Source organism: Vespula vulgaris, chromosome 4 (assembly GCF_905475345.1).
Source record: "Vespula vulgaris chromosome 4, iyVesVulg1.1, whole genome shotgun sequence".
Taxonomy (NCBI): Eukaryota; Metazoa; Arthropoda; class Insecta; order Hymenoptera; family Vespidae; genus Vespula; species Vespula vulgaris.
The window spans coordinates 3,049,813-3,118,602 of NC_066589.1; the positions used below are offsets into that span (position 1 = coordinate 3,049,813).

General features: G+C 30.8%; 3 protein-coding genes across 3 annotated transcripts; 2 read left to right on the forward strand and 1 right to left on the reverse strand.

The window, feature by feature from the left end:
- The first annotated feature begins 2,349 nt into the window (after positions 1 to 2,349).
- Positions 2,350 to 8,135, forward strand: LOC127063136 (probable aconitate hydratase, mitochondrial). Its single transcript, XM_050992507.1, has 9 exons — positions 2,350 to 2,515; positions 3,886 to 4,040; positions 4,136 to 4,302; positions 4,460 to 5,215; positions 5,300 to 5,502; positions 5,914 to 6,202; positions 6,470 to 6,743; positions 6,831 to 7,179; positions 7,270 to 8,135. The coding sequence occupies exons 1-9, from the start codon at positions 2,483 to 2,485 to the stop codon at positions 7,408 to 7,410; spliced, it is 2,367 nt and encodes a 788-aa protein (XP_050848464.1). The 5' UTR covers positions 2,350 to 2,482; the 3' UTR covers positions 7,411 to 8,135.
- Positions 8,136 to 8,284: 149 nt separating this feature from the next.
- LOC127063146 (B9 domain-containing protein 1) lies at positions 8,285 to 14,134 on the forward strand. The gene is made up of 5 exons (XM_050992523.1): positions 8,285 to 8,983; positions 9,210 to 9,321; positions 9,797 to 9,905; positions 10,227 to 10,345; positions 10,695 to 14,134. Exons 1-5 carry the CDS (start codon positions 8,858 to 8,860, stop codon positions 10,796 to 10,798), a joined length of 570 nt encoding a protein of 189 aa, XP_050848480.1. The 5' UTR covers positions 8,285 to 8,857; the 3' UTR covers positions 10,799 to 14,134.
- Positions 13,128 to 34,627, reverse strand: LOC127063139 (trehalase-like). The gene is made up of 10 exons (XM_050992511.1): positions 33,891 to 34,627; positions 23,889 to 24,005; positions 22,812 to 23,113; positions 22,391 to 22,569; positions 21,661 to 21,842; positions 20,693 to 20,942; positions 20,372 to 20,612; positions 20,087 to 20,286; positions 14,752 to 14,948; positions 13,128 to 14,246 (listed from the first exon to the last, which is right to left on the reverse strand). The coding sequence occupies exons 1-9, from the start codon at positions 33,989 to 33,991 to the stop codon at positions 14,757 to 14,759; spliced, it is 1,764 nt and encodes a 587-aa protein (XP_050848468.1). The 5' UTR covers positions 33,992 to 34,627; the 3' UTR covers positions 13,128 to 14,246; positions 14,752 to 14,756.
- Between the last annotated feature and the right edge of the window lie 34,163 nt (positions 34,628 to 68,790).

Genomic DNA, 68,790 nt, shown 5'->3' on the forward strand with positions numbered 1-68,790 from the left:
ATTTAGAATATGTAATAGATAAATCGTGAAATCGTGAAAGAACCTCGAGAGAAGATAAAAATAAACTGCTGAAGTATAATTCGTCAATGAAAATACATCGTACGTGTTTGACTTATCGATAGGTCTCATTAATTTAAGGGATCGTTAATTGAATATTACCAAGACAAAAGGTATTCTCTCGGTCGGTCGAATAAGGTTCGAAAATGAAAGCAAATGTCTGAAGAACAAGAAACAGGATCACAACGAAAAAAAGTATGTCGAAACGTACAGTGGTCCACCCACAACGAGTTAATCATGTCAAGGACCAATCGGGCCTTCTCTTTTTCCACTCGTGCATCGAGAGTATATACATATCCTCTTAAAACCCTACAGATGTGAAAAACACGATTGATCTTATTCAGTACTTGGACCAATTATCGGCTTCGCGGCAAACAACTCGTTCGAATCACGACGATCAACAAAAGGCATTATCGGCACTTTACGTTGAGTGTCGAGAGATTCGAAATCTCTCTCTTTTTTTCTCTCTCTTTTTAATACTGAAGTTATAAAGTCGAGTACCAGGTAACGTTGGGTTGGTAAGTACCACTCCGACGATATGGGTATTACATTTGCATAATAATTAGTGAATCATTGATTAAGATTAATTTTTTTTCCTTTTTTCTTTCATAAAATAAATTGTTTATTTCTTATATTTTCATCACGATATACGATCATCCCATTAAATCGTAACTTCGGTTCGGTCCATAAGTTTTTCTGCAACGATCGTGGAGGATTTAATAATCTAAGATCGTAAATATATGACGCATACATAAACATATAAACGTTCAAGAGAAATTGAGCAACGCGATGCCTGTATCAAATTGAGGAATATTATCAAAATATACGGCGAACGTGGCAGTTAGCTTAGAGAAACGGAATGTCACGTGAAAGAGGATTTCGCAATCGCGTAACTTGGGTGGATATAACAATGATCGATGTTCGATCTGTAAGTAACGTTTAAACCGCTTGAACGTGCCCTCGGGATCACTACGGACGGTGTTTTGCCTTACGGCTTAGCGACATATAACTTCAACTACAATTTTTAAGGTTTGAGGCAGGGTTGAGAAATTCGAGCGGATAAAATGGGATTGCCTGAAAAAATGGATAAAGAAAAGTGATCGATGTTCAAAGATTATCTTTTACATAATGTTGAAATTTTATGCACATAGATAAGGAAAAAGAAATATTTATTCCAGGAACCTTGACGCAAACAAATCCGACGACTTCTTCGCTATGTTCATGTGCTTCATAGCGAATCGGGAATATCTCAATGGCAATTCTTATGACGAGACATTAATAATACATAAATTTCAATGACGTCGATATTATCGTCACCTTAAATGCTATCTACTGATCTCTTTTGCGGTAGGTTACAACGGCTTGTAGTTTCGCTTTTTGAGTTCGATCGTTATCGGAAAGGATCAGAATCGTTCACGATGACCCGCAAACCTTCTATGGGGATCAAAAGATAACCGGGTTTGTTTGTCTCACCGCCATTTTAGCCACACCCCGAAACTCAACTTTTCTCTCTTGCCTTTCTCTTCTCTCTCTCTTTCTCTCTCTTTTTCTTTCTCTCATTTTTTGTGATCACAAAGAAATGATATCGATATCGTCGTGAAATCGAAGATTATAAAAATCGGAAAACCTCGTAAATTATTCTCAAAACCGATCTCGTAAAAGAGATTTGATTCGTACGTAAGGATAAAGATGAGGAAAATATTCTTTCCCTTTCTTTTCTAGAAACAGTCTATTCGGTGAGAAAAGTATGTTCTACGACAGGAGTTGGGAAATGTTAAGAGAAAGAAAGAAAGAGAAGGGAGTAAAAGTTGTTACGATGATTCACGTTTCGATCAAGGACTATGCAGAAAGGTGAAAAAGAAAATGGAAATAAGGGTGGACAGGTTTCTCAATAAACTTTAAAGTATTCACATCGCTAATCATTATTTATTTTATTTAAAATATTCTACGATATCTATTGAGATTGATTCTATCCAAAAGTGGTACAAGTATCATACGCGTGATTTAAAGCAACGATACGAAAAATTTTTATTTTGATAAATTTGATAAGGGCGTTTATAAAAGCTTCATTTATCTACTAACGGTAAAGTACATATATAATCTTATCGTCGATAAAATAGTATAACTATTAAAATTCACTGTAAACAAGATTTTGTAGATCAATTGTCGATAAGATAGGACTGCGATAAAGAGATTGGTTTCCGAAGATGTCGCTACTAAATAATTCTAATTACTTGATTTTGATGGCGCAAGCGCGAAGTTTCCTACACTTTGATAAGACCAAACAGTATCTCGCTCTCTCAGTTCTCTAGTGGCCGGTTTGAGAAGGACTGCTACCAGAGAAAAATTTAGTTGTTTGCAAATCTTTTCATTAGCGCTTGCGCTCCACATTTAGAACGAGAATTTGCGTCGCTAACGACTAACAATGTCGTATTGCACGCGAATTATTACTGCACAGGTATGCCTCGCATTTTTAATTTACAATCACTAGCAAACAAAGAAGAACTTTGTAAAAGTATTATCGGTTCAATGACGAGTTAACGAACAAGTTCGCATGAGAATATTCTATTAATGAGCTTCTCGAACTTGTTCTCTTGACCTCTTTCTTTCAGGAGGTCATTAGTGATGCCAAAATAGTATTAAATGTTAAACTAAAGATGACCAATATGAACGATAAATCGAAGTTCTTCGCGAATAATTTTCCATATTGATCCGATTATATTTTTCTTTCATTTATATACGTTTCTTCTATTTATTGAGTTTTCTTATATTAATACTTGAAGTGATTATTTAATTGTAAAGTAAAATAGAACGTTTGAAGAACGAAAACAGAAGAATATCGTTCTGTCATGTGACACTGTCACAATATACTTTAATTGATTCTTAATTTCGTGATTATATTCTTAGCTGACAAGTTAAATACATCCTTTTTGTGTATTATGAACGTAATTCTTATGTTATTCTTTTCGTTATGCAGATTAATTATCTTTCTCTGCACAAAAATTATTCGAGAATACAATTTATCTTATTCGAAGACTCATTATATAATCGAGATATAAAAGTCGTATGCATATACATATTATACCCTCGCTATATTTCTAGGTTATAATTTCGAACATTTTATAGTGTATCGTTCATTGGCGCGTTATATGAATGAGACTTTTCCTTTCTCACTTCGAGAAACGTTTGCGGAATATAACGCAAGTTTCTTATGTAATACGATTTCACGAGAGATAAAACTTTATTAGATATTCTTCAATGGCGCATCGATCTAAATAAAGATACATTATTATAATTAAATATAATTTAAACCAACTGATGCAATTTTTATTATAATAATAGTTATCTATAAGTTGTGGAATTTCTTTCTCTTATTGTTATCTTTAGTAAATCATTTTGTTTGATATCTCTTACAGGAAATTGCATCATTAGTATATTTTTCTGAAGTATAGATAAAACAATAATTACAATAATTAATTAATTTTATGTTTAAGACTATCTTTAAAAATATGTAACACCATGCATAATAGTTTTGCATTATGAGAATTTTGACATTGTATATTTGATGTAGTCCTATCTATTAATAGCATAATAGACAATATAGCAGGCATATAAGAATTCCTACATATCAAAAGATGTTGTAACGTGGATGTTGACAGTGAGATTGATACAGTGTATTCATACTGATTGAATTTTTTTCTCTATTCGTATCGTAATAGAATATCATATTTCATATGCATGTTTATTCTCAAGTGCATGCAAAATCCTTCGACGTTTATTAAGTGTAACTATGTTGCAATTGCTAATAGAAATGTATTCATTTTCTAGAAATTCGCTATCTTTGCGACAGACATCCAACAAAGATGCTTCAGTGCAAGTCCTTTAAGCTTTGGTGCTGCCAAAGTAGCTATGTCAAAATTCGACAAGACAAGCTACTTACCATATGAAAAATTAGAAGACACTCTCAAGATCGTTAAAAAAAGGTAAAGATTAATTTTCAATTTGATTTAATATTCAGATATGTCATTTTTCGTAAAATATAATTTCTTTCTTTAATAATAATTAAACATCATTACAGATTAAACCGGCCATTAACATTATCTGAAAAAATATTATACTCTCATCTTGATGAGCCAGATAAGCAAGACATTGTGCGTGGTACAAGTTATCTTAGATTACGTCCAGATCGTGTTGCAATGCAAGATGCTACTGCACAGATGGCTATGTTGCAGTTTATTAGTTCTGGTAAATTTTATTATCAGTTTATAGATGATGGTTTTATTTACTTTAATTAAGCGAAAGGTTATTAGATGAGTGTTATATAATACTCAAATTCAGAATATAGACTTTTAGCATTTAATAATCTTTTAGTTTAAACTATTTTAACATTTATTTTGTATAGGTTTACCAAAAGTAGCAGTCCCGTCGACCATTCATTGTGATCACTTAATCGAAGCTCAGACTGGTGGTGTAGAAGATTTGAAACGAGCAAAGGATCTCAACAAAGAGGTCTACAACTTCTTAAAAACGGCTGGTGCTAAATATGGAGTTGGTTTTTGGAATCCTGGTTCGGGTATCATTCATCAGATTATCTTGGAGAATTATGCCTTTCCTGGGCTTTTAATGATCGGTACTGATTCTCATACACCAAATGGAGGTGGTCTGGGATGCCTATGTATAGGCGTGGGTGGTGCCGATGCTGTTGATGTAATGGCAAATATACCATGGGAATTGAAATGTCCTAAGGTTATTGGAGTTAAATTGACAGGGAATTTAAAGGGATGGACCAGCCCAAAGGATATTATCTTAAAAGTAGCTGGTATCCTCACTGTTAAAGGAGGTACGGGTGCCATCGTCGAATACTTCGGACCTGGTGTTGACAGTATCAGCTGTACTGGAATGGCTACAATTTGTAACATGGGTGCCGAGATTGGTGCTACTACGTCTGTATTCCCCTATAATTACCGTATGCAAGATTATCTCAAAGCAACGGGTCGTGGTGAAATAGCCAGTGAAGCCGATAAATATAAAGAAAAGCTTTTGACTGCTGATTCAGGCGCTAATTACGATCAGATTGTCGAATTGGATCTTAACACCTTAGAACCTCATGTTAATGGACCGTTTACACCTGATCTTGCTCATCCTATTTCTAAATTGGGTATTCATTATATATTTTGTGCTTTAATTCGTTTGTGTTTAATATAAATATATAGAGTTCTCGTTTGACATAATTTTGTTTCAGGGAGTACTGCTAAACAGAATGGTTGGCCTAATGAAATCAAAGTTGGTCTTATTGGCTCCTGCACAAACAGTTCGTACGAAGATATGGGTCGTTGCGCTAATATCGCTAAACAAGCTTTAAAACACGGGTTGAAAGCAAAATCTGCATTCAATGTCACACCAGGATCCGAACAAATTCGTGCTACAATAGAACGCGATGGAATTGTAAGCTATTTTTCGACTAACGTTACAAATCGTTACTCAATCAGTATTTTAAAATTAGTCTTGTTACCAATTATCAAATCTCTTTAAGAAAGATTACTACTCGTTTAAATGAAATTTTAATTCCAATATTATGATGAAGCACTTGAATGTGGTTTGTTACATTCTTAAAAATTGATCCCTAAAACCAACAAAAAAATTTTTGTCATTTTAATATTCTTTTTATAACATGTGTTGTGTGTACATTTCTGAATCAGTGCCAAATATCGATACATATATATGTATATTCACTTACTTTGTTATCTTTAATTATGTGACTTGCGCCAGTTCTTAATCTGGATCAAATGAATGTAATCAAAAAAAAAAAAAGAATGACGAGACAGAGACATTTTTATAATTTTCGTTTCGTTTTAGGCAAAAATTCTTCGAGATTTTGGTGGCACCGTACTCGCTAATGCTTGCGGACCTTGCATTGGACAATGGGACCGCAAGGACATTAAAAAAGGGGATAAGAACACTATAGTTACATCTTACAATCGTAATTTTACAGGACGTAATGATGCTAATCCTGCAACTCATGCATTTGTTACAAGTCCAGAACTCGTCACTGCCCTGTCTATCGCTGGTAGATTAGACTTTAATCCCGTGAAAGATAAATTGAAAGGAAAAGATGGCAAAGAATTTCTTTTGGATGATCCTTTCGGTCAGTTACATATATTTATCGATTTTCTACGTAATTATTTAAGCGAATATTAAATAACGTGTCAATTCATCAAGTAATACAACTCATTGTATTACAAGCTTCATACATCAGCAAAAAACTTCTATTGTCTGTATAACAAGCGAACGCTGGTATTGACAGAATTGTCGCTTATCTCTAAATGCTTAATTTATAATTAATTAATAATTTCTTGATAAGTCGCTAAGTAACTAATCTTTTGATGCATTAACGCTTAATCTTAATATACAGGCGATGAACTTCCCAGCCGTGGATTTGACCCTGGCTTAGACACATATGATGCACCTCCCTCAGATGGTAGCAAAGTAAAAGTTGATGTAGATGTAAAAAGTCAAAGATTACAACTACTAGAACCATTTGACAAATGGGATGGTAAAGATCTTTCAGAGATGACAATTCTTATTAAAGTGAAAGGAAAATGCACCACTGATCATATTTCGGCAGCTGGACCTTGGCTAAAATATCGTGGTCATTTGGACAACATTTCCAACAATATGTTCATTGGGTTAGCATTATGTTTATATGATAAAAATGATAATTTATCAATTATATTCGCCAAGCTTATATTATTATTATTATTTTCAATTCTCAGGGCTGTCAACTCGGAAAACGGTGAAATGAATAAAATAAAAAATCAATTAACGGGTGAATGGGGTGCAGTGCCTGATGTAGCAAGGCATTATAAGAAAAACGGAGTTAAATGGGTCGCTGTGGGCGATGAGAACTACGGTGAGGGATCTTCTCGTGAACACGCTGCTCTTGAACCACGCCATTTAGGAGGTCGCGCTATTATCGTAAAAAGTTTCGCACGTATCCACGAAACGAATTTGAAAAAACAGGGATTACTGCCTTTAACATTTGCGAATCCAAGCGATTACGATAAAATACAACCTACAGATAAAGTCAGTCTTCTCGGTCTGAAGGATTTAGCTCCTGGCAAGGTAAACTATACATTGATAAAATAAAATGATAAAAGATGTTTCGTACATTAATCAACAATAACTAAACATGACGTTCTTTTATTCTTGCAGCCTGTGAAAGCCGAGATCAAACACCAAGATGGAAAAGTCGATGTGATTAGTTTAAATCACACAATGAACGAACAACAAATAGATTGGTTTAAAGCTGGTTCCGCTTTGAACCGTATGAAAGAAATTGCTGCGGGAAAATAAAATCATTATTTTCTTCTAAGAAAAAGCGGATATAAAGCGTCAAGTGGAGAAACGTACATAATTTTAACTAGTTACGGGTAGATCGTTTGTAAGCCGCTCGAAAACTGTTCAAATCTGCAACATTGTTAATCTTCATAGATTTACTCTCATTCGGACAAATGTACGCGATGATCACGCAACATTTCAACTTCATTAATGTAGAAATGCACAACTTAATTGTTACTTCCATTTCCAGGATACTTTAAAGCTTAAAATGAATTATCAATTAATCTGGTCCATAGATTTTAAGTAACAAATGTATTTATAGAATTTCATTTTGGGGGGGGGGGGGGTAGGAAGATCAATAGAATGCCGATCTTTTTTTTCATAGTCATTTCGTGCGTCGGAGTTCTCTGCTTCTCGTCGGGTAAAGAATAGTTTTAATAACGTTAGTTAATGGAATGCAATTTTGATGTGCCAATAGATTTATTTTAAATCGTGTCATGGTAGATCGTATACGTCATGATAGATAGGGGTTGTTCGAGTTGGCGATATTAGAATTTCTCTTTATCCGACATGTTACTATGTACATATTCACAAAGACGTAGTTCTATTGTTCATGTAAAAACTTTTAAGTACGAATTATATAAATTATATGGTTATCGACTGACTTAAAAAAAACAAAAAAATATGTAAAGTTGCTGTCAACGATGAGAGGACAAATAAAATACTCGACATCATTCTAAGTCGATGATTTTATTTGATTATGATTCATCCATATCTAATTTTAATATACTTTTATAAATCGTTTCATGCGAAATCGATATCAGTTTTTGAAGTAACAATTTTTCATCTAAATTCAAGTTTTCATCTAAAATCAAATATGTTATAGTTTTTAGTCTCAAATAAATGTATATAAACGGATTTTTCAAAATATTTCCGATTATCGTGGTTATAGCTGTTAGAATACACAGAATATTGCACCTAATGCACATCTCTTTTAATAGTTATATTTTTATAAACAATCTTCCTTTTTTTTTGTACAAAAATTGCATGTTGTACATGCAAAGTACTAAAACTCTGAAAAGATTTGAAAAAATTACAATATATTCCTTGAATTTTTCTTTTATGGTACAGGTTTTATATTATATTATATGAGATATATGATTTTTAACAAAAGTAGAAGGTTACTTAAAAAGAAAATGATCGATTTCGCATGGCATGACCTACATATTTAACGACGCAATCTTTTAAATTTGGCGCGGTGCATATATGTACATTACATAATCTCATATACCCATTATTACTACTGCGCATGCGCGTATCCCATAACAACGAATTCCGCTACATATGAAACATACGATGCGTGTTAATCCATAAGGATAGAAGTGATCAGAGTGGCCGTTCGTTTTATTAAGTAGATTATAATTGTGACACAAAGAAAAATATTATTCCAGTTTATAAAATAATGTCAATGGAAGGGCAGTTTTTTTTATCTGTTACAGGCTCAATTGAATATGCAGAATTCTACAATGCCGATAATGCATATTGCAAGTACGGGTTTCATTTCGGATCCGAATGGAGCGTTGTGGCAGTTAGTATACCATTTGTATTTTATTCAAATTCAATTCAAACTTAGTTTGTTACGAAGCGAAACAAATATCAGAATAGAATTACTGTAGAAAAATATACACATATACACACACACGCGCGAAGGTATCGTTCGAATATCGATAACAGCAGATCTCGATTTACTACCATTCAAAATACTTGTTCTTCGAATTCCACAACTTCGCTATAAACAAATTTTGTTATTCCAGGGAATCGAAGAGGGTCTGACACAAATGTGCAAACGCAGTAATGATCCTAGAAATCTTATTGTTTGGAACTTCCCATTGGAAATTACGTTCAAAAGTACAAATCCACATGGATGTAAGTAAAATCGATATATAGTGTTATTCATAAATGTATGTCAATATCTTAGAGGATTAATCTACACATTAATATAAGTAAAGAATATGTTATATGAACATACGTTCTATATATATTAATTTTCGAGTTATGAATGATTAAAGAAAATGTTTGAAATGTTAATGTGTGGGAAAGAATTATGGGAGATCATATTTTCTTTTATTTTAGTTAAATAAGATTATTTATTATAATTTTTTATGGAATGATTCTCGGATATTACTATGTCCCTAACATCAGGTTAAATTTATGGTTTATGCACGATGATGCTGTATCAAATGAATATCTGATACCTATGATTTATTATTAAACATCATTCGATACGGTATAATTTGCGAATCACTAACCTGTAGCGTATATCGAGGCATCTATACAAATATATATCTGATTTCAAACGGTATTGGTATAAATTTAAAAAATTATTGATGTATGTTTGCAGGGCCACAGCTGATAATGTCTATTTACGGATTAGATATGTTCGATCATGATGTTATTGAAGGTTACGGTGTATGTCATCTGCCTCTTACAACGGGACATCATGAAAAAAAGTAAATTACATTTATTTTGGAAGCTATCCTTTTAAAATTAATTCATTAATTAGGAAATGAAATTTTTATGAGAAACTATATTGTTATCGTCAACAAGTTAGTGGATAATAATTTACAAATTGAATTTAATCTATCATAGATCAATGTGAAAGATAAAAATATATTTTTATTACGTGCCAAGATATCGCATATATTTGTAGCAATTTTAGAATAGAATTACATTGGTCGCGTTAATTGTCCGCACGGCGACTGTTGGTAATTAAAAACGCCATAATATCGTTATATTCTTATGACCTCATTTTTCTGTAATTCTATTTACAGAGTTTTCATTTATGTTCCCCAATCGTCTTCCACGTTGCAACAATTTGCCGCTTGGTTGACAGGAAGAAGACCTGAGTTAATTGATCCAGCTATATTGGCCAGTGGTGGTGGACGAGAATGTGAGTACATTTTTAATTTATGTTACATAATTTAAATAACAAATATAAATAACTTTCGTGCAGCGGTTGCAAATAAATACGATATGTCTGGTATGAGACAATCGACAAAATGTTAGATCGTTAGTCGTACAAAAAATTCGAAAAGACAACGTTACGGATAATTATTTAACAAAAATCTGTATTTCAAGTGAAAGGGAAGAGATAAAAAAGAGAGAGATCCCGAATAAAAGTTTATTTAATAGCAATGTTATTTACATAGTGTATTAACAAACGTATAAGAATTTTTATTCGAGTAAGAGACAAGCGATAGATCGATCGCAAACTTGACAAATATTTTTGATTATTACAGTGACTCGCATGAAGGTTCAAGGACACGTTACCCTGACGTTCAACGTCGTACTGAAAGATTTTCTGAAGCTGGGCTATAACAATGGAGAAAATAAGGGAAAATAAGCATTATTTTTTTTTTTCGTTTCACTTCTCTTTTCAAAGACAATGTCTTTTTTATTTATTTATTTATTTTTTTTTATTGTTTTATTACTACATTTTTCTCTATTAACGCGTCTCATCTGATATTTCCATTTCGTTTCATTTCATTTTTCTCGTCATAAATTTTTATTAAATTCTACTTGTACACTTATTATAATATTTGTTACGCTTTGATCTGTCTATACGTTCGTACTAAATGAAACGCTATATCTTTGTGCCTTTCTATCGTTATTTTCTTATTGTTAGACTTTGATCTTTCTCATGAATGTGACTTTCTAATAACTTTCAGTTAAATTTAATCATCTCGATTTTTATTGAAAAATATAACTGTTTCTGCACGGTTTAATTCGTTTGAATAAAAGGAACGGATCATTAATTCCATCAAAAGAGATCAAAATTCCATGATTGGTTATGAAAATAGTAGCTACAGCGATGTTAACAGAGAAATAGGATTAAATAATGAAATATAGTGATCTCTCGTTATTCCGGTGAAGGTATAGCGGCACGTAATCATGCAAAATTTCTTCATTAATATTCATATACTTAAGTAAAACATAAGTGGTTATGGTACTTTAACGTTACACTTATAGCTTCCTAAAAAAGTTTTTAAGGCAAAACGACCTGGTTATTGTTGTATATCACAATGACATTTTGACAAAAGTAGAAACTGCCATGATAGCGTAGTGGAATTAAAGGAGATTATCATTGAGGTTGTAGGAAACTAGGGAATTACTCTCATGGGACATTTGTTATCTCATCTCTCAATGTTTACGTACCATTGTGTTTACCGTTATCTTTACGTTTACATATGGGTATAATGGATATGAATAAGGAGTATGAGATGTGAAAAAGATAAACGTTCATTAAAGTTTATTGTGATTCATTATTAAGTCATATAGCATTAGAGGAATTCTAGGTTTTCTGGTTCTATTTTTTTCGTGGCTTTAATAAATTGAATACCGTGGGTATCACTGCCGATCGACACTCTGTTTTCTTTTTTGTGCTTTTATTTAAAACGTTATTAACATTTTTTTTTTAACGATAATTACAAGATTACAAGTTTGCTTTTTAGTAAAAATAAAGTCTAATGCAAAAATATGACAATAAATTCTCTTGTACATTTTATCTATTAAGAAGTTATGAGAGGTATTAGATGCATATATCAATTTGTGCAAGATAAATACTCAGCGATTTTATATAGAAAGAATCGAATATAGAAATAACGATTGAACGACTAACAAGGAATATACATTTAATAAGCAAAAAAATGATACGCAAAGATATCGTATTCGACTTTTTTCATGATTTATCGTACTGCACAAGTAACTGCTTATATTTTATATAACGATCTTCGTTTATATATTATCTTCTACGATGGAACGTCAATTTTTTTTTCATTTATCAGCAGATAAAAGAGTTGACTCAAGTTAATTGCTATAATATTTTTTGCAAAAGACTCGAATCTTCGTGCAAAGTTTGCAAAAATTTGACATTCAAATTTCCATTTTAGTTACGATTTCAAAGGTTGAAATCGACGATACTTTGATGTATCTCACGAACGTACACATGTACGTATGTACGTACATAAGTATATATATATATATGTGTGTGTATGATTCGTGATCAACTAAAATGAATAAGTTTTCCATTTCGCGATTTCGTTCTTCTCAAAGGCGACATTGTAATAAATTCGGATAGAGAGCGTAGTAACAGAAACTATTCGCTTTTCGAACTGCGAGAAACGTAACGTATAACGTTGTGACCAAAGAAGCGAATATTGTTAATGAGGAAAATAGATTGAGTCAAGTTTAAAAAACGAAAAAATATTACTTAGCCCTAATTGTAGATAATGTAGAATTTATTATTAATCGGTAGTTACAGTAGTTATGTATATAGTTTTAGTATTAGTCTTAATATTAGTTTTAGTATTCAGTCGTATATCGAATATCAATATTTTCAACGAAATCTACTGTCAGATAACGCAAAGAAAAAAATAAGAATAATAGATTTGTTCGATATTTCTTTAATTTAATTTTAATTAGGATATTTTCTTTGCAATCACTAAAACGATTATTTTCTAATATTGCAAGCGTATTTTTATAGCCATTCAAAAGGTAAAGTAAAGATCATTACGAAAGTTACTAGAATATACGTACGTGTAAGGAAATAAAATATCATGGTATCGTACATACCTTAGCATCATCGTTTACCATAACTTTGACGATTTAGTTATACATAAAAATTTATGGCTTATATTTCTATTTAGTAGAAAGTCATGTGGGCAATGTGTGTGTTATAGTGAAATAAATTATCTTTTATTTTCACATGCATGCAATTACAATGAATATATTATTATATGTAATATACATATGTACATATATTGTATAATTTTCAGGTCACAGTTTACATAGTATGCGAATATTTTCCAAGTTTTATACGTTACTAACGTAAAGAAGATAGATCCGAAAGATCGATAGAAATCTATGTTAAAGCGATTAGATCGTTCCTTATAATAATTGATTGGAAAGATTTAATTTTGGTCGATAGGAAAGCGATTATCCGTTCATAACGCCGTAGTAATTATATGTATCTGTAGATATATATACATATATATATATATTGTTTTTAGTTAAAATAGCCCTTAAATGTCAACTTAAGAAATAATTTTAGCCGGAGATTTGCTGCCAGCGCCATTCTCCATACGGAACGATCTTATCGTAGAGAAATTACCATAATCTTTTATTGTTTATAAGCATTAAATTATTTATTAGGACTATATCTTTACATAACAATACTGACTCAGTTATAACAATCGAGATAACGCAGATTACGTAATTCGTTCGCACCTTCGAAGAAAGTTTAAATTTCTTTCGACATATCGTTTCTCTCTTGGGACGTTTTTCTCTAACCAAGCTTGGAGACTAAGTTTCGTCGATTCGACGAAAGTTCTTAAATAAAAAAAGTCTATATATAGTAACGTTCCAGCGATTCTATATGATAACTAACACGAAAATTCAATAAATAATCCGTCGAACGATTAACACTTATCTCGGCATTTATATACATACGTGCACGCGTGGGTGTATATTAACAATACATATATAACAGAACTTTGCATTCCGAAATGTACTCGATATGTCTCTTAACAATCCTAATTTTTTTGCAGTTTCAATAAGAATATCTCTCTATCGTGTTAACTTTGATATCTTTTTTGCTATAATTATAATTAATATTATTCGGGAAAAGTATTGAATAGTTATATAAATTTTTTTCCCTTTTTTATTTTATGGTTTTTTTTTTTTTTTAAAGACTATAGAATACGTTTAAATGCGATTTGGTAACTTCGCTCCCCTATTTCGCTTATGGACTAGATTCATTGGCAAAATCACGTTTGGCACAGCATCCAGTCGTTCTGCAAAGAAATTTAACGATATTATTATCGTTAGAGTTTCGAAAGTACATCTATCTTATGCTTCGCGAATATATAAATTTATATATCTTATCTTATATTTTCATCGTCTACAAAAAGAATCGTTCAAGAATAACTAGAGTTCGTATTGTTCGCATAAAAAAAAAAGCAGGTCGGGAACATTTAGAAAGATAACTCGCACGTAAATCTCACGTACATCGATAATTACTTTCAAGATAAAAAGAGAAAAAGAGAATGGATCGTGATCGGAAAGAGAGATTCGAATTTATTAAAATAAAGAATACTTTAGAACGACGTTGTTTATCTTACATAAATTTTGTTTTAATATCACGCCTGCGGTGCGATTATTCTTTACAAAATTTCATTTTCTTTGGTATACTTCAATTTAATGAATTTTCATATATTCAAATTGTTTTTAATAATTTGAATCAACGTTATAAAATATTTTTGATCTTTTCGCCCTTGGGCATATTAGCTTTATATTTACCTTCATTATTCAACGTTGTTGTGATCGTACATATTGTTGTTAAGGTCACCTGGTTTATTATTACTAATACTGTTGTTCAATTTTATCTGGTAGAATGTTTTCAAGAATTCAAAAACAACGCCATTCGTCCATCCAAAGCCTTCTTGAACGTTGTATTCGCCACCACCGCCTCCTTTACCTGGCGAAGTAGCATCGTACTGCAAGCAAAGCGTAAATATAATAAATAATTAGATATCGTAAGCCCAAAGCAAATTCAACTGATTGAATTTAATAATTAAGACGAACTTGAGACATTGCCACGATGCTATGTCGCCCGGAATATTTCTACAGAGGACCTCTTCTCATGACATGCTCCCTATTTACTCGTTTAATTTCATATTGAAGGAAAGCCGAATAAACCGTGCCTATCATGATTGACGTTTGAATACTAATCTTTGTAAATTCTAAAAGAGAAAGGCAGAGAGAGAGAGAGAGAGAGGTACTCGGTCATAATAAATTCCATGAATCTTTTGCTTTAAGGTATTTGTATTCTATGTTATTCTGTATTATCAGAAAGAGAGATGTATTAAAATATTAAAAAGTATTATATTAAATATTATATTAATATTGATATCTTTGATTATAGCAAAACAATGCCATCGGGATTAAATGTATAAACAGTAAAATGTTTCGAAAACATTTTGAATTTTATTTCTTAATGGAGAATGTCATTATAAGAGATGAAACGGAAAAGGAAGAAAAATATGAAGGTATAAGGAAAGAAGTTCGTAAGAATTTGGTCTTATTTTTATTACGATCTCAGTTCGTAGGTCAAAAGACTTGAAATGGCAGGACGGATGATTTCGCGGCTTTGTTGAAAATGTCGACTTAAAATTTTTAATCTAGCACACGAATGGAACACTAACTTGACTTTATATCCAACGTAATACTCGGACTTATTCGTACTTTTCTCGTTGACGAGTCGAGGCGATGACACGCCTCGTAAAAAACGTCGAGAAACGTCAATTCGCACATTCGAATATTCATTTTCCATAGACAACCGAGATTTTTCATTTCAAAGTTAATTCGCAGAGATCGCGATGCTTTTTCTTTCTCTTTTTCTGTCTATCTTATTTCAATCTATCTATCTATCTGTCTATCTTATTTTAATATTTATATTTGATTATTCGAGTTCATTTGACGAGAGAAAGTAATTATTATTTTATAATTAAACTTCAGTTTATTCAAATTTGACAGTGATATTATAAATCTTCTGAAAACACCCACAGAAATATATATATATATATATATATATATATATATATATATATATATATACACACGGAAAGTAAAAATAGATAATGTAAGTACATTAAATGGTTCATTTTGTATGAATACAAACGGAAAGCTTTTCCCAATTTATTAGTTAAAGCGCTTTCGAATTGCTAAAATCGGTTACATCGAGACATGTATAATGGCTATTGAAAGTGACGGATTTCCAAATAAAAAAAAAAAAAAAATAATAAAAAAAAAGAAAATGGAAAAGACTAGCATTTTTACGATTGTAAAAATTCTTCTCGTTTTGCTGTGTCGACAATTTTACGATGGTAGTATCGTGCGATATTGGTGCTTTATTCTTCGATGAATTTCCCAGGAAATGGAAAATGGCCGGTTTCGATAGATCAACCTTTCAGTATTCTTTTCGTTCGTTCAATCGAACAAACGATTCAGCATTTTAACGCGAGAGATTGTAAATTCCTTCGCGTTCGGATACACCTCTCCGTATTTCACTCGTAGAGGAGAACTTGACATTTTAAAACGAAGATCACGGGGCTTTGAAAACATTCAAAGATTTGAGTTTACACAATGTTTTATTATTCACGTCGAATAGACATCAAATTTTCCTATTTTTTTTACGTCTTCGATCGTGTTCTATTCCTTTTTCTCTTCACTTTTTTTTTTTTATAATATAATTTGAATTTAAACAGTCCTGTTTTAATTAATTATTTTTACTTTATTTAATTTTATCCTTAATTATAATTTATTGTTTGATATTTCTTTATCTCTCTTTCTTTTTCATTGTAAAAACATTATTTATATGTCACCATCAAATTTTCCCTCTCGTTAGCATACTTGAGATATTTTCAACGAAACAACGCGACCACTTAGGATAAACGGCACAACAGATCTTTAAATATAATATAATACAAATTCAAAAAGATCCTTAAAAAATACAAAAAAAATTCAATGTTACTTTAGCATTGTTACCTTTGATCCTTTTCACCCAATGTTTTCTACAAATGCAAAAACGATTTACACTACTCTTGAAGTCTTTTCTCGTTTAACGATATTATCCTTATCACTGATAAAATCCGGACGCTTTCAAATTCAACGGAAAAAACTTTGCTTGTTAGAAGACGAAAATTGTTAGAGATTCAGCCGCGGATAATGTTCTCCCAGCAATTTCTGACAATGGAGAAAATCGGAGGATCATTTAATAATTCGTTGTGCCTTCTGACTCCGAAAATCCTTGCTTTTTTTTCGAGGAAAAGAGATAGATTATTTATTTTGCCAGATAACATTCCGTTCGATTGAAATGATGGATCGTTCGCGTTTCTTACTGAATCAAACTTGGAGATAGAAAAAAAGTAGTTAGATTACAGGAATATAAAAAAAAAAGAATGAAAAGAAAGACACAAAGAGAAAGAGAGAGGGATAGAGAGAAAGGTTGAAGTCTTGTGATTCCGATAGAAATAAAAATTTATTTTACGATGAAAAATGAAGTCCCTTTCATCAGTCTCCCTTTGAAAACCCATCGTTCGTTACGTAATCAGTAAAAGATGAATGATTTATCTCCTGTCAAAACCTACAAGTATATGTATATAATTTTCTCTTTTCTTTGCTTTCATTAAAATTCAAAGAAGAACTGTGGCACGTGAAATTCAAACGAACTTTGAAAAATTCTTACGTATAAACGTGAGAATAAAGACTTCTCTCTCTCTCTCTCTCTCTCTCTCTCTCTCTCTCTCTCTCTCTCTCTCTCTCTCTCTCTCTCTCTCTCTCATACAAGCACATGCAAATATATTTTGATTATCCTTCTTTGTGATTCGATACGAAAACATTAATTAAATCGTTGATGTTAACTTCTCAATCGTTAACTTCTCAACGCGATTGATTTTCTTCTTCGTCTTATCGCAACGTCTTTCTTATCGATTGTCTTATCTTTTCATTCTTTCTTATATTCTTTTCTTTCTCCTTTCATCAAACTTTTGAATGTGCAATCCTTCTTCATCCGTGAATTCTGATTCAAGCTACTATCAATCTTCATTCTTCGCTTTTTAATAAACCGAATGAAAGTTTTTTGCGTTAAAAATAAGCTGTGAAAAATGTAATTACTTTGCGAGAAATTATGTTAGAATTTGGAAACATTTCTACATGGAATGAAAAGTCGTGATAATAATAAAAGCGAAACAACCCGATTGAAAATTTTAATACATTTTTCGGTATGCGTGGGCGTGTATATTATTATTATCGCCTTAATATTCATTCCAGGTCGTTTGCATTTTATTCGCGTTCTCGTTACGGATATATTAAAGCTCAGCGAATCATAAGAGAGCCGTCTTAGTTTCACGTTTCTTTACAGTTAGCCGTGTATTTAGTATATAGTGTATTTATAATAGGCATTAAAAGTATTTTTACATCTTTTAAAAGCGAATAATTTATTAAGTATAAACGAACTGTTTTGAAATTGTGAATAGGTATAGGAAAATTTTAACATTTAAAAATTATCATTGTGACAATATTAACAAATTAATCCTTAATAAATAAATAAATAAAGCATTATTTTGTGAATGTAGATCTTGTATGCAAAAGAAATACTTTCGATTTTGACAATAAGACTTTACGAAGTAATATTTCTGAATCTAGATATTTAAAATTTTAGGATATCGCGTTCGTTAAAAAAAAAAAAAAATAAATAAATAAATAAAAAATAAAAAAATAAAAAGGAAAAGAATTGGAATAAAAATTCAGCTTTAAAAAGTGTAAAAATAAAATACTTTTAACAGTCGCCGTAACTCGAAGAATATTGATTTTCATTCGGTTATTGAGTTGGTTATGGCACAGAAGGAAACATTTTCTTTTAGTATCCTTTGTATCGTATCGATAAGCCGTATTTTTCCTGTACGTAACCATCCTACAAAGAGCGTCGTTTTGGAATCAAGCTTGTCTTGTTTTATACCTTTACGTCTTTTCCCGTTCATCGAATTTACCGAGAACGCGGCGTTTCCGTCTTGGGACTCGAAAATCGACTTGGCGAACTTTTTGATCGTATCATCAAAACTTTCATCGATAAAAGTAATATTCCTATTCGGTAAGCCTTACGGAATATCTTTTCCCATTTGAGAACTTGTTCGTCCGATGGAGATGGAGACTGGTACGTACCCGTGTACGCATATATAGGTACATACGTATTACATATTTATATACAAGATCTACTGAGCGAGAGTTGTGTCGAGAGTTGCGATAAATTGAATTAGAAGTTTAAGGGACATTCCTAAAAGGAATTATCGACTTATTTGCTCTGAATATAATCGAAACGGAGAGAGTATAGGAATCTTTCGTATTTTGTACAATTTGGAGGAGATAAAGAAAAATGTGTGAGGGATAAAGAAGGGGATTCGTATTGTATGCTACTCCTGTGTCGTCTTGAGTTCGATCTTTTACAACACAATCATTCTTAGCGTTTTTCCTTAAGGTATCGTGACGTTATCCCAGCATTAGTTGACCCAAGAACAAAGCTGGATTTACGAAGAATCGGGTTCCATCGCGAATAAATCAGAGGACTCATAATATTATCCTTCGAAATATCTTATCATCGAAGAACCGAGTTAACACGAGTTAAGGAACGAAAGAGAGAAAATAGTATGACGATATCGACCCTCCAACGTTTATACAAACTTCATCATCTAATCTGATTGATTAAAAATTCCTTCTCTGTAAATCCCGAAAACAGCGCTTTTAACGCTTCGTATCCTCTTATTCATTCCACTTGTTATTTTAAGAGTTTTCGGAACAGTGAGCACTCTAATTAGCAAGGTCGACCAAGTTAACATCTTCTTTATATTTCAAAGTATATTATTAAAATTTACGACGAAATATTTCGACTTGATGGGAAAAAAATAATTAAAAAAGAAACAGGGATAGATCTATTAAAGTTCAAGCTGTCATATCGAGTAATTTGTGTAAAAAAATTGCTGAAGATTAGCTATTCCCTCGACTTTACATAGATTACTTAAGAATTGTTCGTATTAAAATATTAGAAGGTGTATTCAAATATCCCAATAAAATAACTTACCTTCTCGAACATCTTTCCAGTAGCTTCATAGCCAATATAATTTGATTCGAGCCACTCACGGGCAAAGTCCGCGCTAAATTGAACAGCTTCTGTAACGTGAGTTCGATATAATCCTTGGATCATTATTGATTGTAAGGGTGGCCACGCGTTAGGGAAGTCCCATTGTTCGCCAGTTTGATTCAGAGATGTTGGAGTTCCGCCTGTATAGACGATGAAACAAGTCGATTACGTACTATGTATTAATTTTAATACGATGATGGGTAGTAAATTCTAGATGAAACTTACCAAAGTACGAATTAATTTTCATTTTCTTCAAATAAGATACAGCATCAAGTGCGATCTCCCTGGTTTTACTAGTATCGTAACTTAGTGTGTATAAAGGTGTCAGGTTGGTAGGATAAAAGGATGTTCTATGACGTTGATTCTTCATGTCGTAATCCATCCAAATTTTAAATTCATCGTTCCACAAGACTTCGTTGATACCTTCTTGAAATTGATTTGCTATCCTTAAATAATATGGGATTTTCTACGAAACGATTATCGTAACAGTTATTATGTTTAAATCATAAAGAGGTTTTTCGATCATACGGATAAGCGCAAACTTACTTTTATGTTATTCAGTTCGGTGTGAAATTCGATAAGAATACGAGCATTTCTTTGAAGAAAACTATTCAAATCAACTGGTATAATGTTCTTCGTATTGATATCGATCAAACTATTTGATTCTTTTCCTTCTGGTCCGATGAACCATCTTCCTGAAAAGTCCCAACCGCTTTCAGCGCCGGCTTTCAAATCGTTGTACAAGGAACGTTTCTTATCAACATCCGACAATTTTTGTGCCAATTTGTAGTCTTCCCTGAAATTAGTAAGTCATTTATTAATGAGATAAGTTGGTATTATCGTGATCTTCAAAAAAAAAAAAAAAAATCGTTATTTTACGCTAATAAAATCCTGATTGAGGCTTGAAGAATAATTGTCTTTTCGGAATAAGTAAAATACGTTCATCTATTTTTCATTTATTCAAAACGAATGTTTCGAGATATTAAAAATTATCTTCTCTTGCAAAAGGAATTTCTTTTTATAATCGACTAGGTAAATGAATTTTTTTCAAGCTATCGTGTACGGTAGATTTATTACGGTAGGAGAAGAATATTCCACTTTTATAATTTCTCAATTAAGTTGGAGCGGATCAAATGTATTTGTACAGTTATCAATTGATTTTGTGGTTTTTATTACATTGTGAAACGTTTTGAAGCTCAACGAGATTCTTAATGTTTCGATGAATAACGAAAGTATAAAAAATTCCAATGGAACTTTATAATATTTTAATTAATCTACGGATTCTCTTTTTCTTTTTTGTTTGCATTATGTAAGTTATTAATTCAAAATTCAAATTAAATTTTGTATACATTGTATCTTTAACATTATTCAACAATATACGTAGTTATATCGATTTTTATAAACATCATTTTAAATTTTATTTTATTATTAATAATATTAAATCGACATCTATTGAAAGGAACCGAATATGTTGGATCTGCATCGAAACACAAAGCATCTAAATTTTAATGTACCTGTAACTTTCTGGACGTGGTCCTTCGCTGTGAACAACGTAATGGGCCATCTTATAAGTTTTCCCATTTCTCTTCACATCGACCATCTTGTATTTCATCCAGTAATCGAACTCTTTGTCTAAGGTCCCAATAATTTTATTCAAGAATTCGTAATCTTGCGTATATTCCAAATATAACTTGACCTGTAACGAAAAATAGACAAGAGGAACGATTAGAATGTTAAGGAAGAATACAAAGAAGAAAGTTTAAACTTTTTCGAAATCTCGATAGCAAGTTCGCGAAAATGTAATATTCGTGATATTAATGGTTGAAAATAAACGATTTTCACTCAGGTTACGTTAAGAGTATATCCTACTTGAAGATATTCGACAAGTTCATCCTCCTTCTAAGTTTGACAAATATTTTCCGTAAGAGCAAAGGGCAAAGAAAAGGGAGGGAGAGAGAGAGAGAGAGAGAGAGAGAGAGAGAGAGAGAATGAGATGAAGTATAGTGAACGAAGAAGAAGAGAAAATCAATGAGAACTTACGGAAAGTATTTCTTCCAGAAAAATTTTTTATCTTGAAATTATTTTATTTTTTAATTGATATCGTAATTCATCATACACGGCTTTTAAATATTTAGAATATTTAAACAAGAATCAATATAAAATCAAATTATAAATATAGATATAGGTTCTTATTGCAATAATTATTTAATGATGTGAAATCGTTTAAGGAGTATTAAGACTTACCATGGGAATTAACAATGGTGGATGACTTCTCATGAGATAATACACACGACCGCCATTTGGTATGAATCCAAATCTATCGACCATCGATAAAAAGTTGTTTATCATTCCTTTGACAGTATTGTTCATTCCGCATATCAATAATCCTTCGATCACCCAATAACTGTCCCAGTAGTAAAACTCTGTTAAAAAATTATTTCTGATATTACAAATATCCTTGAATCGATTCTTTTTTGTCAAAATTTATATCTCACGCAATATTATTTTTAAATGTTCCGTGAATGCATTAAAATAGTATTTAAAATGTAAGACATAAAGTGCAAGTCAATGTATCTCATAATGACAATTATGAGATTGTTAAATTTACTCGTTACATTATCGGATTAAATAGTCATTAGATAAGTTTTTTTTTTTCTTTTTTTACCTTTGAATCGACCACCCGGTATTATGAATGCATTATCCACGTAAATGATACTATGCCTGTCTGGATGTTCAGTCACTATTGGTTTTATCTTCCTCGCCAATTTCTTCCATATTCCGTTCAATTCCTTCGCCCACTTCCGTAGATTAGAATCCTCGATAGTCTTCAAAAACGGCGGATCTTCTTGCCAATCCGGTAACGTGTAGTTATCGAGCTCATCTTCCGCCGAGAAATTATCAAGGACGAATTGAGCGACTTGAGAACGATTCGGCTGGTTATTTGTTTTCTCCATTAATTTATTGAAGCTGAAATATAGTTACTTTGTGTTAAATGCTTATTATATCGTATTTATCTTCACTGCATTATCTTCAAAATCGATAAAACGTTTCGTCAGTTAATTATGAAATTATGGTGGAATGTAAAAGTTAAATTGCTATGAGAGTTGTGTAACTTAAGAATCGTTATACTGAATAATATGCGATTGACGTAACAAGAAAAAAGGAACTGACATAATTGCACAGCTGATACTATTTATTCATCTGACGTGAGTTAATTATCAGTGGGCATCCATTAGGCGTGTAATTGTCATACATTTAATCAACTTATTAACGTATTAATGATCAATTTGTGAATTTCTTTTCTTTTCTCTTTGAATTTTCTTTTTTACTACATGGGACAAAGTCGTTTGGAAATTTTCATTTCGAGCATTATATAGATCTTCTCCCGTAAAATGTTTCACAGTTTACGGCGGTCTAAGGTAAAATTAGAATATCTTTTAGACGAGACATTTTGTCCCTCGTAGAACGCGAATTTTTACGTTTGCACTATTTTGCGACAATAAGAAGCAGCTGGTCGAAACACGTGTATCTTCGAGATCGTATGAAAATACTAATGTCGATTGTTCGAAGGAAAATTTAAATCCTTTTCGATAATGATTTTGGAAAAATTTATCTCGTAGAATAATAAATCTAATTTTTATTACAATAAAAAATACCAACGTTCGATTAGAAAAAGAAAAAGTATATTTATTAGTAATTGATATAAACAAAAATAGAATTTTCGATCGATGAAGTTACTTACTTGGCAAGTGTATCTTCCGGTTCGTTCTTTTGACTCAAATCGACGTAGGTTTTACTGTCATTGAAAATATCCGCCAATTGTACGATTTTTAAAACGTTTCCTTGACAATAGACCTGGCTGTAAATTGAAAGAAAAAACAAAAATTATGTATACAAATGGATTACCGTCTTTTGCTTTTTGATCGATTTTCATCGGCACGAAATCACTTTTTTTCTGAAGTCTTATCAGTATGAAACGGGACGTGATTTCAATATGGTAACTATCGGAGAGTGGAAAAATGTCACATTTCTAGGACAGCTGAGGGAATAAACATGTGATTTGAGAATATTTTTAATAAGATGTCAAATAAAAGAGAACGAGAAAGCTTATTACTTTTTTGGGAGAAACGGAAAAGATACGATCATACTTTCTGATATGTATTAAGATAGGAGGCGGATCGAAAAGTTTAAATTTGATTTAAAATAAATGGAAAAACATACTTCGTTCGAGGGTCCGAACTAAATTAGAATCTTTATGTGTCTCGTTTTTACAATTTTTATTTGTCGCTATTTACTTTGCATTACGGAGACACTGGTTTTGGAGATACCGTTTAAATTTTCGTTTACTCTATGAACATACTTTTAAGTTGTCGAGGATATGAGCCGTAATAAAAGTGATCCTCGAACAGACTTAAAGAATCTTATGACATGAGACTTTGAGAAGGAAAATAGGATAGAAAAAAAAAGATTTTTCTGTTTTACCGTTGACGAACTAAACGAAGTAACCAATCAAAGCTTTCAAGTGCCTTGGGAATTATCCTCGGACTAATCCACCTTCTTGGATCTTTTTCGTTGGAGAAACTTCGTTTTATCGTAAAAAATGTAATTTCTGACATACATTCAGAAGCGCGATCTCTTTTTCTTCTTCTATTTCTAATACTTTCTAAGAGTATTAAGAGAACTAAAGTAAAAGAATTTCGAGAGTGTTTCGAATGCTAATATATATATATGTATGTATGTATGTATGTATGTATATGTATATAACAATGCTACAATAAAATAGATCGAAACGAAGAGCATCGAATTTTATTGAATTTATTTCAAGAGTCAGATGCTCGATAAACTTTTTGAAATCAATGTAAAATAATCTATAAAAGATATAATTCCTGATTCGAGAGTTAGTTAAAAAATTTTGATAGTCAAAGTTGATTACAAAAGAAAAAACTAATAAGATATCATTTCATATTCCTTTGTCATAAAATAGTCGGTATAAATCCAACCGGACGGAATAGCTAGCGTTCTTAGGCGAGAAATAAATTTTCTTTCGTTATCCTTCTTTCGTTCTATTTCTCTTCTCCTTCAACTTTTATTTTTTAGCCCATGGCGATGAAAAAAAAAATGGTTGATGATATCAACCTCGGCATCGTTCCATCGAGTTTATGTTCGTCTTGATGAGGAAAGAAAAAAAACGAAAAAGACAGAAAATAAGAAAGAAAAGAAAAAGAGAAAAAAAAAGAAAAGTAAAAATAGAAAAAAGGAAAGAATGGCGAAATCTCGCGGTACGTTTACCTGTCATCCTCAGCCATGAGATTTCTATTACTAACCACCACTATTGCTACGATTCGTTTTATACCTTTCTAAAAGTCCTACCAACGAAGATCCGTTGAGATTTCTACTGTACAATGGCATTGATGGCGCGCGAAAATCGTGTCAGACGGATGCGACGTTAAAGGATGCTTTTTTCTACTCGACGCATAAGATAAATCATAGTTTCGAGTGATCCAGTCTCTTTTCTTTTTCTTTTTTTTGTGTAAAGCGTGTCCTGTATGCGCGTATGTGTGTGTGTCTATGTACATATATTAATTATAAGTATATTTATTTAATGAATTCATATTCACTTTAATAAAAAAATTAATTAGAAAATTCTCGTGCGATGATACGAAATAATATGTAAAAGATTTCAGAAATTTTTGTTTTTAATAACTTGGAGTCGTAAAAGTGGTTTTGCGATGCATAAATTACGTTTTACAACGAACGAAGTTGTATTATTTATTATAGTTCATTTTATAGTTCTCTGCCCTTCTGCTTTATACCCATATATAATTTTCTAAAATTAACCTCCTATTTTTATTTAAATATCATATTTTATCAACCTTATCGAGTAAAATTATAAACGCTACTTTCATTTAATATAATGTAACGATATCGTTAGCAATATTGGACAGCGTAAAAATTTTAACGATAAAATGCACGTTCGCTGTCCATGTACATAGGTATTATCGAAGTGTTACATCAAATGCAAATAAAGTCCGATTGCCCATGATTTCTTTAACAAATAACGTTCGTTTCATTCGATAATCGAAAAATGTCAACATACGTATCGATCTACTTTGCTTCCCTTCTTTGTAGTCTCCGTATACAGCAAACTGAGTTTGCGTATTTCGTATCATCTAAATGTTTTCTTTAGATAAAAACTACATTGTAAAAATTTATAATTATCATATTCCGGTAAAATATTTCACAGTTAGAGTCAACATTTCATAATTTGACTCTTGGATTCAATCAATTTGTTACTCTGAAACTATTTTATATCATCAAAAGCAACGGAAATATTTCAAGTGTTCCAAGTTAAAAAGTTGACATCCTGTGTATACATATATTTGTACATATGTATACGATATAACTATAATGCATTTAATGATAACCGGCACACTTATCAACAGTCCTTGATTTAAGAATTTTTCCAACAGTTGACGTCGGTCGCGAGGAACAAACATAAATAAAAAACATGTCGATCGAAAACCAATTTTTCCTCTTTCTTCTCTCGGGTATCCAAATAAAGCGTAGATATATCTTCCTTGGATAAATTTGATTTGGTTGATCGAGTGAGATCGGGTAACGCGTCGGACACGAAAAGAAACATTATTAAGAGAGAGATTAAATGTTTACAAATATTAGGAGAAAAAAATTGATTGATCAGTGCATGTCGAAATTAAAATTGTTCAAATTCTATGATTCGAGTTAGTGCGACATAATGTCTCTTCACCGACGATGTATCGACATCTTCGTTCGAGATTGAACTATACTGAGGTTTCATGGGTCAATTGAGCAGCCAATCCCGTACGGTTATCTCTACTTCGTATTTTCTTTTTCCTTCTTTCTTTCTCTTCACTTTTTATTTTAGCGGGCATCATTCCACCAACTCAAGTAGCGTATGTATGTACCTATGTATGTGTATATGTATATATATATATATATATATATATATATATATATATATATATATATACACACGTATGTGTCTATATATATATATATGTGTATACGTATATATGTACCAGTTAAAGAGAAAGCTCATCGTCAATACTTTTCACTCCTTTTCCTTCTCACTTCGAGTCGCATCGTATCCGTACTTCTTCCATTCGTACGACTTCAAGAACTTTTCGTCTTCGAGAAAACTTTATCGTCCTTCGTCTACTATGAGAAAATTGCAGGTTATCTTCATAGATCTTTACAACTTGGAAAGTAGAATTAAAATACATAGACAACGTAGCCTCCCACTTCTTTTCGAAAATTTTCGAAAACACAATCCGAACGACGAAAATATCGACAACAATTTTTCTCGACAATTGACATTTTAATATTCCCATGTGAATGACATTATTTAACTTATTGTAATATTTTCTTCTGAAAAGTTTCGTAGTTGTTTTTGATGTAGCAGAGATAAATTAAATGAAAATTCAAGGAGATAGTCCTTTATCTCCTAGAGATAAGTTATTCAATGAAATCATATTTTCGTAGAAACTTATTACGGTCTGTTTATTTATAAAAAAGAATTAATTTCAGTTTTGATTCTTACAAGATCGTGTTCTTGCGATATAATAAGATATCGACCAGATCCGTTCTATTTAGAAATCGTTTTACGTAAATAATAACGAACTCTTCTGGTCGGCAGGTCAATTAAGTTTGACAAATGAAAAACTTGCAAGGTCTAAAATGTTTTGACCTGGTAAAAGAGTTGAGCAACAAACGTTTACGTATCAAACATTTTATTTCTTTATTTTTTTGTTTTATTATTAGGTGGATATGCACAATGCAGTTATCGAACGATTAATTTTGCTTATAAATGTTTCGTTTCTTTTTTTTTCCTTTTTTTTTTCAATAACCATCTGCAATAATTGAAAGAACGGTCGATATAAAAGTACTTCTATTACGATCTGAAATAGAGTCAGCTTTAATTTGGCGATATTAAAGGACGACATCGATAAATAATACTGACCGTCGAATCGCAGTATCGAAAATTTACGTCAAATTCTAACGTTACTTCGTTCGTTCGTTCGTTCGTTCGTTCGTTCGTTCGTAGTTGCTTTCATAATATCGATTTATCAAGCATTTCGTGTTAATGAGAGCCATCGATAATGCAAGAAAGATAATTCAGCTATCGCCAAAAACATTTATTCTGCATCACATTGTACATTAATCGGTATACTAAAAATATTTAATACTATTAGGTGTTAATCGATTAAATTGAATTTAATAATTATCCTGATATTATAAATAAATGGATGTTAAATATCATCAACGCGATGAGGCGGGATAAGAGGATGTATATGTGTTAAAATTAATTATATATACCGATATGTTTCATAGATCTGCAAGATTTTTTATTCGTTTATTAATGAATGAGATAAGCTCCGTATAAATAAATGATCTCGAATGAAACGTTTTCCTTGAAATCGTATATCGGTATGTAACGAAGATATTCAATTTTGACCCGAGTATAATATATTTTTAGTTTAAAAATAAAAAATTTTTATTCAACGTTGCCACCAATTCTGATTAAAAGTAATCCACTAATGACAGATAAAATTAAAAACGTTGATAACTTTTACCACAAACAATCACTTCGTATTCGATATGATACGATAACATAGTACTATCGCAATACTTGCGGGAAAAGATAAACTTTAGTCGTTCCGGTCGGCAATACTTTTTCGTTGAGTATCGTACGCGCCAACAATATACAATCCACCAACAAAAATGCTTCCTTCATGCTCATCAAGTCTTTATGGAGACATTATACCGGCTTGAATCAGCCCTACTTCATTGCAAATCTCACCCCTTGGGTATCGTGACAAACTTTCTACCCCCGGGAAGGACGATTTTTCTCCTTTTGTTCGATGTCACCGGTTAAAAGGGAAAGTGGGAAGAGCTGAATTACTCTTAAATTAGCTTAGATCTTGTCCTTTCAGAAAAAAAATTTACTCTCCAGTGTATTTTTATCATGTTCTGTTCAATTTATCTCCATAACTATGTAAATTACTATATGTTTTAATATGGAAAATATTTAAACCTACTATAGATCTTTTATAGGGAATTTTTTATTTAAAATTATATCTTCTTTTATTTACGTTCCTTGATGAGTTAGCACGAATCGCTCTAATTAAATTTCTTTATATTTTCCATCAATAAAGAGCTAAGATAGATAATAGGAAATTTTTATTACGAAGCACGAAGCATTCGAAACCCATGACAATTTTTTACAGATGTAATACGATTGGATTATAAAAATTTTAATTACATGCGTTTTATGATAAAAAAAGAAAATATGATTTTGATAGACCGATCAATTTCATCTCTAATAGTCTATCGTTTCGTTTTGGGAAGGAATTTATATAAGGAAAATTCTTTTACGAAGAGCTATTTAATCTTTTTTTCATTTTTTTCTTGAGAAATGAAGAAAATTGAGATTTCACGATAACGGGAAACTACGGGATAGTACTGAATTAATAATACGTTTTCTCGTTAATAACTTAGTATTTTCTTCTTCGATGAAAAACGTGAAAGGACACAAATGTGTTAATTCGTCGTATTTCACTAAATAAATTCATCTAAGCGGACCTGCAAAAGCTCGTTGACTGATCTTTATTTTTCGTGATGTTAGTTAGTAATTATTTTTTAAATACAATTTCCAACTATATTCTTTCATAAAAGCCGCAAAGCATCAAAAAATGCAACGTTAAAAAAAAATAAATCCAAATTAGTGCATTTACAAATATTCTCTGGTTAGTTTCAACAAAAGAGTGAAAGATATGATTTGTTATTTATCTCTAGAAAAATCTCTACGAGTAATTTTTAAAATCCATATTTTATAGTTTTCTATTGCAATAGAATTTTATATCTTTTAATCTAATATATAAGAATTTCTATCAGCAAGAAAATAGAATAATTTTCAATAAGAAATTCTAGAATTTTGTTTGAAATTATTCTTCTCTTCAAATATTTATGAGTTATACATTCTTCGCGAGCTTATCAATCAATAAAATAGTAATAAAAAATAAAATTTTACGATTTTACGATTTAATAGCGAGTATTGTATGCATAGAGGTGCGTCAAATAGAATTCGTGTCGCACGAATAATAAATATCACCATAATTGCCTATGATTTCAGTGAAAGGTCATTGTCGTTGCCTCGCAGCTCGTTTCAAGAGTTTCAGCTAATACGAATGAACGGCACGTAATAACCTCAGTTTCTATTTGATTCGCTATACTCTATACTTTCGATATTTCTATATCACTACTAATTCATATCACATCGTTTAGTTAAATTATTAAATATTAAATATAAAATTGAAAAAAATAAAGATAACAATATAGACCACTTTATATTCGAAGTTGATTATTTAATTAAAAGAGAAATGCAAACTGTTAACTGTTTATAGAATAAGACTCATATGGATTAATTCTCATACTGTTATAATCGATATAAAATAATTTTCGAAAAAGATCGAAAGAAAAGATAATGAAACTAAATGATTATTGTTATAACTTGCTTTCATCATTTAAAAGACAGAATAAATTTTTATGAAATTTCAAATGTTTCATAATAGCAGGTTCAGATTTCACGTAGAAAATCTTTGAAAAAAGAAATTTAAGAAATTATTATGTCCATGCGATAATCATTTGAAGACGATTCGAGTGAGTCAATATATATATAAGGAAATAAAAAATAAATAACAGAGGAAAAAAAACGATCGAATCGAGAGTCGATAGATGTGGGACCTTCCGGATGTGCTCGTTTTCTTTCCCTTCTTTCTCGCGATAAATTCAATTCCACATATGCTCCGACGATAAGGCTTATCCCAACTCGCATGGATAACCAATGTTATTCATTCATCGTCTGTCATCAATGGAAATCGACACGCATAAAACATAATCGATCGGATCTATCAATATATATACATATACCTATACATATACTCCGGTATTTAAGAAAGGATACAAATAAATAAAAATAGAAGAATAAAGAAGAGGAGAAAGAATGACCACCGGTAACTATATAAATTCTGGAATCTAATGAGACGATCATTATTATCTCTAATTGCCATCGATCAATGGATATTACGAAAGAAACGATCTCTGAATTGCAAATTCGTGCGAACCTGGCATGTTTCGATTTCCCCTCGATATAAGCAACATTATCGATGATGACTAGCAACGTTATCAATGACAAATCCACCGCGATGTAATTTCGTTCAGGATTCCACGATTACGAGAAAATAGCCAATTATGAAATCGTTTGTAAATCGTTTGTAACGTCAATCAATTGTCATTTCACGTATTTCTTTGTTTGTACTTTTATTTTGTTTTCTTCTCTTTTCACGAGAACCTTTTTCACGATTTTATTTGGTTTTAAAATGTTTCTCGATGGATCGAATAAAACAATAGAATAAAAAAAAACAAAAAAGAAAAATCCAAACTCTATGCGTACCTACAATATATAAAAATTCCTATATATGTATATACACATATGCAATTGAATTATGCACTTTGACGAAGATTTAATAGATTTTAAACAGCACGTTAAAGAACGAAGGATTTCTTATCGTGATAAAATCGTCGCCGATTTTTCAAATTTTTTTATACGATGTTATTTTCTTTCTTCTCTTTTCCGTTGAGTAGCACAATAGTGTCTTAATTCAATCATTATTTTCGCATGTATCCGAGGATAATTATTTTCATGTATTCGATGATAACATCGTCTTTTACAGAATATCTTCGTTATTCATTCTCTTGCAACATTGTAATTTTTTAAATATGTAAAAGCATCGTAGAGTTATTTCGAATCAGATAGGATCGTGCAAAATGGTTATAGAAAGAGATCGATCAATAATAATCTTCCAGATATGTTGATGCGATTTAAGATATTAAAATAAAAGATGTTTATAAAGATTTAAAATATTGGGGAATAATTGCATAGTACTAATTAGAAATTGATAATATTTATGATCTTACATAAGTCATTTAATCGAAGTAAATGACTTTGAATCGGTCAAATGAAAAGTAGATAACAAGCACGTTATTTCGTCAAACAAAGATATGAGTTGTTGCCTTTATCAATGTGCAACATATACGTAGATACACAATTTATTAAAAAAAAAAAGTAGGAAGGAAGAGTTCTTTCTTCGATTGAAACGATTAGTTATCAAAGGTGAAAGAAAGAATACATTTGGAAAATTGATAGTTTTTACAAAATTATCGATTAATCAGAAGCGATAAGAGTATCATCAAATGAAAGAAAAAATAGTTATGTAGCGTAATAAATATCTATGAATTTTCTTCCTTATTTCTTCCCGTCTATTTGTTATCGTTATCTTCGAAGAGATAGAATACAATTACATACTTATTATCATTTGATGAGAATGTAGATACTCAAAGCGATCAATGAACAAGCCATTAAAGAAATCATGCACATTTGCTTTAATGTCATGGTCAAAGAATATCATCTTCGATCATTTCTTTGATTACTAGTTTGTATTTTCTTGTTATATTTCTAAAATTTTCCTGCTCGAAATTATTTTTGAAATTACTAGTAACGACGAACAAGGAACAGGAAAACAAAGTCAAATATAGACTTGAAATGTGTATGAGAATTTGTATCGATGCGTACAAAATCGCAGCAGTAGAGTTAAAACTGCATTTGTTTATTTATTTTCGCGAAAAAAGATAATGCCTTCGTATGAATACATGTGCGATAGTGTTATTATCGTTCGATACTAGAACGATTATCCTTGAGATTATCAACTTTACTTTGATGATAAATATTTCGTGATAAATGCGTTATACAATAATCGATAATTTCTTTTACTTCTGTCTCAAGATGTTGTGCTATCTACATTTATTTATTATTTATTTTATAAAAAAATATCAAAGTGAGAGTATATCTCTGTATGTGATATTATATTTACCTTGAAGACATAAACTGAAAGATTAAACCGAAGAATGCATTTCTACACTTGATTCTAAAAATTACAAGTCATAAGAAAATATGAGGGTAGAATTTAAAATAAATTTTTTCAATTGCACAGTAGTATATATTTCTTATATACTTTGTATATATGTTTGATAAAAAGAATCAAAGTATATATTGGAATCTTCATTATTAACTTTGATAGATTCAAAACTTAAACAGTAATGACACTAGTCGCATATTCACATAATTTCTAACATTTGAAATATTCATACGCAAAGTAAATGTTAACATTAGCATTTGCATTTTTTAATGGTCATTCTAGCGTGCAACTTAGCAACGTTCGACTTTTATTGCGTAGACGACTCGAGGAACGCGAGCAGTTGCATGGAGAAAAAGAAACGCTTCGTATAATTAGATTTATCTCGTTGTCTTGTCAGAATGAGACGAATTTGGATATAATGTTCTTACGTTTATCAAAAAGGAAAGACAAGCATGAATCTCGAGTAATGCAAGGTAAGAAAAAAACGAATGAAACTATTTTTACGTCCGAACTCGTAGAAAAAAAAAAGAAAAACAGATTCGATACGACAGATCGATAACACAAAACTTCTTGAAGAGAGTCGAGCGATAAGGATGAGAAAAAAAGATAAGCAAAAATCTAAAATACAAAGTAACTTCATTAAATGTCTGGTTATAATTGGCATTGGATTCAACGTGATAGAAATATAAATCTAAATCGTCGAGAGACCTTCACTCTCTCCTTTCGCTTACCTGGTACAGAGGTCCGGGCTGTTGTTCTCCAATCTCCTGATAGAAGCTGCCTTACCCAAAGTAGCAATTACAGCCAAAATCAAAAGTATTCTAATCGCCATCTTTGCGTTTCTTTCTCCTTTTCTTTTCTTTTATTTCTCTCTTGACAGCAATGACCGATAGATCGTTACAACAAATTAGGATGTAGCCTTTTTACGAGGATTTACGGACATGCGGAGCCCCCTCAGTCGCGACACCGACCGATCCGCGCCGAGCAACGATCGGTCAATCGACTGACACACCGGCTATTACTACGATATACGCGCTCGAGTTAGACAGAGAAAGAAAAGGACATCCGCTCTCCGACCGCAGTTTCTTGCTCTTTCACTCTTCTCTCTCTTTCACTCTCCCCCTCTCTCTCTCTCTCTCTCTCTCTCTCTCTCTCGTGCCGTCGAGCTCGAAACCGATAGCCTTCTAACGATTATTGTAACTCGAAAAAAGTATTGTTATCTCTTTTTGTATATATTTCTCTCTTTCTTTCTAAGAAGATATAAGTATATTTTCTATCTCTTTCTTTTTCTTATCTCTTTCGCCTTCGAACTCTTTATCTTTGTTATAACTCTTTATCTTTCTCTCTCTCTCCCTCCCTCCCTTATTTCTTTCTCACTCTTATGCGAATACAATTATTTAATTTTCTTTCTGTCTATTTTTTTTTCACTTTTTGCTTTTCGCTCTATCGATAGGTACGAACCCGTGCGTACCTGTTTCACTCGACTTGAACGCAGCAGGATAAGTGGTTATATACCCGACGTTTCCTTCGCACGGTGATAAGGACGTGTCGTTGATTGGTCAACGCTAGGATCCTCTTCGATGCTTATTGGTCAACGATTAGAATTTTCACGTGAACTTTATCATCCCGCGAAACGCACCATATGCCCATTCGTCTTTCATCTCGATTCTTTCATTTGATCGATGTGACTCTTTAGAATGATAAAAATGATTAAGGTGTATTTGCTCGCTCGTGGAATTCTCAAGGAGACACATTGATTAAACTATATTAAAATTTTATTCGTGCAACTAAAAAGTTCTTTCGAACATAATTCTCAATGAATACGATCCTCTTTCGTTCTAATTTTAAATAAAATTTTGTAATGGGTGCTTTTTTACGTTATTCTCAAAATTATATAGATCGTAATTCCCTTGTGTTACGACAAATACGATTATATCGTATTTCATTTTTATTACTATTTTTTTTAGACTCATTTTGATATATCTGATGAGTTGAAATCAGCTGTATATATTATTTTGGTAAATTCACGTGAAAGTTATTTATCTACATCAAGTTTAGCGAGGTGATTATCATTTAATCGATTTTAAAGACCTACTTTACGTCTGTTTAAAAAACTTAAAAAACTATTCGTGTAAATTACACAAATATTTTCGACGCTCATAAATTTCTATCTCTCAAAGATTTAATTGGCAATATTTACAATATATTTAATAGAAAAATTACAGACTATCTCGATCTATATTGACAAACGATTCAAATATCGAGATTAAAAAATTTTGTTGAACAGCCAATAAACTTGTGCAAAGGGATATAAGAAAAACTGCATAGCTCTCTCTTTTCCTCAACAGGTAATTTTTGGTAAACTTTTAGGGATGACAGAGGAGATCATTAGAAACAATTTTCATTCAGAATCCATGTGTAAGAACGTTTTGTTTGGTAATTAAAGAACCTGATGTGAGTTATTAAAATACTTTCTCCAACGCAACTAACCATTGTTTCGTCCTTAATGAAGTTTATATTGAAATAACGAACATTTTGGATTATTATTCTACTATATTACTTAGACTGGTTAGCACCTACATCACGTTTTGTAATTACCAAACGAAACGTTTCCGGACACGGGTTCCTCTATGAAAGTTGTTCGTAATGATTTCCTCTACCAGCCCTAACAATTTCTAACAAAGACACGGTATCTGTACTAAAGGAAATTAAATATATTAAAGGAAAAAATAAACGAATAAATAAAGCATTTAATTTAACGTGCTATAAAGAGTTTGTAATTAACTTGGCATTTTTCCATTGTGAAAATTACGAATTAATTCTCAACATAAATTAATTCGAATTGTCGTTGTGTGGTCAAATCCTGATTATAAATTATATTCCAGGAAATAAATTCAAATTATGACACCGTTCAATATGATTAATTCCCGGAAAGTTCATTGAAATGGAAAATGTCGATATTCGTTTCTCGTCAAGTAAGATCGAGAAGATAGAAGGTTAAATCGAAACGTCGAGGACCATATCGATCCGTCACGTTTTGACGTTCCTCTTTTGGAAGTACTATTTATGATTCCATTCACGCACGTAATTGGAATGGTAGTGAACTCGCTAACCGGTATCAATTTATTTTACTCATTCGCTTCCTGATCTGAATCATCTTGTATGTTCGACTTCGACGTCACGTTCTGAACATATCATCTCTTATATATTCGATCATCACGTTCAAAACATGTCATCGATCAAAACAACTTAAAGGGATTTAAACAATTTTTTAGGTCCTTCTACGATTTTTTTAGATCGCATTTACAAAACACACACATACATCTCTATCTTCTAATATGTTTACAAATGTATGCAATATGTACTATCTCATACAAAACAGTAGTTGACAAAATAATTTTTCAAATAATTTATCGAGGTCACGTTATCAAAGTTTAACCTATTTTTCTTGAGATTAACAAAATTAAACTCGACTGTTTTTTCCTTCGCTTGTTTTTTTCGTGCATTAGACGATTGTCACCATTGTTGCACAATTAGTACTAATAATAGACCGTTGTTATTAATAATCGGAATATTTAGTGTAATACAAACGAATGTGCATAAATACGTGAAATATATTACGTTTTTATATTATTTATTATTCGTAATATTAGTTTTTTTAGATCGTATTTTACATTACTGATTGAGTGAAATATCTCGTATAAAACATTCTTTGTTTCTACGAAATTAGGTCTTAAAATTCATTAAAAATATCTTTATATTAGAATTTTTTATTATGTATATTAAAAGAAAATCCTCCTTACGAAATCTATTTCTGTTTCTCTTTATTTTTTGGTTTTTATCATACCTATGCATTAATGAAGCTTGAAATTAACTTGAGATACGCGGCAACAACTTCCTTCGTCGATTACATAAATTGCAATGTCGCCTAGATTATATATTAGCAACCTTATTACAACGTCTATTTTCGTGAAATTGTTTTGCTTCTGCTTTCGCCATTAATCGCAACTGGGGTTAGCATAGAACTTCCGTTTGATGTTTATTTCCTACCAGTTCATATTAATTTAAAAGCTTTCTAAAAAACTAATGTACGATTCATGTAACATCTCATATATAAGACTGCTTCGTGATAACGTATTTTCTTATAATAATTTAATAATAATAAAATCAATTCTAATGCCCAGTTAAGATAAAACTGTAAAATGATTATGAAGAATTATTAACATCGACAATTAATAAAACTTAGACCGGACGATTGCCTAGCTTTCAATCTATTTTATTATGATTAATTCATCGAACGATCTAAGTTGTTATCGTCGTGAATTTGCATGAAGTGCTATACTTGAAGCTAAAAGATGTCTCTTTACGAGTCTCGCGTGGAATAAATTTCCGCGTAACGTGTTGCTTTACATCCTAATTACCGCTCGAAGTCCTGTTTGATGTTATCTGAGGGATCTCCATATCCTTACTAGCCCGAGAAAAAGATATGACGTATGAGTAAAATAGGGAAATACTTTATTCCCACGTATTCTCAGCACTCTCGTAAATCCTATAAACAAGAAATGAACAATTGAACGCCAGGATAATTTCATAGATCGTATATAGATTTAAGTTACAATATCTGAGTGTGTGTGTGTTTGTATAATAACGGAATATACGTAGTGTGGTACAATTTAACTGACTCATAATCTTTAATCGTTGCTTTATCACTAATTTTAACAATCATAATCGTATTATCGTATATTGATAAATCGACTATTGAATATGAAATATACATTTATATATATATAATAAGATTTGTATATAATATTATAATAAGAAACTTATATACCTGCATAATTAAATAGGTAATAAAATTTGTTTTTAAAGAAAAAGAAATACATATATCAGAAAATATGAAGATTGACAAGAATTCTTTTTTGAAAATGATGATTTTTGAAAAATTCTTTTGCTTCGTTGATAATTGTGTCGTTATAAAAAAAAGATTAGATTAATGGAAACAATTCCGGTTTTTATCATTTTACTCGATATGTAAAAATCGCAATTATTTTTGTACCAACCTAATAAATAACTTTGCAATATAATATTTTTTACTTTTTCCATTACTTTACAAGACAACGGAAAAAGGTAACAAACATGGTAAAGATCATCTCATTAAAATTCGAATTACTACAGATAAAAAAAAACACGTTTCTTTTTTTCACCATGATTTGTAAAGTTTCATAAAAATCGAAGGCGACCATTTCGCGAATATTCCTTATTAAAAGTACATATTTATTGTTTTAACTTATTATCAGTTTATATAAATCAGAGAGCGTGTCACATATAAAATATGCGTCAGTATTTTTTTTTTCCTTTTTTTTCTTTTTTAGAATTTCGAATGCAGAGATAGTGGAACTTCGAAAAAGTTTAACGAATTTATAATTTATGAACGTCTGTTATTTATGAGATTGATAGCGACAAAGTTTCTGTAAAGTGTTTTAAGTGTTTAGGAGAAGGTTTCAAGAAATCATATAAATGACGAAGACGCACGGATTACGTCAAATATCAAAGACGCAACGAAGGGACTTTCCAAAACAATAAAACATTTATTTGAGGGAGTTTCTCTCGTGGGATTCTCTCGAATCTTTCGTGGGAAAATTCGTTAAGTGAGTTTGCACAGAACTCGACGCTACTCCTATCATCTTCTACGCGGGAGAACGGGGTCAACTAATAGTTTTTTCTGGGTGGCGGGGGTTATTTAACCTTTATGAACCATTCTATAAGGGATTTAAAAAGTCTACGTTTTATTTACAGGGAAAAAATCGTTTCTTCAATCGTGAAATATATATTCTATAAATTCAAAACCGAAACATTAAATAGTTTCAATAAATCTTGTTTCATGAAATTACAGTTGCGATTTATCGTTCGTAATTACAAATTGTAAATTACGCGCAAATTAGTTACGAATAAAGCTGTTACTACGCGACCAATCGAGTATCCGGGAACTCGATAAGATACCTCGATAAATGAAAAATATCCGAGTATGAAAAATACTCGAGTATTATATCCGTGTTATCCGGGTATTTACAATTTTTCGGATAACTTATATTTTTCTATGAGATAATAAAACTACAAAACAATTTATTATTTTTAATTGGATATTATTATTTTTCTATAGTTGTATCAATAAAGGAACATTTTTAAGTAATAGATAACTATATTTTGAACTAATAATATTTGTAGCGATTGAAAATCAGTAATAAAATGAAAACTATGGTTCACGATAATGCATGCGATATAAGCATGGCTGTAACTTTATCAGATTTATATTTTTTATTTGCCTGAGTATCTTATCAAATATCCGGGTACAGGTAGGACTAGAGTAATATCATATATTTCGAAACAGAACCGAGTACTTGGGTATTTAAGAGCTATTATATATATATATCAGATAGATCATTTAAAACTGGAAGCATGAATATATATTTCAGTAATTTTTTATAAAAGGAAAAAAATCGTCGGAAAAAATATCTTTAAAGAAGAAAACAATTAAATATCTATAAATAATAATACTATAATTGGATCTATTGCATCGATAAACTTTAAAAGGTTATATCTTTGTTTACAATAATCACAATAGGAGAATATGAATAGGAGAGTAGGAGATTATGAATTTACCTTGATTCGTTCAATAATTTTTGTATAAATAAAAGAATTAAATTTCATTTAAAGAAATATCTACGACCTTCATATTACGAAAAGTATAATTTTCAGATAAAAATTTTTACTCCGTCTATATTAGTTCCTATTGAAATATTTACGCTTTCTATCTCAAGTGACTCAATCGGTAGATATATTTTCTCAGTATCTTTAAAATATACTTTACGTATATCTTAAAGCTATTTTCGCGTAATTATTATACATGAAATTCCTATTTACCGTATCGGTTACCTCGACCAAAAAATTGCTTTATCTATCGTATTTTTGCTAAACGCAAATGGAAAAAATAAATATTACCGGTATACAATTTTCCCGAAATTATTAAACAACAAAATTTATTTCGTTTTATTTAAATACATGATGATCGGCAGTTTTACAAAATATCTTGAAGGAGAGTTGTTCTATCTTTTTTATGTGTATTCGTTTTACGAATTCTTCGTATCCCATTTCAGGTATTTATTATAATAATAGATAAATGCGATTTGTTCGAAGAGTGTCACGATAATTCACTTTACGAGACTCGTTCGAATTTCGGAATACCATGAATGCTTATGTTTCATATTCCATAATGATAAGAATAAATGAGACCACAGCAACAAGTGCTTATTTCGAATGATAAAATATTTTCGTCACAAATGAAACAATTTCTAGTATTACGGAAAGCACTATAAAGCAACATATAACTTCCCACACTGATATATCCATCTTTTGTATTAATATTCCTAAGGGAATATTTTTACGAAAAAAAAAAGAAAAATAATAATATTGAATCACTAATTTCGGAGTTTGGTTTGTTTTTAGAGAAGTATATTTTTTTGGAACAAAATAGTGAATATCGTTGCAATAAAAATATCATGCAAATGTATTTATTTAATTTCTTCGCGTTAGATGACTGTTATGGAATGAACAAGTAAAAGACGTTTCGTATATCGTAAATCACATTATATCGATGAAATAGCTAACAGAAGGAAACGAAATCGACCGAATGTTGATGGAAGGAGGCAAACTGTATTTCGGTGAGGTAGTTTATCACGTTATTTTCTCTCCAAACTCACGACTTTTCCTCAACTTGTTGGGATTGGTTTAACGCGCGCAAACCGAGCCTAGATACGTGCCACCATCTACCGCTTTTATACCTTTCTATTGTTTATTTTGCTCGAGTTAGCTAAGTTCTAATTTATAGAGAGAGAGAAAGAGAATAGATATAAGAGAACTTTGAATTTCGTAGAAACACTCGTTTTACTTTCTTTTTGCAACACGAAAGCCAAGAAAATACGCTATCGAATCGTCGCGACATTTTATTCGATCAATTTAGATTCATTCCGATGCAAACTGTCGACGAACGTTTTTAGATTTACATAGGAAATTTATCAAGAAGAAAATCGACCGAAAAGAAAAATCGTTTATGCAAAATATAGGATAAGAATTTAAGAAGAGTTTGCGCATGGGACACATTTAGTTTTTTTTTCGTTGCAATAAATGATAATAAATGTAAACTCTAAATCATTTATTATCCTTTTTTACGACGTGTTTTTTTAGATGAATAAGGATCATAGATACTAGATCCCATATTTTCTTCCTTTTAAAAGAAAAAACTCAACATTGTCGCCATCGGAGTATAACTAACTGGTCTTAATAGTGTATTTCAAACGTTTATCGATTTTCAGCGAATTAAAGTTTATTTATATATAATCGTGCCGTGGCCGTATCGTATCCAAACATTTATATACGATCGGAAACCGTCCGTGGATGTGACGATCAATTTGAAGCCAGACATTATAGCGTCATACACGGATAAGACACGTTCGGATAGGTTTATACAACTCCGTGATCTGGCATGTCCCTTCATGGTGAGACCGGGAAACAAGGAAAATATAACCCGGAGGCTATAAAATGTAACCGGAGAACGTCCAGGCCAAGAATGGTGATGGACACGATACGGATGATGTATAAACTGTTACATATAAAACTACACTAACCAATTCGAGTCCAGTGTTCGGCCAGGACACGGAATGACTATACCATGGTTGTATATAAATGGATTTTCAAGCTTCGATATTGATATATATCATACGACACAAAAAGAATGACAGGAAGGACCACGCGATTAGAATGGTCTTTTTTCTTTTATTTTCTTTTTCTTCTTTTTGGATAGCTATTTTCACTCATTTTAATCGTGAAATTTTATTAAAATAAATCAAATGAACGTATAATAGTAGAGAATGAAGTATACCGAAGAGTATCAATTGTAGCAATTAATCTAACCGGATGTTTATAATTTAATTACTATCTTATGTAATATCAATTTTCTAATTTTGTAATTGTGTGCAACGTTTAAATGATCGTTTACAAAACGTTCGTTCGGTTTAACGTATAATTAATTTATTTTTCTTTAATAATTTTATATCACAAAGAATAATAATAAGACAATCATATGGTATATAAGAATGTTGAGTATTAATAAATTTAATAGTCGATGGTTAAAATTATCGGTTAAATGAACAGAGCTGACAGGTGATGGAGTTTGATATGTAATAATTAACTTGAGTGGATATCTCTATATTTTATTGAAAATATACATACGTGAGAAGTAAAAAATCTTTTAATTTTTCGGAGCGATTAACACATCAGTCAATATCAAATTATGGATAGTTATATAGTTAAATTCCTGATTGATTTGTTTTCGATTAATTAATTGTTTTTAAAACGATACACCGATTACTTATACGATATTAACGATACAAGTATTGTTGGCAACATCTTTTGAACATGTAAGTATCGATCTTTACGTAATACATATTCAACTTAATTGCCTTCTCTTGCGTGCATTTATGTAACCGAAGTTTACAGTTGTGCAACGATAAATGTTTAAATATATATAATATTTGACACACACACACATATATACATATATATCAACTTGACCATCCCATATATAAAATTTTAAGATTGGTTTTTCATCTGCAAAATAGTCGTGTGAAATAAAAAATAAGTATGTACATCCAAGTCCGCTAATTTTCCGTAATATCTCTACATGGCTATTTTTGATTACTTTTCTTTCGGTCATCGATCGAATCTTGTCTGGTATATTTTATTACAAGCACGAAAAGGGAATTCCACAAATCAGCAAAAATTTCTTACGGATAAGTGCTCGAAATGATATTTTGGGTCATCCAAAGATGACTCGTATTCTCTTTCTTTTTTTCTCTCTTTCCTAAGCTCAGCTATTTTTCAAACTTCTCCCTCGTGGGGTTCCTCGGCACGTACTAAAACCAGATTGCTCGTTTTCACGCGACCGGTATGCCAATGACTTTTTCAATGTTCCCTTATGTTTTTACCTATCTCAAAATTACCTGCGTTACTATGCATAAGATTACCCGACGACGTGGACATTAATTCAATTTGAAAGTTCAAAAATCTCAACGTAAGGATATAAACGTAATATTTTTTAACGATTGGTGCTTCAAGAACCCGTTTCAGATAATGAAAATGTTAAAACGTTCTTTAATTGTTATATCTACGATTTGCGAAATAGGAATACTTATCTTTTTTTTATGATTCTGTATACTAACAAACTATTATTTAAAGCAGGTTTCTACATATAACAGCGCGTTAATGAAAACTGTTAAAAAAATCGATTTAACAATTTTTCAAAAAACTTGAAAATACGTGTTATATGTAACTTGGATATTTATGTGGTTGCCTACAGAGAATTATCTCTTTTGCTGGCACCCTATCGGTCTACGTCGAGCCTCGAAAGGTATAGCGATTAATTACATTGTGGACTGCCTGTTAACCGAAACAACGCTTTCTATGTGCATATTATGTACTACATATATGTGTACATATATGGTATAAGCTCGCGAGTATAACTTATCGTCGACATTTACATTCCAGATATAACATGACTTCTATCTCATTTTCACGTGTAATAAAGAGAGCCGAGCTTTCGGTAATGAAGGACAGATTTAAGCAAGCATTCGGGCATTCTAATTAGTTATCCTACAATGAGAACATTTATGGAAATAACTTAATCGTCGTTGTTTTCTTTGCTCTATTATGTACGTTTGTACGTACGTATAAATACATGTTATTTACACGTACAGATTTATATACATTCACAGGGTTATATATGTATATATTTAAAATAATGTAAATAGATGCAAAAGTTAGACACAAAGTTATATATATATATATATTAATTATATTATAAATTATATATATTGTAACGAGGAAGAAAGGAAGGAAGGAAGGAAGGAAGAAAGAAAGAAAGATATAAAAACTTCGAAGCCAAATAAATAATACATTGTACTATGTAATATTTATTTGTTCAAGTAGAAATATGTCGTTCGAATCAGCCATGTTCGATATCATCGAAACCTCATTCTTTATTTTCTTAAAATTAGAAAAATATTGAAATTGTATGACACTTAATTACATTTCGATTTTTCTTAGGGACAATTGTTATAACTTTAACGGAATATAATGCTCTTTTACTTTTATAGATAATAAACGAATTATCTTGTATAGGTGAAATTGAAAGATAGCAAAGAATGAAATGAAAGCGATGTTTAATACAGTGAAATAATCTAATGTAAAATATTCAGGTAAACGCGTTTATGCAAGTAGATAGGTATACGGTAGAAAACGAATAAAGAAAATTTTGCTGAAATAAATGGCATACTCCCTTTCGATATTACGAGTAAGTTGCACGAAGCGGCTCAACATAAAACTTATCACAAATTGTACAAATTCTTATCGTTCGGCGAAATTTCTGAAAATCGTTATTACATTAATCAAAACATGGAAGCGATGATTATTGATTCATCAAAGCGAATTTACAAATTATACTATCTATCGTTTTAAATACTTCCTATATCTTAATGAATATTTCATGAAATTTTCATGGCGATCTCATTTGGTCAGCTTGAAATATCTCGGAAGAGATTAAGTGAACTTGAAAAATTAGTATTGCGGTCGCATACAAGGATCGATTTTTAATCATTTGGAAATAATATGCTTGTATAGAATGTTAATGAAATATATTCAAATCTCTTTTCTCTCTGTCTCTCTCTCTCTCTCTCTCTCTCTCTCTCTCTCTCTCTCTCCTCTCTCTCTACCTTTTCTCTATTTCTTTCACGATCTTCTTCCTCTCTTAGCTTCTCTCTATTTCTTTCAGGGTCTTTCTCTGCATTTTTTTTCTTCTCTCTATTTCTTTCATGGTCTTTCTTTCCCTCTTTTCCTTCCTTCTCTCTCTCTCTCTCTCTCTTCTTTTCCTATCTACTCAATTTCCGGATTGTCATCATCGAATGGATTTTCCTACGTTAGCCATATTTGCCACTAAGGTTTTCACCAAGATTCTCATTTCATTCTCGGATGATTACTTTCTCCGACCTTTCTCCTTCTCTCTCTCACATACACTCTCGCTCTCTCTCTCTCTCTCTCTCTCTCTCTGTAACTCTTTTAATGAAATCGTCAGTGACTTCTTATATTCTTCAGTTAATTTTATTCAGCCATAAATTATGCAATGGATGAAATGAATTTTTTCGAAGATTACTATGTGTAAAGCGTGCCCTTTTTCCTTTTTTCTCTTCCTTTTTTTCTTTTCCTGTTTTTTTTTTTTTTTTTTTTTATAAGGAAAACAGGAATAAATTCGTTGTTTCTTTTTTCGAAAGAAGAGAACTCTTATTTTCAAAGGGTCTTCTAAAAGTATAAGAAAACTTTGGTCTTGCTATTTAACTTTTTACATTTATCGTGATAATAGAAATTTCTTCTCGTTAATGAGTTTATTTCGTTGTTAATTATATTTAGAATATTCAGAAACTATTTATAATATCTATATATGAAGAAATTTTCAAAATTTACACAACAATTAGTATTTAAATAATCGAGAAAAATGAGAAAATATTTTTGATTAAGAAAAATATATTTGATAACTTTGAGTATAGAAATATTCTCTTTCTTTTCTAAAGATGTATTACAATCGCTTACAAAATGGAATGAATTCGATAATGCCTATTGTAAATACAAAAGAGTGACAGGTATTAATTATCCATCTTGTTCTACTATTATTCATCGAGATAAAACTTCCCAGAATAATAGCAGAATGAAAAAAAGAAGTTTTGGTACTCTCCTCTCTTTGAAAGTAACTACGTGCTGAGAATTGGTATGAGTGAGCAAATATCGACCGAGTGTTTTCTTAAACAAAGAAGAGCCCATTAAAAAGCAAAATATAGGAGAGGTGAAATAAATTCGAATAAAAGGAACATTCATCCTATGATTTTTTTACGAATTTTTTATATTTTCTTTCAAATTTAACAAATAAGTCTATCTCATTTGACAATTTCTCTTTTTCTCTCTTCTCTCTCTTGTTTTTTTCTTTTTATGAATTTCTTCGTTTTTACAAATTCAAGAGATAACACAGAATGTCAAAAAAGTAAGAGGGGAAAGTAGACGGGACAAGGTTGGTAATGAGTATATAGTACGAAACAAAACCAAGAATGTAATTTGCTGGAACATGGGCATGAAAGTGCTTCGTGTTCGGTTAATAAGGTCAACATCATGGATAGTAAAGTAAACGAGGAGGGAAGAAATTAAAGCTGGCCGCGGTGCTAGGCTTTATTTACTTTTCGAGTACGTGGGTAAATCCGAGTGAGCGAAACAATATAGAGCGTGTGCTTTCTAGATAAACTGTAATTTTTATCGTGAACAAAATTTCAGGGATTATTGTGAACTAATTTTAGATTTTGAGAAGATTTTTAAAAAGTTTTATCGAGTATATTTTAATAATAAAAAAATCGAACTCTCGAGATAATTATTATAAAGGAGCATTTATCAAATGTTAACTCTCTCTTTCTCTTTTTTCCATGAAAACTATATAACTCCAGGGAATTTATGTACGAGATATAAGGTTCGTACGTGAGTTATACATTAAAAGTTACTGACATTATAAGAAATATTACTTGGAAAGTTTGTAAATTAATTAATGTATACTTTATCAATTTTATTAAGAACGATTCATACTTTACGTAAAGAAGATTGATCGATCAATGATCGATGCTCGTATTCAGGAAGGGTTTGATCATTTAAGACCCGTATGCTTCACTTAAAATCGAGATTGTAGTTTGATAGGATGATGACTAAAATTTGCAAGGCAAATATGTGATAGAACACGTTGAATAATACCAGAAAAGATTTTTATCAAATTGAAAATTAATCTGATTTATCTTAAAATTATTTGCTGATCTCGCATTAAATTAAACATTTTTTTTTTCTATACGATTCAAAGGATTCGATTGTAGTTAGAAGTTTTTAACAATATTTAAAAGTCATAAATCCATTGTAACTTAACAATTGTAAATCTTAATAAAACTATAAATCTTTTTAAAAGGCGAAAGAAAGAAAAATATCATGGAACGAGTTCTTATTTTTAGAAAATCTATTTTTATAAAAGAGGCAAATAATTAATGACAAAAAGTAATAAATAAAAAATATTCTTGAGAAAAGAAAAGAAAAGATAACTTATGTTGGTTATCGAACACCGATATTGAATGAAAAGATTGTCATTATCAGGTTTTAACGCAAAAGCATCGTGTGTCGTATGTGTAAATCGATTTACTGAAGTTTAACGACAACGGTGGTCTCGATATACTCAGAAAATATAGCGAGAAAGAGTTTACTGGACGACGTTGGTCGATAAAATGATCCTGCGAGCGTTATTTTCACGAAAAAAAAAAAAACATCTTTGTTCTTTCGATCGATCGCCAACGACAAGGATCGAAATTCTCGAAGCTATTGAGTTAGCCAGTAAATCAAGAACATAATTGCGTAATACATCTCTAAGAGAGACGAGAATTTTTTTTCTTCTTGCGATGACCTCCATACCGACCGACCAATCAAAAGCCTTCTATCTTTTCCTTCATTCTCATTTACCGACTAGTCCGCATCAGATTTCACAAATAAGATCGGCTTGTCTCTGCTCTACATGTACTACTTACATAGATTCTAGCTTATTGCAAGTGGTCCAGAGAGTCTCAAGATCCCCGGTTCAATCGATCCGTACAGCTATCCCCCCTCCTACCGTTCTCTCTCTCTCTCTTTCTCTCTCTCTCTCTCCTTTTCCCCATTCTCTTTTTTATGTTCTCTTTCGATTTCTCGTCGCCTGGATCAAGTATACTTCGCCTTGGAAACCAATCGACTTCTACTATCAAGCGAATAAACCTTTCGTTCAATCGAGTTCGTCGTAAAGAAAAGAAAAAAAAAAAATTCATCGATTCTATGAAAAAACAAGTGAATGATCGATAAGACATTGAAATCGTGCGCAATGAGTATACTTTACGAAGTTTTTAGCGCCTATTAAAAATCGTTTTTAAGTATAAGATAAAAATACAAGGAACATGGTGTAATAAAGAGGAAATTGATAAGATTTCTTCGAAGAGTACTCCTTTGTTTTCTCTCTTTTTTTTTTTCTTTTCATTTCTATCCAACTATCGAAAATTTCCATCGGCTCTTTTAAACTTTCTCTTTTCCTGAATCTATTTTCTTTCTCACTTTTACTTTTCTTCTTTTTCCCTCGCTCTTGTATGATATCTCACAACCCTCGCTTGGATTCATTGACGATGAACGAGGGTAAAAAGAAACGGAAGAAGGGAATGAAAAAGAGAAGATACAGAGGAAAAACGTTGGGATGGTATTCGGACGACGGAAAAAATTGTTTATAAAATGAAATTCATGAAATATTTTCAAAAGGTAAAAAACGGATTAACAGCATATTTCTAGGAAATTAATAAGGTATTATGAAATTATTGTAATAGTACTATTAGTAATTGCAGTAAATCTGCTGAAGATCTTTTGAAAGCATTTCATTTTCATATGGCAATGATCGATGTTAGATTCATGAATTTTTAATTCGTAGAGCAATTGATTCAGTTCGTATAGCTCGAATAAAGAATTTAAATTGGCTGGCTACGGTTGGATGCAATTATTTTTTCGATATAACCTTGATAATAGTCTTTAAAAACTGAAAGGAAAATATTTTCACGGGCTTGGTCACGGGTCATGAATTGTAATAAAGTAAAATAATATTTTACGATGGAAGAAAAGATAAGAAAAAATGATCTATTTTAGAAACTCTCAAATCTGAATGAATCAGGCTTTTTATTCAATAATCGTAAGTTATGTACTTGTAGAAAAAGTTCCCAAGGATATTTTTTTTTATTGTTTTCAATGAAAAGAGAAGAACAATAACCATAATTGGCTGCTATCAACGTTGAAGGTTGTTTTCTTCTTCTACCATAATAAAAGGAAAATACAAAGGAACTGTAATTTTAAGAAAATTTGCATCCTGGTTCTTTTTTATTTACTTTCTTTAAGTTTGCATACTCATTTTATAAAATGAATATCATTAGGAAAAGTTTTATTACTACTTGATAAACATTCTAAATTAATTGAAATACTGAAATATATTGCATAAAGTTATATTATTCACATTACTTTTAGCTATTTTATCGTAGTCCTCAAAAACAGATTATTCCGAAGCTTTTAACCAAGGGATTAGACGGAAGATTGATTGGAATACATTTAATAAGATTTAGTTTCGTTAAATTGCTGGTATCCTAGAAAAAAATTTCATCTTCAGAAACTGCAATATTTGGTTTCAAAACTATAGGATTATATATTCGTTTAATATGGTAATTATCTTCCGATATGCATTTTATAATAGTATTCATTCTACATGTTAGATTGTCCAAGATGAAAAAAATTTCTATAATAATTTATTGATTATAGTTTGTAACATGTAATAAACAACAAAACACTCATGAATTACAACAACGTAATACTTCCAGTTATACAGGATAAAGCAGAGATATCTCTATCGAAGATATCGTTTGCTTTTCAAGTCCAATTTCATCAGAAAAAAATATTAAATAAGTAAACCTTGGCGATAAGTAACTAATACCTTAATATTTAAAGAACATTAATTTGGGACAAAAGAAGAAATGATAAATACGTAATATGTATGTAAGTAGTACATCCCTAATTTTAATCAGGCAAAGGAATTCCTAATCGAGTTTTGAAACTGATCAAGTGCTATTTAATTTATTTTGTAATTTATTATAAAATTTCGTACTTATCGCAATATTGTATACAAAGTTCGCTTAAACCAAGTTCGATTAATAATACTTTTAATATATTCTGTTAAAGCATATTTTTCCTTAACGAATGAGGCCGATCTAAACAATTACTGGAATCTAACTTGATTTAACTTGATAATGAAATATAGGAATGTTAAAAAAAATGAATAGAAAAATTGAGATGTTTGCGACGATAGATATGCTATCATTATATCTATTATTCCTCTTAGACTTATCATGGAGATTAAGACAATCTAATCTTTAATAAATATTTCTTGCGCATTTGATTTATCGAGATTTTGATGTACAACAAATGAGTTATTTAATTCATTAGTATCAAAAGAATCTCTGTTATCCTTTTACTGATAAAAGAAAAAGTAGGACCGACAAGATTTCGATTAAAATTTCTAACACAATCATAAGAATCTGTTTATTAAAACGAAGAAGACCAAAGCTCTGAGAAGTTCGTCAATAATTTAAAAGAAAGTATCGATATGAAAATTCAAGACTGTCTTTGCTTTTTTCCCCGAAATGACAAAACTTTTAAATCCGCAAAGTTGTCTTCTACCAGTATATTCCAAGAAAACAGTAACATAAATTTCGACGGAACATTGAGACTCCTCACGAGGTGAATAAAAATACGTCATCTTTGCTCTGAAACAATTTGCAGAAAACAATAAATCGATAAAAATCAAAGAACTCTTCCATATAAAAAAAATTACATTCGAGAAGCTTAATAATCGGAAAAATAAAGTTGTAATCAATAAGCCAAGCCACATAATCATAAGCATAAACCTAAAACTATAAATCTTTATCTGTATAAAATTATGATTACACGAAGCTTTCTATTTTATAGAAAATATTTCCATTAGTACACTAAACTACCGATCGATCGGATTGAGAACTTGTTTTTCATGCGATACTGCTTTGAACGTTACTTTTAAAAAAAGAATACTTAGATGTATCTTACGCAGAATAATCTCGTAAATGGTCTTGAGATTCTCGTTCGAGCGAAGTTCCAAGTTTCAAAGCCAAATCCGAGAGAGTACAGTTAGTTTTGAACTGTTGAAGAACTCTTGATACTGGTAACCTCTCTCAAATGAATGACATAGTCTCGAATCGCTTAATAAATCTCTCAAATAGAGGAATGATAATTTATATACTGATAGGGAAATTCGAGGATATCTCTTCAAAACAACTCATCTATTTCCAATTTTGCATAACAAACTTGAAATAGATGAACAATCAAGAATTGAGACATTTGATAGTAAGTGTAAAGCCAAATAATCGTGGAACATCAAAACTCATCATGTTAGTTAAGTTAATTAAAAATATATAATTTTGTCATCTTCCATCAATAATAAATATCTTCCAACTTAAACAAAAAAGAAAGATAATAATAACGATAAATGTGGTAATGACAATAACGGTGATAATTATAATGAAAATGATAGTAGAAGTAGTAATAATATAAGAAAGAAGTAAAATGAAACATAACAATGAGATGTTTCTTTACAGATTTATATTATCCCTAATAAATTAATCAAGAAGAACAAGAATAATATATATCAGTAAAAACTTGTTCCCGTTTACAAAGATAAACACAGTGGTAAGAAGTCATAGAAACTTATGGTTGATTGACGGAAAAGTTTGAGATATGTAGAGTCATGGAGGGTTCAAGAGTTTCAGGTCAATTAAAAGTCGCCTCAATGGTTTCTCTGTTCCTTCTCTTTCTTTCCCATTACATATATTCAATAGTATATGAATAAATAACCAGACTCGCCTAAAATATTTGACTTTCGAAAGATTCTTTTAAAAATTCATGTTTTTAAATTTATTTTTCTATATATTTATTTGTTATTTATATATTATTATACTAATACGATATTTAGCTTATTGTTCAAGATTGAGCCTGATCTTAAATCAATAATTCTCAATCAACGAGTCATGGTCCGTTTAGCGCCGTGCGTTTGCCTATTTCGAGAAAGTCGCCATTCGAAAGAAAAATAGTCAGTCGTCTATGAACAACTAACGATACGACAGCAAATAGTCGTCCTTTTTATGTATATACGTCAGTGCGCACTATTCTTGTAATAAAAGTGGAGCAAACTAATCTAACTTACGGTGCTTGCGTCCACTCACCACTAAACCGAGTTCAGTAAAACTATAGAATCAGTGTAGTAAGCGAGCTAAACTACTCCAAGCTATATTTACTTATATATTTTGTCTACTGTTCCTCTAAAGAGATCTGAAACTTTTGTTGCGCTTGATTACAAAATTAAAAAGAAAAAGAAATCGATGAAATGTTCAATATTCAACTCGTAGACAATAAACATTTATTTTTGTAATTCCGCAAAAAAAAAGTTGGTTTAACGAAACAAATGAGTGAGTATAAAGAGGAAATAATATTTTTTAATTATCATAATTATTACTATGTAACGCTTTGAGTCTAAATTAAACAAAAGTTGACGAAGTAATCTTCATCGATATTTTCATCGATAATAACCCTTCTATCGATATAACCCTTGAATCAAACAAGTGCGTCAATATATCAATTTCAAATAATTTCTAATACATTTAAAATCTTTAGGGAAATCTTTATTATTAATATCAGTCCAATATCCTCAAATAATAAAAGTAATTTTTCAACTAAACAACCGTTCGATCGACATAGTTTTCTCCCTTTCTCTCTTTCTCCCATTTTGCTTATTGTTAGTATGCTTGAGTTATTACTATCGATGAAACAACAAAAGTGTAACAGCTCCATGCTGTTTCATCAACGAGAAATGTCAAACACAGCTGACGACGTCGTTGAAGAGGAAATGTTCGAATAATTCTGAGAGAAATGAAAAGTTCGACGATATAATTAGATACTACTTTATTTTTTGCGAATAATCATGACAATCTTTTTCCATGAGCACTTTACATACTTTTTTCAAATAATTTATAAATTAAAAATTATAATCCAAAAGAACTCTAGAAAGAACAAAATTATTATTTGCTGAAAGTTCAATCCAAATATGCAGAATAGATAAATAAATATAGATTGTAATATTCCTAAATTCTTTTTAGAACTTTGTTTTTGATTATCGTTTTCAAAGACGATTGTAATTGTTTAAAATTACCTTTTTTCATTTTTTAAAACTTTTATATTTTTCTTTTTTCTTTTTTAGTAAGAACTATGCGAGATAGTTCATCGACGCGTTTAAAAAAGAACAAAGTCGGTAATCCTTGAAAAGATCAGAATTAAATGTTTAGTAAACGAAGGATTTGCGAAACAACGTACGTGCTTTCGTTCCTCACGATTTCATTTATACCCATGTCCTCGAGGAAAATAGTTCTGTACGAAGTAGTAGCCGGTAATGAAAATTCCAAGGCTCCGCCTATTGTCACGATTCGACTACACTTATCCAACTATCCTATCATCTGTAGAAAAGTAAGATCATTTTTTCTTCTTCTCGTAGCTCGCGTATTTTTTTTCTTTCTTATTTTTTCTTTTTCTCTTCTATCTTAATCTATCTAACATACACAAGAGAAGCATATCGATTCTTTTCAAAATACTCGATAGTAGAGAAAGCATAAGAATTGATAATCTTTTACTATCTTTCGTTCAATATTATTTTGAAATTTTGAAATGCCATTGACAATGTCGCACGTTTTCTTAAGATTGATAAAATACTATATGATAATTTTGCAGAAGAAGACGTGAGAGATCATCTGATCCTGGGAATATAATTTCCGAGTGTAATAACGAATGACGGAACACTTTGAGATCGATGAAGATTTCCAAAGTGTAAGATGAATAACGCCTAGTAACCCGGCTAAATAAACGAGCAAAATTTATCCTTGCTCGGTTTATTGTTAGTAAAATGGAAAGTAAGAAAGCGTGGGATTCGACTTCGTTGATTTAAAATTCTTGCGACCCTTATTCGTAGAATATTTTCTTAATGGCAGAAGTAAAAAGAAAAAAGAAAGCGAGGAGGAAAAGACATCTAGGTGCATCTTGGCACTTTGCCTGAATGTAATGCACCCATTGAAACTAGGAAGGAGAAAGAAATAAAATACTACAGTATGTACGGAGAAATATGAAAATTAAGACGTTTATGTACATTCAGAGATACTTTGAAAAATGCTAAGAAAACAAAGTATAACAGTTATTTTACGTTATATAGACGATCTTTATCAATCCGACTTAATATTTCTGATTAATCAAAAATGATTCGTTAACAAATGATTAATTAGAAGAGAAAGAAACGAGTAGGATTGAAAGTATTCGTTAATAATAAAAAAAAATTATTTATAAATACGATGAAAAAAAGCAAGAGGTAAAATCGAGAGGAACAACGTTTGGTAAAAAATATGAAGAGGACGTAGTATGTAGCAAGTTTCATCGTGATCATTTCGTGGAGGGCGAAATGAAACGGAAGATATGAGGTATTTAGGATGCAGCTCGAGATTAGCTTGCATCCCGTTTTAAAACGTCCTTTGGACGTCACTTACATAAAGATGCTACATTCTATCAGAACTGACAACCTATTTCCGTAAACTTGTCAGTCGGTCTTATTGAATCTCGGATTAATTTCAGAATCCTTTTTTAACGATAACTGAATTATGTGTGAAAGAAATTTCGAATCTGAAAAATAATTAAATCGGAAAACAATTTTAGAAAATAAAAATAAAATATTATGCGAACCAAAATAACGTTCGTATTAATTTTATATACTTTTTATCACATTATTATTTTATCCGGTATTTCTTTTTAATTAAAAAATTCATACATGAAGAAGAAAAATGAAGAAACAAGAATGTCGATACCGTGAAAGTAATATAATTTAAATCGAGAATACGAAAACCAATCGATAGAATATATCGTTTCGTAATTCCCTTGAAACGATATCCCACTTCAATCGATGCTGAAATAGGATAAAGGAAAACTGAAAAAACAGGCATTTCGCACATGAAATACTCTCACGTTTTCATCTACCTTTCTTTTATCCTTTCGTTTCTCTCTTTATTTATTGCTTGTATACTCATAAGCAGATATTGTAAATCTTTGATGTTGTTTAAAAGACCATCCATTAATTTACGATTTCATTTTTGTCGAGGATAAAAGAACAAGTGACATGAAAAAAATAATTTACCCTCTTACTCATCGCGTCTTATTACTCGAATCTTTTTGTAGTCACGTATTCCAATTTCAAGATTATGGTTTCTATATCTTCCAAAATGAAAAGCTCTTCATCTTTTTCCCTATTTCTCTTTCTCTTTTACTGTTTTTCTCTTTCCGCGTTTGTTTATATTATTAAACGAACAATCAGTTTCGTAAATATTAGAAATATTCCTTCTCTTTATTATCTCTTTGAATTTCACTTGTCATCGCGTGCAGTAATAAACTTAGTTGAAAGATAACGAACCCCTTAATTCAACAAATATTAAATATTTATTTGTCTGTCTTATACCTTCGTTAGAATTAATTGAAACGAGAGAAGAAACAAAACAAGCTTGGCGTTCTCTCAATTCGTATTTCTCAATTATTTCAATCATCTTCTGATCATCGCGATGCTGAATGCGCGACTATCAGAACGTCATTTGATAAGTCGGATATTGAAAATTTTATTATTCTTTTTCTTTTTTCTGCTTGGTGATTCCACTTTTACCAACGTTTTTAGAGACGTACAAATTTTTCAGATAACATCTGCTACGCCTAACACGCTGTACGATTCTTCCGCTTTCCATAAAATTCGGTTCATAAATCAGAAACTTTAGTGACGTACGTGCATTTATCATACCGTGAATAGTTCTGCACTCGATCGAAAATGACTAGGCCAACGAAAGCACTTTTTTCCTATTTCCTACGATTCTTTCGATCCGATTTGTGACAAGCTGTAAATCCTAGGCACTACAATCAATCAGCTTTCTTTATTTCATTAAATCTTTTTTCTCTCTCTTTCTTTCTCTCTTTCTCGAATAACTTGACAGCATCACGCATTGCATTAACTTTGTCTTTAATAAAATATGCGAAATAAAATAGATTTAATTAAATATTTCTTTTGAAAAATCTGACTAATTCATTTTAATTTATTACTCGTAGTATGCGATCAAAAATCTTTTAAAAAACAATTTAATAAAATGAGATTCTAATTAAATCGTACTTTTACAAGAGATAGCGTAAAAATTAATTTCGAACGACGATAATTTACCAAGAAGAAATGGATTTTTTTATTAAATTGCACGAACTTACTCCCACTTTGTTCTCGCATAATAATACTCCTTTTTTATTGGTATTCTTTGTTAAGTCCGGTGGCGTAATTAAAGTGGTCTCTTTTTGATAAAGGCCGTACCAGAGACAGATCTGAAAGAACGTGGGTTCGACGTTGATTGACTATTATACGATGATATGTAAATTCAAAAGATCAATATTCTGAAGCTCCAAAAAGAAAAAAAAAAGTATCTTATTAATAATGCAGTCTGAGGATATAAACAGCGCCTAGGACAAACATGGAAGTTCCCATCCCCTTCCACTGCCCACAAATCCATTTTTCCAATTCTATTTTTTTTCTACTTCTTTATTAAATACAATTTTGACTATGGAGAAAACAAAAAATATAATTTCATCGCGTGCTGAATAAAAATCAATGCTATTTAGAAGCAATTTTTTGGTGGTAGCATTGCTTTAAGGTGACATCTACAATTATAATTCTTGTCGTTATCTAAAGAGTTCGAAACGTTCTATCGACCCGATATTAAAGAGACACTATTGTATTAGATGAGTAAAGACTAACGTGATGCATGTTCTAAACAGCGAGATATAAGTTAAAGTATCATCCGATTCAAAGAATTATGGAATATTGATGGTTCCTTGATTTGTGTTAACCAAATTACACGATTCTAACTTCCAGGAACACGTTATTGTTTTATTAATTTTAAGCCTTCGCAAATTCTTATAATGATAGTTGAGTAAAAATTTGAAATCAAATAGCATTCAATTACAATTTCGATTACAGGTTGAAATCATATTAAAATCGATACGCAAGCAATTAGTTCAAGTATCACTGGTAAGCAATTACATAAATGTCATGAAGTCAGTTAGATTCCATATATTCGCTCAACGTATCGTGCACACAATAATGCTCGATGAACGTATTTGCTTAGGAATGCGAATACGTATACGTCTATAATAGTTATAAGGTATTCCTTATAGGTATTCCTTAGCAAATGAGTGGATATATTCATAGAGCATTTCGAAATCTAATTTACTAATTTACTTAATCCATCGGCTGAAGCTTTGATATTATTACATGAGATTCATTTTCTTATTATTTAATATTATTAGTAGTTACTTTAGACTTCTATTTATTTTAAGTTAATTTAGTAAACTTTCAGATCTTTTTTTTCCAAAACAAAATCTTGTGAAAGTATATAGAAAGTTTTCAGTTCAAAAATCAGATTAAAACTTTATTCTAAATAAATCTTGAATTTTATTTAATACGTTAGATCGTATTTCTAACGTCCCAGACGTTGTCTTCAAGAAAAATTCATGACGAGATAGATACTAAATTTCATAATTCGTTCAATAAATAAAAACAATTTTTATTTAACTTAGAATAAATAAGAAAGATAAATGCGGTTGACGAAACCAAAAAAAATATATAGATCGTTGGGATAGATCGTTATTAGTTGAGTTAGCACGTATGAAGGATATTTTAAATGTAGGATTATATTCGACATCGGCTTAATCATTGGATTAAGAAACGTGACGTTGCATATCGATGCATGTAAATGAATCGATGTTGTTTGCTTGACAATGTAAAGCAGTTTAATTTTTCTTTGTTATAGTACGCGTTTTCTTCAATCAATCATCTGAGAAGTTTTAACAGTGTCATTATTTATGAATCTACCAATTTGTTAACTCGTATTTCATAAATTCATTCGCGAATTCTTAACATCGAATTCTTAATAGATTTGATGGTTAAATAAGAATAAATAGATAATAACTAAACAGATCTATTTAATAAAAAATATAAAAATAATGAATACATCAGGAAGATAAGAAAAGTATTGTTATCAACGATTTATCTGTAGTATGTTAGACTTTACGTCTGACAGACGAAGAGTCAAATGGACAGCGAAAATGTACGTCACATTTAAACTATCTATCCATTCCATCCATATCCCGGTATGAGAAAAATCTTCTGACTTTCTTTCTCCCTATCTCTTTTTTCTAAGTTCTTACTTCAAAATTATTCACATTCCATCGTCCTCTGAGATTCTAGGTCCTTGAGAAGAAAACAACTGAGCTAAAAATATCATCGAGCATCTTTATCTCACAGATCATAAGTCGATGATTAAGAATTCTTTAAATACTTCAGAATAATCTCACGAACGTTCTGTAAACTTGTGAAATTCAATATTTGGTTTTAAGTATTTTAATGCTTCGACTAGTGCGACGATGTCTTTTGATAAAACTTGTTGTTCATTTTGCTCGTGCTTTTTTCTTTTTTTTCTTTTTCTCTTTCTCCTCGCGCAGAACGAAAGAAAGATTATTTTAAAGAGCATTGTCATGAATTCGAAGACAAATAAAAAATATTAAACGGAAAGGGAAACGCGAGCACACGAGTTAAAAAGCAGAAGCACTTATCATTGTCCAAGGGACGTTTGAATTATTTCGATTTCAATTAAAACAGGATATTGAGTTTACGTTCGTATTTCTTTGTAACTATAGAAAAATAACTGCATTTATTTGTATCGTCGTTTCGAGAATGGAAAAAAAGGTAAGATTAACAGAGGATTATATCATATACGTATGTCACGTACAACGTAATGTTGCTAATTTCCGTGCAACAAGATTTTTAACAAACGTACGAGTCGCGGTGTATCGAAATGGGAAAATGTTATTTATTATCAAGCTTACACGCAACGTTGACCGAGACTTTTCAGGATGTATATATATTTCCGTGATCACTGTGAGAAAAGATACAAATAAACTCGACAGTATATATTCTGTTACATTCTTCAAATTTAAAAGGTGAAATCATGCGTGAAGGAAAGATATAAGAAGAATATTTTTTTCTTTTCTTTTTTTTTCTTTAAAATATCGAGCGTGAAGCGATGTTGGAACTGTAGATCTCTAGTTCGAATCAAAACGAATAAAAGATATAAAAATAATGAAAAAATAAACGAAATCCAAATGTATAGAAATTTTGTGTTTATTTGTATTAAAATTTTTTCAAGAATAAAATTTATAAGCAAAAAGATAAATAAGAATGGTGGAACAGTGGACCGTGGCAGACAATAGCCAAGAATAGTTAACGAATTCATTTATTTCAATGGAATGTATTGTTAAGCTCATGGCTGTTATTTAAAATTAATCTCTTGGAAATAATACTTCTTTTTGATTAATAAATATTTCTCGAGCACTGTTATAAAAGATCAAATATTGATTTTTAAGATTTAATTATCGACCTATCATCGTACATATTTAAATGATATTGCGCTCATTATAAATTTATATGTAATAAATCATTTTTGTCCATTATTAGAGTAAAAAGAAAGTCATGATCGCGTCTGTTCAAAACAGACTCATACTACTTAAAGTTTCACAATCTATTAACGAGTATTGTAGCATAAATACACTATAAATTTTAGAAAACATCTGTGCATACGAAAATTATTTTAACAAATGTTTCTATATTTATTATTATTCTTCTACGTTAGTTTTATACTGAGAAAGGAGCAGGTACAAAGAAAAATTCGATATAATACGCATCGTCACTCGACGAAACAGAAATTATGACTTCAATGAAATTATATAAAACAAATTTACGGCTAGAGAGTTGTTTAAAAGTTAATATAAAGGTGAGGAAAAAGTTAAGAAGAAGTTATATTTATGTGGCTCGTATAATTTAAATATTCCGACTATTATCGATCCAACTTGTACGTGGATTGAGCTGACTACGCGACATGTAATTATTATTAAATAACAATATACATACATTATTTTACAGCGTGATATAAACTCGCCTTGGTAACATTCAATGTGAAATGAAATTAATTATCCAGAGGTTCAAATGCATACAAAACTTGCATACTAAATCGACGAAGAACAGCAAAAATGATGAATAGATGAAATCTCGAATCATTTCACAGATCGAAATAAAGATAAATGAACAGAAATTATTTGCGAATGGCTATTTGTTTTTCTCAAATTCATTGAAGTATGCAAAGGAAATATAAACGTTTCAACGATTTGTGAATATTCAACGTGTTGTTTAATAGAAATATTTTGTTAGAATGATCGTACAGCGCAAACAAAGAATCTAACAAAGAGCTAGAGGCCATCTGCTTTTATACTATATTATTTTTAATATACATAATATATATATATATATATATATATATACATATATATATATATACATATATATCAAACTTGATTTGAGTCTCTCGACTCGTGATTCATATGCTTGGGGTTGATTCTCACTCGCGTTATGAATAGAACGTATTTAACTACTTTAAATTGAAGCTGTAGTATCTTTTTTAAGTCTCGCACGTAAACGTGCCAATGGACAGATAACAGATAAAAGGACAATCCTAACATGTTAATAAAAAGAGTTTCGAGCTTTAAGCAAAGCCCGAACGGTTTCTACTTTATTGCTTTTGGAATTGGATATCGAGGTAATATAAAAGTCGATTCACGGAACCTTAGACAACATCCTTTCATCCCCCTCATCCCTTACTCTTATCTAGAACCCAGGGACTTTGACTTTTTATAACCTTTTAAGAAGTCTTCCCTTTGAGAATCGTAGTATTTACGGATTTTATTTCACCTTAAGAAAGTACTCACGATATACAATAAGAAGTTTATTAATGATAACCTCGACACTATTGTTTTTAATCACCATATTGCGTTTCTAGAAATAAATACATGTACAAGCCAGAGAGAGAAAGAGAGAGAGGAAAAGAAGAGGAAACTAAAACTTGTTGAAAGCTTCATTCGGTATTTTAACAACGAAGGTCCGGTTATTATGCAAATAGAATGTTACCGGTCGACACAAAGGACGAAATGATTAGGACTCTTCTTTTAGTCTTTCGTCACGTACGCGATAAAAATATAAGAAGGAACCGAGATAACGGTATAGCAACGTGTACTTACTCGTAAACACTTTAAGTTGACGTAAAACAAGGACGAAAAAATAATTTAATTGATAAAGAGAAAGAGAATGGGAGCTGTGTGAATTATATGTGTGTATGTGTGTATAAGGAAATAGGTATACAAAAGAATAGACTTATCTACATTTCTAACGATTCATTCCTCGATATCTACAAGAGTAAATACTTTGGTATTATATCTAACATGCATTTTCTAAGAACGTAATTATGTAAGCTACTCATACATATAATATTTTAATATTTATGCACTTATGTACTTATACATGGTCATTACTTTTATCATTAATAGAATAAAAAACACGTTGTAACATCTAAAATATGTGATGTTATAAAAAAAGAAAAAAGAATAGGTATTCTAGATAGTTCACGATTAAAAGTTTTTTTTTTGAACTTGGTTATTGGAACGTGTAAGAATTTATGAATCAGGGTATTGTAGAGAATAATTTTAGAAGAAAACAACGACCTAGTTTAAGAGAACTGTAATATATGAAGATTCAGTTTGAAATCTATTCGAGCATTGGTCATGCATGGTAAACAGTGGGCGACAGGCCAAGCTACAAATTACTGTAGACGGGAGTCCACTGACTTACGATGACGTCTTATTGTATCACTAGCCAAATTCAATGTATTAAATTCGGCCTGACTGGCAATAACTATGCCTGTGAGTACGAAAAAATTAGATGCTATTTAATTTTATTTCTACCTTTTTTCTTTAGTATACAGGTTTTTCATTTGCTAAAAAAATTATAACTTTCGTAATTATAAAATGAGAAACTGCAATGCTTTTAAAAGAATTTTTTTTATTTCTATATAACGTTAGAATCCATTTCAATCCTTCTTCGTCTTGCAGCCAGTTCACATAGCATCCTAGAAACTTTAAAAGTCGTATTTATTTAATGGATAAAAAATGTATTTCCCTATATAAAATCTAATAACTTTCTATATTATTTATGAAATATATTAATAACATAAACAAATATTTCTCCATAAATTCCTTTTCGAGTGTCAGTATGAAAAACAAAATATCCGTTTTCATTAAAATCGATTAATCTTAGTACGAATTACATTTGCTTAGAAACCTATATAAAATGCTTATTGAATCATAAAAATTAATGTTTTTATATGATTGAAAAGATCTAAAAATAAAGTTAGGGTAACTCTTACGTGAAAATACTTTTTGACACTTTCTAAATATCAGTGAAAACAATTAGAATAATAATAAAAATATGGAATCTTTTGTGAGAAGAAAATCTCAGTTGAAAAAAGTAACAAGCAACCTAAAGGTATTTTTAAGGGAAAACCATTAGAAGACTGCATTTACAAACGAGATCGTAGAACTCACCGAGGCACGAAGCATGGATAAACAACAAGTCCATATAACGGAAGATGTTTACGCCCTCTGAGATTTACGCTTAAGTACTTACGAACCACGCTCTCAATCGCAGAAGAGAGAGTTTCTTGTGCCGTGTGCATTCTAGTAATTTTAACGTACGACGAATTCCCGTGGTTCATAAACGAGCTCTGTGAACAAAATTTTATCTCTTCCAGTAATGGTAAAGATACCATATCAAGTAAATCCTGATTTAATTTCTAATTAAGATAAGGTAAACTTTGCCTCACAATCTCGTTAATGTAAAAAAGAAAAAACGATGGAGTAAATGTTATTAATTTTATTTCAGCCATAATTATAATCAAGCTCTTTTTATCCCTACATTTGAAGAAAAAAAAGAAACTCATTTTATGAAATAAAATAGGAGCGACTAATATCAAGTATATACACGCATTAAATAGAACGTCTATTAATTATCTTATTCAATTGCGATGATATGAACAATGTTTAATAAATATTTCTAATGATTTTAAGAAGCAACCGACAATTCTTTTCAAATATTCTTACTTTTACAGATATTTTAAAGTCACTTTGTATTATTATATATAAAATATATAATCGTTCCATTATCAGTAGTATCGAGAAAAATCTTATCAACAAATCGATAGTGTTTGTTTCAATACATGTCGATAGATTATAGCATACCCGTCAATTGCATAACGCAATTCGATGCTTTGATATTTTTCGACATGAAACGTAAACAGCACGATCACGCTATATCGTACTCAAACGATAAAATAATCTATTTAAATAGAACTAGTTGTATATATTTTACAGCAAAAATATTTCAATAACTTCAAACAATTTTCGTTTATACAACATTTATATAAAACAATACAAATAATTTTTAAATTATTAATATAATAAAGATAACAAAATTATTGATTTTTCGGACATATCGATGAAGTTCCTTTCTAAGACATGTTATTTACAAACGAATAAAGTACCTTAGACTCGAATATTGTGTTTTCAAAAAAAAAAGTAAGTAAACGGTAAGAGATCATACGTCAGGGAAAATAAAAATATCTGGTTCCATTATTTATACGAGAATCTCTTGTCTCCTTTCGACTCTTTTAGAAGGAATCTTTTCGTTCTCACAAGTTCAGGACGAAGAAGCTTTGTTTCGGGAAAGTTTAAATTGCTATTTAAACAAAAAGGAAAGTTTAAAAGAAGTCTCGATTTATACCGAGAGTGAGTAGAATCAAAAAAAGAAAAGAAAAGAGAAGTAACAGGCCAAAGCTTTCTTCTGTTATCATCGTAATTTTTATCTCGGCGTGTTACTCTTAGTTATGAATATATATATGATAATTTATGATAAGCTATTCATAATACTGGGATATCTACAGATATACTTGTAGCATCCCTCGATGATATTCATCGAACTAAATTATGCGTCCACGCGATCGTATTTTCTGTGTTCGAATAAAAAAGAATGAACATTCGAATGTTTCTAATATTACTTTAAGAAACTTTTCTATATTAGTTTCTTTTTGTTTTCCTTTAATATATTTACGGATAGTTTGTTAAGAAATATATTTGTTACACGTAGTTTTCTATTTGACACTTCCGAAGAAGTTGTAGTAATAAGGGATGATTGATCTTCGAAAAAGTGTCAAGAAAAAGTGTCGAGATAAGTCATCCAACATGGGACGAGCTCCTCACAAATTCGACATTTTTGGGCATTGATATCAACGACACGAAGAAGAGAAAAGTTTCTTTGCTCGAGTAAATGTTTCATCCAAATTTCTTTCCCGACCTTCCTTCGAATTGAAATATTTGCTTTCAAAAAACGAATGTTTTCTCTCTCTTTCTTTTTTTCTCCTACTTTCCTACATACAATTTCAAGAACTTTTTCCGGAAAAACACACGATAAGATGAAAAACGAATTCAATGGGATGAATCTTATTCTGCTGTCTATGCCATTGCTTTTAGATAAATGTGTTAAAGAAATCCAATTGGTATGTCGATCATAAGGAACGAAATATACGAAAAAAGAAAAATCTTTTACCTGCTAATAATAATTGCTAAAAAATAGGAAACAAATTATTCAATTTATTATATTATTATTTACGTTATCAATCGAAATAACGTTTCAATTATATATAAATATAAAAACTTTTTATGGGAGTATCTGATTGTTTTAATATGACATTTGCTTGTGATAAAAAAAAAATCGAACAAACGATATAAATAAAACATGAAGATTCAACCTTTATTTGAAAAAAAAAACGATCTGAAATTAATAAATAAAAAGGTGATTCTGTAATTATAAGATAAAAAATAAATATAAGAGTGTATTTTTCGTGATACTATTAAGGATAATATTTTCCCAATTCTTTGCACAGATACTCACATAACTCAAATGCATTGATTTGTTATGGCATAACACTTTTAATGCAATTTTCTCGCCCATCTTTTGTAAACTAAAGCGTTATTTGTCGTTTCAAGACGATATTACCATTCCAGTGTACTTAAAATGACAAAATTTTGACCCTCGGCTTACTATTATTTTAAATTATCGCGTAAAATAAACCACTGGCCGATCGTAGTTTCTTAAAGTCCTTTACTTTCTCTCTCTCTCTCTCTCTCTCTTTTGCTCCCTGTTTCTCTCTCTCTCTCTCTCTCTCTCTCTCTCTCTCTCTCTCTCTCTCTCTCTCTTTCTTTCGTTCCCTCGTGATTCAATTCTCTCGACTTCCATCTTAAATCGAGTTACAACCACGCTCGGGAGAAATAAATTACGCTTGATTTCTCCTTCGAAATAAAAAGACATTCCCACCCTTATCCTCAAGCATGACCTTCTCTCTTTCGCTCTCTCTCTCTCTCTCTCTTTTTCTCCTTTTCTCTCGCTTTCTTTCTCTCTTAAAGAGCGTTCAATTCTAAAAGCGGAAACATTTCTCACATTCTCGTATGGTAACAAAAAAAAGTAAAGAAGAAAACAAAGAAAAGAGATCGCTATCACAAATCACATATATACTTTTCGTTTTCTTTTTTCTTCTTTGATCGAATAGAATTTACATTTGTTACTCCGTTATCTTTTCTTTATAATTCTTATCAATACGTATCTTTTTTATATTGATAAATTTCAAATTATATTATAATAATAAAGTAAATTCCACGTGATACATCTTTTTCAAGTATATGTTATATAATGTATAATAATTATAGAGAACCACATTTCAAGGCAATATTTTCGAAAGTCACAGAAATCCGTTTATCGAGTTAAAACACATTTTCCCTTCATCGAAATCGGTTATGATCTCGCGTACAACCAAAATCTAATGGAATATGGTTGGGCTCGTAGAAAGTTATATATTTGAGACTGTACACACAGGAACTAATCTCGTTTGGGTGGCGCGGATCGATAAATATGGTTTATCCAACGAAGAGAAGGATAAATACATTCTTACGGGTAAACCACGTTGCTATCGATATGATCATCCTCCGTTTATTTTCTTGACTTCAAAAAGGTCTTCAATTTATTTTCTCCTTTCATTTTCACTTCATTTATTACACAACGTCGACGCTTGAGCTATCGTTTTATATTCTATAACTTATACATTTTTCTTCAACATCGATACTTATGACATATTCTAAAGGGAAAAAGGATACTAAACAATTTAAAAATTTTTTTAAGGAAGTTATAACTGAAAAATAGATTCAAATTGTCACTCTGTTCACTAATTTCTCGTTCCGATACTTATAAAAAGAATTGAATTATACAAAACCCAAATAAAATATTCTTTCAGATAATAGATAGATTCTATTCAAATAAAATCCTCTTGTGAAAGTTTCAAGAGGACTCAGTTGGACATTTATGGAATAATAATAAAGACTAAAATAAAAAAGTTGATTAAAGAGAATATTATAGAATATGTCTTGTATCTATCCAAAAGCAATACTCTCCTGGAAGTTTGACTTAAAAGTCAGTTGGGTTGGTTTTACAGTTTTCTGCTTCTTCATTTCTTTTTATTTTTTTTATTTTTTTTTATTTTTTTTTTATCGACTTCACTCATTTTTTCTCTCTTTTCTTCCACTTCAAGAATTCGTAATCGCATCGAGAGTTCATTTTTTACTTTTCTCATCGAGCTTCCTCGTCGGTCGATTCACTAGACCGATTCATTACCATGTCAGGCTCCATGTTGATCTCTCCCAGCAAGAACATACAATTCTCTCTTTCTCTCTCTCTCTCTCTCTCTCTCTCTCTCCTCTCTGTTACTTGCTCTCTCTTCTTTCTTTCTATCTCTTTCAGTTACTCTCTCTCTCGCTCTTTTCTTTCCCCTCTCTCTTACTGACCATTTCCCGATTTTATGTATGTATGTGAAACGACTCACCACTGTTTAAACTTGCTCGTTTGCGTATCGACTGTAATAATATTTGACCAGCGAATGTTCTTCTCTTATTATTGGGATTTTGAAATCTATGAGATTGAAAATACTTTTTTTCTCCATATTCGATTCTTTTCCTTCTTTTTACTGTCAATTTTTATTACTAACCATCGACAATCATTACTAATGTCATAGCTAAACAACGTATGACATAATAATAAAATGTTACACAAATCTATTTGTAAAAGCTGTTAAAACTATTATATCTTTATTCAAGAATACCGTGATAAAAATTTTATCGCGTGTATAAATAAAAATTGAATATAATTGAATATAAATAAAACAAATCTCTTGTATAAGGGTAATAGATCTATAAAAGCTTTTATTTCAAATTCTCGCGGTTAACTGACTACACCATTTACAAGAAAAATATTTGTTGTAAACTATATATATATATATATATATATATATATATATATATATATATATATAGAAAAATAGAAACTCCTCGAATTTGATGTACACTTAAAATATAACGTTATTTAGCGATAGTGTGTTTATTTGGTACCAAGGTAACAAACATATTTTTTTAACTACAATGAGAAAAATTAGGCTTCAGTTCTCCCCGCTTTTTCATCGTATATATTAGTAGAAAATGTATGATAAAATAAAATGGACGTTTAAGAGGGAGCAGAATTAAAAGAGAAAGAGATAGTCTAATTTTACGGCAGTTATTTATGCTATTTTGCCTCCGGCAACTAATTGTGAAGAGGGCTCAGAAATTGAGAATTTTTATTACTAAAAAACTTAATCTTTCTCTCTATCTTTCTCTCTTTTTCGTTCCATCTCTTTCTCTATATATTTATTTCTATCTGTCTCTATCTCTTTTCTATCTCTTTTTAATCTCAATACAGGTGTATTATCGCTGCAATTCACTCAGCTTTTAATACGGCAGGGATGTCAGTTCGCTGTGAAAATAACAGGTAAAAACGTAGAAAACAAAAATCCGTTCGATGATACACGATGTAAGCCATTGTAATTTTTTATTAAAGCCGTTCACCACCTTTCGCTCGTAGCGTATGTGACTTCGGTGATGGATACAGATAAAGTTTTCGCAATAGGGAAACATTGTTTCCACTTTGTATGGTGTATAAATTTCTATAGATGATCGTGGAGATTGTTGGAGGTCTACGGGCTAACGGTGATTCTACCCTTTTATACTGCTACTACTATTGTTAAAAAATCAAAGCGTCATAAGTTGTTTAAATAAATTTAAAATAATCAAAAGTATACAAGATAAATAAAATAACTAAAAAAAAAAACTAAGAAAGAGGAAGAAAATCAAAAGATAATGTTTCGTTCGTTTAAGCATTGAGATTTCCACTAAACACGAACGATATCATGTACGACGTTCTTGTTACGATTGTGACGAAGGCAATTTTAAGTTCGCATAATGATCGATCAAATTAGATCATGTTCAATCGTACGTACGTACGGATCAATGATCAGGAATCTATCGAAGCACCAAGCTCGTTGGTTAAATTTTTCCAACTCTTCCATAGTTCTCGTTAAGTCATATCGCATCACTACCTTTCAACCAATCATTAAAAACACTCTTTTATCTGTAGACTAACAGGGTGAGTTTCCTATCATTTTCGATATTGAAAATACTATCTACTGAAATTTTATTGATAGTACGTTAGAATTATTTTAATTTCGTTTCAGAAATTTATTATAAAAGTCAGACAATTCTTTCATTAGTAAAACATTTTATAATATAAAATGTTCATTTTCTAAGAATTAAAACTTTCATATACTTGAAGTAGAAATCAAACGAATATTATGACGAATAATAAACTAACATATCTTCAAGTTTCACTAAATTCCAACAAAAAATTTATTCTCGTAAATA

Coding starts and splice junctions, on each gene's coding strand:
- LOC127063136 (XM_050992507.1), top strand. CDS start 2,483: ATGTCGTATTGCACGCGAATTATTACTGCACAG. Junction 4,303..4,459: donor GTTGCAGTTTATTAGTTCTG/GTAAATTTTATT, acceptor TATTTTGTATAG/GTTTACCAAAAGTAGCAGTC. Junction 7,180..7,269: donor AGGATTTAGCTCCTGGCAAG/GTAAACTATACA, acceptor TTATTCTTGCAG/CCTGTGAAAGCCGAGATCAA.
- LOC127063146 (XM_050992523.1), top strand. CDS start 8,858: ATGTCAATGGAAGGGCAGTTTTTTTTATCTGTTACAGGCTCAATTGAA. Junction 9,322..9,796: donor AAGTACAAATCCACATGGAT/GTAAGTAAAATC, acceptor GTATGTTTGCAG/GGCCACAGCTGATAATGTCT. Junction 10,346..10,694: donor CAGTGGTGGTGGACGAGAAT/GTGAGTACATTT, acceptor TGATTATTACAG/TGACTCGCATGAAGGTTCAA.
- LOC127063139 (XM_050992511.1), bottom strand. CDS start 33,991: ATGGCGATTAGAATACTTTTGATTTTGGCTGTAATTGCTACTTTGGGT. Junction 22,570..22,811: donor ACCGGGTGGTCGATTCAAAG/GTAAAAAAAGAA, acceptor ATTTTTTAACAG/AGTTTTACTACTGGGACAGT. Junction 20,287..20,371: donor GAAAATTAATTCGTACTTTG/GTAAGTTTCATC, acceptor TCGTCTATACAG/GCGGAACTCCAACATCTCTG.